Here is a 70,046-nt window from a genome sequence, read left to right on the forward strand (position 1 = left end):
GACGAGCACCTGTGTACCTTTGTGTCGAAAGTGACTAGTGTCTGTGTACATTTGTGCCTGAAAAAACGGTCGTCACTTTTGACATCAAAGAAACATCACCGCTCGAGCGGTATCTAGGGTGACGCTCTTGCATGTTTCTTGTGTGCTAAGAGTGAGGAGCGTTGTGGTACCTTTGGTGCCTACAGGGACGAACGTGTGTGTTCCTTTGGTGCCAGGAGTGACAAGTGTGTGTGTTCCTTTGTTATCTACAGTAACTGAAGTATGTGTTCCTTTTGTGCCTACACAGAGGAGCGTGTGCTCCTTTGGTGCCTGGAGTGATGAGCATGTGTTCCTTTGGTCCCTGGATTTAAGAGGGTGTGTGTTCCTTTGATGTCTACAGGGACGAGCGTGTGTGTTCCTTTGATGTCTGGAGTGACAAGCGTGTGTGTTCCTTTGGTGCATACAGGGGCTAGCGTGTGTGTTTCCTTTGTGCCTACAGGGATTAGCGTGTGTGTTTCTTTGGTGCCTACAGGGATTAGCGTGTGTGTTCCTTTGGTGCCTACAGGGGTTAGCGTGTGTGTTTCTTTGGTGCCTACAGGGATTAGCGTGTGTGTTCCTTTGGTGCCTACAGGGATTAGCGTGTGTGTTCCTTTAGTCCTACAGGCGTTAGCGTGTGTGTTCATTTGGTGCCTACAGGAATTAGCGTGTGTTCATTTGGTGCCTACAGGGATTAGCGTGTGTGTTCATTTGGTGCCTACAGGGATTTGCGTGTGTGTTCCTTTGGTGCCTACAGGGGTTAGCGTTTGTATTCATTTGGTTCCTACAGGGATTAGCGTGTGTGTTCCTTTGGTGCCTACAGGGATTAGCGTGTGTGTTCCTTTGGTGCCTACAGGGATTAGCGTGTGTGTTCCTTTAGTCCTACAGGGGTTAGCGTGTGTGTTCATTTGGTGCCTACAGGGGTTAGCGTGTGTGTTCATTTGGTGCCTACAGGAATTAGCGTGTGTGTTCATTTGGTGCCTACAGGGGTTAGCGTGTGTGTTCATTTGGTGCCTACAGGGATTAGCGTGTGTGTTCCTTTGGTGCCTACAGGGATTAGCGTGTGTGTTCCCTTGGTGCCTACAGGGATTAGCGTGTGTGTTCCTTTAGTCCTACAGGGGTTAGCGTGTGTGTTCATTTGGTGCATACAGGGGTTAGCGTGTGTGTTCATTTGGTGCCTACAGGAATTAGCGTGTGTGTTCATTTGGTGCCTACAGGGATTTGCGTGTGTGTTCCTTTGGTGCCTACAAGGATTTGCGTGTGTGTTCCTTTGGTGCCTACAGGGATTAGCGTGTGTGTTCCTTTGGTGCCTACAGGGGTTAGCGTGTGTGTTCATTTGGTGCCTACAGGGGTTAGAGTGTGTGTTCATGTGGTGCCTACAGGGATTAGCGTGTGTGTTCATTTGGTGCCTACAGGGGTTAGCGTGTGTGTTCATTTGGTGCCTACAGGGGTTAGCGTGTGTGTTCATTTGGTGCCTGAAGTGATGAGCGTGTTAGTTCCTTTTGTGCCTACAGGGATTAGCGTGTGTGTTCCTTTGGTGCCTACAGGGGTTAGCGTGTGTGTTCATTTGGTGCCTACAGGGGTTAGCGTGTGTGTTCATTTGGTGCCTGAAGTGATGAGCGTGTTAGTTCCTTTTGTGCCTACAGTGATAATCGGATGTCTTCCTTTGTGCCTTCAAGGAAGAGCGTGCGTATTCCTTATTTGTCTTAAGTGATAAGCGTGTGTGTTTCTTTGGTGCTTGGAGTGATGAGCGTGTGTTCTTTGATTGTGTACAAGGACGAGCGTGTGTTCCTTTTGTGCATGGAGTGATACGCTTGTGTGTTCCTTTAATGCCTACAGGAACGATCGTGCGTGTTCCTTTCGTGTCTGGAGTGATGAGCGTATGTGTTCCTCAAATGCCAACAGTGGCGAGGGTGTGTGTTTCTTTGGTGCCTACAGGGATGAGTATGTTTGTTCCTTTGGTGATGGAGTGAGGAGCGTGAGTGTTCCTTTGGTGCATACAGGATGGAGCGTATGTGTTCCTTTAATGCTTACACGTAGGTGTGCGTGTGTTCCTTTGGTTCCTATAGGGATGAGCATGCGTGTTCCTTTGTTGTCTGGAGTGATGAATTCGTGTCTTTCGGTGCCTACAGGGATGAGCGAGCGTGTTCCTTTGGTGTCTTTTGGTGCCTACAGGGATGAGCGAGCGTGTTCCTTTGGTGTCTTTCGGTGCCTACAGGGATGAGCGAGCGTGTTCCTTTGGTGTCTTTTGGTGCCTACAGGGAGGAGTGTGTATGTTCCTTTGGTGCCTTCAGTGACGATCGTGTGTGTTATTTTGGTGCCTACGGGGATGAGCGTGCGTGTTTCTTTGGTGCCTTTTCTCGTAAAGAATTGACACTGAAATGCCAACAAACAAGCTAAAGCTTTCAACGGCATGAAGACTGTGATTCTGTGATTCTGTGTCGTGAGTGATGAGCGTGTGTGTTCCTTTGGTGCCTGGAGTGATGAATCTGTGTCTTTTGGTGCCTATAGGGTGTGCGTGTTACTTTGGTTCCTATAGTGACGATCTTGTGTGTTATTTTGTTGCTAACAGGGAGGAGTGTGTGTTATTTTGGTACCTGCAGGGACGAGCATGTGAGTTCCTTCGATGCCTTGAGTGACGAGCGTATGTGCCTACAGTGACGTTGTGTGTATTCTACAAAACGTCTCACTTTTTTCTGTCAAACACAACAGAGCAAATAAGGAGCGATGTAGATACGATAGTGATCTGTAGAAATTGCATATGAATAATGTATAAATTGCTCGCAATTTAACAAACATTACGATTGGAGTACATTAATTTGAAGTTTTTTTCTGGAGATTTTAAGAAAGCTTACGCGAAATGTAGATATAGACTTATGTCAATTAATTAAAAAGCGTATGTGGGTCTGTGAACAAATATTTAAAATATTAACTCATTGGATGAACTTTACACTGTGTAACCTTTCAATTAAATCGGAATCCTAAATTATGCTATCTTCAGCATTTTTAGTTGTCTTAAGACCTTAGCTAGTATTTACATGACGCCTTGTAATTTAGTTATTGCACCTTTGTGTCACAGTGAGAGGATTTCATTCTGGGGAAGTCAGGCGCCACATGTTGGTTTCGTTGCTACATTATGTGATTACCGTTTTTTCAAGGTATATAAGATACTGTATGTAATAATTCCATGTGTCGTTTCTCGGCTTTGATAGCACAACATCCAAGAAAAGGTATTTTTGCGCTAAAGGATACCTTCTATGAATCATCAAAATTATACAATAGAACTGAAATAACTATAAGATATTGATTACACTAGATATAAAGGGCCTGCTATTACTTTAGCATTAATGTATTTATGCAGTAGTTTACCGCTGTATGTCATTATAAATTGTTAATAGTAACGCATTAATCAGGTGCTTACACGGTCGTCGAATATTGGAAAACTTCACAATTTAAAAATGCTTTTTATCATAATTACAGGAAATTGGTTATTTTCCATGTTCAATACATATTTTATTAATAAAAATCCAATGAAACATTTTCTTAACGTTTTGTTCTACGAAAAATTAAACACATAGTTGATACAAATATGACGTTACTCTAAGCTAATTAAGAATCTAATGTGTCTTAACTTAAGAAACATGCGAAGAAATTTCCTTTACTAACATCATGTAATCATTATTATATCTGTAGTTTATTGTGTAACGCGTGAATCCTTATGCGAGAGGTGATAATGAGCGTGAAGGAATTTTGTTCTAATTTGTAAATCATTTCTGTATACTCTTCAAATCTTGGAGGAAATAAAGAAATAATAATAGTTCCTTATAGGTATGAGCCATGTAGCACAGGTAACACAGGTGAAAATCACAGGTAAATCACAGGTAAAAACAAGATGAACTACTCTGAAATAGACTATAATCCCTATCACAACATTTTCCCCATATTGTGATTTTAAAAAGTGGGCAAATGGAGATACAGCCACCAGACTCAACACATAAAATTTATGGATTCAGATTCAGATTCAGAAAAAAAAAATTATGCACATTTTTCGCCGATACCACTTCCTCTGAGAGACTGTTCCATGTCTGAACTGTCCTCACTGAGAAATAGTTTGTCCTTATTGATGTCCTGGGTTGTTGTGGTATAACATTTTCGAACGTCCTCTACTACTATCACGAGATGCCATTCTATCCCATCGTTTACAAACGTCACATTGGATGCCAATTAAAGACCTTAATTTACGATTGAATCCTTATCATTTAATACTTCCAATGACATCAGTAATCTATCCTTGTACAACTAAAAAAATAACATCATAATTTCAAATACAGTACAGCCGAGAGCGAAGTTTTAAAAGCTAGATAATGATATTAATAAACTTTGTATTTTGATGTTAATGTTTGTTTTTACATTTTTATCGTCTGTTTCAACTAAGCAAGAGTACTGGTTTTCATATCTGAATGGTTGGAATCTTCTTGTCCACAGAGATCATATTGACATTGTTAAAGGGCAGGGGACTTCCCCGGGAAAATTTTCAGCAGGTAAATGCAAAATCTGTGTATTTGACGATAGATTCATACAAGTTAAGAACGGGCGTGCGCCCCCCCCCCCCCCCCCCCCCCCCCCCCCCCCCCCCTTAAATCCACCAGTGACCATTGAAAATATAAATATTGAGAATAAAACTAGGTGGGATGGTAATACAAATCCGGGTCAAACCAAGGCAGGTTACAAAGGAACCACAAGGCATATCAAGAAGCATCAAATATATCCGACTTCTTCTTGCATAAGGAAAACATCATTTCCAAAAGAAGCCTGTAGTGACCACTGTCCTGATGGCTGTCTTTCCTAACCAGTATCTAATGCCACAGTACATACTCCCTCCTGTAGTGACCACTGTCCTGTCCTAACCAGTATCTAATGCCACAGTACATACACCCTCATGTAGTGACCACTGTCCTGATGGCTGTCTGTCCTAACCAGTATCTAATACCATAGTACATACTCCCTCCTGTAGTGACCACTGTCCTGTCCTAACCAGTATCTTATACTATAGTACATACTGCCTCCTGTAGTGACCACTGTCCTGCCCTAACCAGTATCTAATGCCACAGTACATACACCCTCATGTAGTGACCACTGTCCTGATGGCTGTCTGTCCTAACCAGTATCTAATACCATAGTACATACTGCCTCCTGTAGTGACCACTGTCCTGTCCTAACCAGTATCTAATGCCACAGTACATACACCCTCATGTAGTGACCACTGTCCTGATGGCTGTCTGTCCTAACCAGTATCTAATACCATAGTACATACTGCCTCCTGTAGTGACCACTGTCCTGTCCTAACCAGTATCTAATACCACAGTACATACTCCCTCCTGTAGTGACCACTGTTCTGTCCTAACCAGTATCTAATGCCACAGTACATACACCCTCATGTAGTGACCACTGTCCTGATGACTGTCTGTCCTAACCAGTATCTAATACCACAGTACATACTCCCTCCTGTAGTGACCACTGTCCTGTCCTAACCAGTATCTAATACCACAGTACATACTCCCTCCTGTAGTGACCACTGTCCTGTCCTAACCAGTATCTAATACTATAGTACATACTGCCTCCTGTAGTGACCACTGTCCTGCCCTAACCAGTATCTAATACTATAGTACATACTGCCTCCTGTAGTGACCACTGTCCTGTCCTAACCAGTATCTAATACTATAGTACATACTCCCTCCTGTAGTGACCACTGTCCTGCCCTAACCAGTATCTAATACTATAGTACATACTGCCTCCTGTAGTGACCACTGTCCTGTCCTAACCAGTATCTAATACCATAGTACATACTCCCTCCTGTAGTGACCACTGTCCTGTCCTAACTAGTATCTAATACTATAGTACATACACCCTCATGTAGTGACCACTGTCCTGACGACTGTCTGTCCTAACCAGTATATAATACTACAGTACATACTCCCTCCTGTAGTGACCACTGTCCTGGTGACTGTCTGTCCTAACCAGTATTAAATACCATAGTACATACTCTCTCCTGTAGTGACCACTGTCCTGATGACCGTCTGTCCTAACCAGTATCTAATACCACAGTACATACTCCCTCCTTTAGTGACCACTGTCCTGTCCTAACCAGTATCTAATACCACAGTACATACTCCCTCCTGTAGTGACCACTGTCCTGTCCTAACCAGTATCTGATATCATAGTGCATACCCCCTCGTGTAGTGACCACTATACTGATGGCTGTTCTGTCCCCACGAGTATCAAGAACTTTTGACTCTAACCACCATCTCCATTTGATATAAATACTATGAATTTCATTTTTTTTTTTTTTTTTACTTTTTACTTCAAGACGTGATCGCTTTGTTTATTAATGTTCCTATTTTCAAAAGAAAAATACTAACATTGAGATTGTTATTTTAATATGAATACCTAGTTGTTAATTAAACAAAATATGGATCGTAAAAACATTTTAGAGGAATACTAAGGTAGTATGTTTAATTGCTGGATCATAGTCAATATTTTCTCGAAGAGAGACTGCCATTTGAAAGACGGAAATAGATATTCGTGTTCCAATGGCTTCTTCGATTTAAACAATGGATTTGAAGTTAGACTTAATTGCAAATATAACCCTACAATATCTACTAATTAGAAAGTTAGCGATCAATGTAGTTATTAAAAGATTGTGATAATGATATTCAAAGACACCAGACGGTGGTCAAGCCTTTCACTGATACGTCATTACTTATCTACGAGAGGCGGTTGGTAAGGAGTAAGAGCGTTCTGGCTAACAAGGGGCCATATGGACAATAAAAATCAGACACTCGTTACTGAACCTTCATACGGCATAAAGAAGACGTCAGATGTTCTGATGATCGATTCGAAAAAAATCAATACGTTAGGATGTATATGAGAGATACATCTTTGTACATTTCTTGTTACTTTTAATATGTGATCGGGAAAAGTAAATTTCCTCAATTAGCTCACTGGTTCATACACAATGATTAGTGGATCATATATTAAAATATCTGCCGAGAGGTTAAGGAACGATTTACGTGTCCTTTGAATACACTATTTATTGAACGAGAACCGCAAAATGACAACAAATACAAGGCATACCCGACACCAAAAGAAGAACGATACACAAACGTTACCTGAATTCTTACCATAAACCGATCAAACGAATGAAATATGAGAGAAAAACAAAGATTTCAGTGAATGCTAGTGAACAAGTAAAGAAACATTGTCTGGTCCATCGACGACACGCCCCATATAAATAAATAAAACATATACGTTGCCACGTGAACAACAAAGTCTTTTATTGGTCGAAATGTATATATTAAGCGGTTTTGATGAAAACCGTGCTGAAAAGGAGCTATCGCCCCTCACTACACTTCATTCTTTCTGTGGCACTCCTTTCGGTGTCGCCCCACTAGTAAAAAAAACATAAACAGGTAATATAGCGATCTTAAAAAAGAGTCGGGTTGGTGACAGCACCAACATAAGACACATCAAAGAACATAGAGCATGTCTGACTTGATATCACACACGATTTCTTTCCGAACGAGATCATAACGTCCAATACCTAATGATGTACAAATCGCATGCGGTCTTACTCAGCCAGTATCTCTCGACCCTATGTGATATAAACACTTTATTTGCCGGCGATCAACATCTATCACGAAATTTCTGATTATAGAATCAACTTTAACATGGCATTGTTAAAGGGTGTGAAAAGGAAAGCTGTGAGAGGCAAATTAGGAAGAGAATGCAGTGCCATAGATTAACGGGAACCTTAAGGTATCTTATATATATAAAGTAAATGTTAAGCGATACTTTTGTTGCCTTTGCCTGAGGTAGACATCTGGAAATGTCAACCAAAGAAAAGATGATATTAACCGATTCCGTAGTTTTCTGCTGTTGTGTCGATAAATCCAGGTCTAGACCGAAACATAAGCCGACCATTGTTTTATTGTTTTTGAGCACATCAATCAATTATGGGAAACAAGACATGCATGTAAATAAGTAATTTTCTTCTCCAATAATCATTTTGATATATGGTGTATCGATAACAAAAATATATAGTCCAGTCAAATTAAGTTTTATCTTCGAAAAAAAATGCAATAGAAATGATTTCTTCTGTTTAATATTCAGAAAACATGTACAAACAACATATCAAAAATATCGGAAAATATTGGTTGGGGAACATGTTTAATTTTGTTATGTAAAAACAGCGCATTTGTGTATTGTGCGGTTTGCCGTTGCGGGCTGCCGTACACAGTAAGGGAGATAATCATATGCTTATTGTGTAGCACATCACATCTCGACGTATGCCTTGATATCTTCGTAATGCTGATTTGCTGCTGTGTTTACTATGGTAAGTTCTCAAATAGTTACTAAGAGAGATTTAGATGCTGTCTACAACGAGATTTTCTGAAAACAAGATCAATAAAAATATGGAAAGAATTTGTTTTGATCATCGTCTGCTTGTTTGTTTACTTCGAATCACTTCAACTGGTACGCAACCAAACCGGTTATTTTTCAGCTCTACCACTGTATATAATCTAAAGATGGTCATATATGATTGCAGTATGCCAACTTTCAAAGTTATTAACGAAATTATTAATGAAAGGCTTTGAAGGAGTATCATATTTTTGTCGGGGTTTCAACTGTATGGAAGCCCGTACACGTGTAAAAATCGTGAAAACTATAGGATGTGTAGACCTATTGGGGAAAACACGATCAATTTCGTTCAAAAATGTATATTATGCATTATCTATTTAATATAATATCAGTTTATATATGTTAAGTCAAATTTTAAAAGTGTTCACTGTTTATTAATCTAGATTTTTCGAAATGTTGCCCTGTACATTGGTCATCGGTAAACATTTGCAATTTGAGTAGCTTAAAATACGGATTGATGAGGACGTTAATAGTCAAGATACCAGCACTGTTCTTATAATTAGTTAGCATAGCAATGCTTGCATCAATTTTCTTGCAATATTGAATTTATCACGCGAATTTATAATATTTGAAATATTTTCCAACTTTGTAAATAATATATTATGTAGTGGTACATGTACATAATAATGAATGAATATTCTATTTTCATGCACAATTCCAGAAACATGTTTAAAATTGCATACATACTGCGTTATACTAGTATTTTGATAAGGCGTGATATGCGTTCATATTTCAGTATTGTTTGTTTCGTTATTATCGTTTCCACCAGCCTTTTTTGTTTCCCCACCCCCACGTATGCTTTATGATTTTCCCAATGGATCGGATCTTGGTCATGTACAACGAACATCGGATTCTCAAAAAAAATCATGTTTGCACCAAGGATGATGATTCACTAGGTATCCTGCTTCACCACCAATTTGGCTCCAAGTAGCCTGGGTTTTTGTTCGTTGTACTCTGAAGTACAAAGATTCGAAACAAGTGCCGCGACCGCCCAAGTAACGGATATTACCGGATTTGAGATAGGAAGTTTCGTTCAGGATGTTGCCGATAACGTTGACAATAATTCCTGTACCCTTGACGGAAACAATACATTTCATGGCATGGGAATCATTGCTGGTGTGACACCTGGCTCACACAGCAAAATGCCAATACCTAGACTCGAAGCAACCCAAGACGATTTAAAAACTTCAGGCAAAATAGATATAAAGTATTCTAAGCCAATGATCAATAGCATGTCAACAGTTGTGTTTCGCACCCTGAAAGAGCTGAAAATCACCGACAAAACACTAAGGCTTGACATGTTGTCCTCCGTGATATGGCCTCTAAGATCACCAATGCCAGGATGGTATTGATTGATGCAGCTGTGTCAAAATGGCAGTTTTCCGGGAGAGTCACCAGTGACTTTCTTACCAATGGTTGATATGAGTGTCAGTGACCCTTCCTGCATATGTTCTACCATGTCATTTGTCTCTGAACATTGCCAGAAATACGGAGCAACGCCTATACTGACTTTCGACCAGCCACTCTACTGAAAAGCCTACACGATCATTGCTAACTAGTCTCTGAACAACCCAATGGGATATATTGTCCTAAGACTGGGTGGTTTCCACACCGACAAGAGCTGTTTATGCTGCATTGGCCATATCATGAGTGGATTCGGGCTTCGAGAATTCATGGAGACAGTGTATGCACCTAATGCTGTGAACCGTATGCTCAGCGGGAAAGCTGTTAGTCGAGCAGTAAGAGCACATATGCTGATTGATGTTACACTACAGGCTTTGACGGTATCAAGGTCTTTTGGAATTCCACTACCAACTTCAGAGGCTCTATCGGGGGATGCATTGGAGCTTGAAGCTAATTCTGAATTTGACCTCACTGAATCGAATGAGCAGGATACAGAAACACCGGACGTTCTTTTGAAGAACGCTGCTGACTTGTTTGACCAATTAATTGTTGGAAAGGCCACAGCTGAAGAAATGTGTAATCACGACACGTTGGTAACGATAGATAATGAACTGTAAGATAAGAGCTTCACTGAGTAATCTGCGAACATCCCGTCTCTGAATTCGATATTCAAGTATGGTGAACCTTTTGCGACAATTTATCAAGGCAGAAAGAACAGGAAACTGGATGCTACATTTGCAGACCGTAAGTGAAATGCTGCCTTATTTTGCTGCAACTGGACACAATCTTTACGCAAAATCAGCCTATGTTTACCTTACAGAGATACAAGATCACGACAAAAGTCACCCATCAGTTTATGCAAAGTTCCTGGAAGGTCATCACGTTATCAGAAGAAGTGACCGTTTTTGGGAAGGAGACGTTCCTAGTATGTGTTGATAATAAGCAGGACGTCATCAACCTTCTTGGTAGGAGGCTTCAGGACAGCGGATGTACAACTGTTCATGCTAAGTGAGATGCAGAAAAATTAATCGTGACAACATCAGTTGCGTGTGCATCAACCAATCCTGTTGTTCTGATCGGAGAGGATACCGACTTTCTTATGTTATTGTGTTATGATTATGACATGGTTGCCAACAAGCTGTTCTTTCGTTCTGAGATGACAACCCGACACGTCAGAATCTGGGATATACAGAAAATAAAATCCGTACTTGGGCAGGAACTCTGTCGGCTACTTTCGGTCATTCACACCATGACAGGATTCGATACAACGTCAAGATTGTTTGGTATTGGTAAGGGAGCCGCGTTGAAAAAGATTAGCAACTATCCTTACTATAAAAGCCTTGCCGAACACTTTATCCGCAGAGATTCAAATTCACATACATTGGTGAAAGCTGGTGAGGTACTCGTTGCGTTTTTTTTATGGAGGAATCATGAATGAGGGTCTTGATCTTCTCAAGTTCAGGCGGTTTACTCGAAAGGCAATTACGTCATCAACATACGTGAATGTGCAGAATTTACCGCCTACGTCAGATGCTGCTACCTTCCACAGCAAACAAGTATTTCTACAATGCATTCAATGGATAACTGCTGACGGTGATGTGGTGATCTAGATCAACAAGAATGGGGATGGTACACTTACGAAGGGAAGTTGCACGCAACTAAATCGACCCTACCTCCTGCTCCAGAGAAACTACTTAAGATAATAAGTTGCAATTGTAGATTGAATTGTAATACAAAACGCTGCACGTGTCGCAAACACGGTTTTCGAATGTCCAGATGGTTGTGGAGAATGCAGAGGTGTCAGCTGCACCAATCACCACAGAGACACTGATGTCCTCATTGATTTTTAAAACTGGACAGAAAACACTTAAAACATTCAAAATTATTTTTAAATGGTGACATTTAAAGAAACAACACAGAAACCAATAAAAAAAAATAGTAATATTGAATTTTCTTTCAATTTCATCACCTTGCTGTACACATATACTCTTATGCCTTTATATTTTCAAAGGGAGATAATCATTGTCATATAATGACGTCATTGTGCAACAGATCAGACGAAATTTCATAAATTGCTAATGAGGGATATACTGCATTTCATTTCCTACATCATATTAAAGAATGGATAATGAACTGAATGATATATGTCATCAAGTATACCCCTACCCCCTAATATTAGTTAAAACCATAAGTGTGTCTGGGGCTGAAATGATGGCAATTTTTAGCACTTTCGAATCAACGGAAAACCTTATATTTTTACATGCTTTCCACAATATATTCAAGGCTTGAAAAACGCAAGACTAAATTCTATTGCAATTTTTTCTATGTTTGCCTATTTTACTGGTTAATTTGACTGGACTAATAACAATGTTCACTTTTTAACAATTTTTTTATTGGATACTTAGACATAAGCCTTTTGGTATTATAATTAACATTTTGAGACCTTTGGAATATAGTGATGCATACTATTGAGCGACTACCCTCCACTGTAATAAATTATACGCATTATACCAAGTACGTGAAATCCTCACTTTTACAAATGTCATCCCAGCGGTTATCGCCATTGAAGATCACGCCTGTAATGATGTGTTTCCATCCAAAGCACTGTTAGTATTTTACTTAGAGTTTTAACATAAATTAGAAAAAAATATAGAAGTCAGATTTGATATGTTTCTGATCAGGATACTGACAACATTAATGGATGTCTTATGATGATTAATATGATAAGTATGATGCTGATGATGATGATGATGATGATGATGATGATGATGATGATGAGATCATGATGATGATTAGCATGAAGATGTGATTTTGATGATGAGATTATGATGATAAGGAGGAGGATGATGATATAATGATGATGAAAGATCAAGGTTATGATGATGATGGTGAAGATGATATTATGATTATGAAGATAGTTGCAAACCATATCTATTGGAATTGATGTGTGTTTGTGTGTGTTGTTATTATGTATTTATGTATTAAAAATGTCTTAAAGAATTTAAAAAAAAAATAAAATATCAATGGATGTCGGCTTTACTTCCTTGTTTTACCAACAACAGAATCGTTAATTATATTCTTGAAAATTATCTGACATCGTGAAAATGGAAGACACAGATAGGTAAATTCAAATGAAACGCAAATGGTGTGTTCGTAGATAGACTTGCATGCGCCCCAAGTCAATATTTGTTTTTGCACGCGTTTCAACATCAGTTTATTATAAATCGACACGTGATTATTTTATGATAAATCAGAAGAGGGCTACAACTGTAATATTTCGAAACATTTATTTTACGAATACGCATTATCAACATATCTGAATATGAAAATGAATGAGGTCTTTCTTATCCGTTCCGATAAGATCTTGGATGAAATCAGCATTATAAGAGGAACTTTTGCATTGGCCATAGGTTCTGGATATGCTAGAGTGTTGATTTGTATTTGACACTAACCCTTGTACAGATGGGTATCGTATTGTCACGTACACCCATTAAATGAATCACAAAATAGTTTCTCGTTACGAAGTGAGCACGTTCTGTCTACCTCAGTAGTATAACGAGGACCAATTAACCCTATTAGGAGCAAATTTGTGTTAACGATCTGATTGGCAAACCATGCATCACAAATAAAAGAATAACGCTTTTGAAATTCCCATGAACAATTACGGAACCTGAATCTAGAAATGCTTTAAGCACTAACTAGACCTCCGCATGAGACGCAGCCATATTGGAAGCGGTCAGCTTGTCTATTATAACATCACGAACGTACAGTAGATTCGGATTGAGGCTTATGCGCGGTAAATCCGACAAAGGATGTCGATGAATGCATAATACGGCTCTGCTTTTGAAGATATTGAATGGTTCATTGAAGGTTTCTTTTCAAACATAGAAAACAGGATGAGGTGTCATCCGATTATTGGAATTGGACATAGACTGTTCCAGATAGTACGCTGAAACAATTTGTAATTGCTTATGGCTATATAAGACATGTTTTGATGTAGCGTTCACTAACTTATGGCTATATAAGACATGTTTTAATGTAGCGTTCACTAACATATTGTTATATAAGACATGTTTTAATGTAGCGTTCACTAACATATTGTTATATAAGACATGTTTTAATGTAGCGTTCACTAACATATTGTTATATAAGACATGTTTTAATGTAGCGTTCACTAACTTATGGCTATATAAGACATGTTTTAATGTAGCGTTCTTTCCTCCTTCCCACGTGTACCTTATCTACAATGCAACATTGCCAACTACATAGAAAGCCAAATGTACAACGCAAAATCGAAATTGTCTATATACCCATCAGCGTATTAACAATATAATACAGTCTGCGTTTAAGATTATTTTGTATTATCAGATTTGTTTGTTTTCTATTCTACCCCGCGTAATAAAGAATCCATCGCAATACAATTGATTGTCCTTGGTAACAAATCGGTATTCTTGTCATGTGCGCGACGTGTTTACGCTAGAATACGGATTTGGCATACAGATATGTTAGGATTAAAGTATATAACGAAGGTCTCTCAGACAACTGCATTATCAAACGAGTTGATTCATACTGTCAATACTAAGATATATGGAAACTAGACGGCGTTTCTGGAGTTGTATATTATCAGGAACTTATTATAGACACGTGGAAGTCTAGAATAATCTGTTGACATATCTTTCCCATTTGTGCGAGGGAAAGCTTTTGGACTTAAAATGAGTTTTTAATATTATGTAGAACCTACAAGATATGCTTATTATACCTAGTTTTCTGTACGTAACCAAACAAACCTGTATATAATACCTTTCAACATACAATACATATATAAAGATATGTTACTGTTGATATTGCAATACGAATAGACACTGTTATGACAATAAGTCTCATTATGTAAGAAGCAAACAAGCACATAATCAGTGTTTAGTTCATGCAACTATACCACAACAAAATGTATTATGTAGGCAGGAATTGTACTACTTGATGTACACAGGAATGGTACTACTTGCTGTAGACAGGAATGGTACTACTTGATCTAGACAGGAATGGTACTACTTGATGTATACAGGAATGGTACTACTTGCTGTAGACAGGAATGGTACTACTTGATCTAGACAGGAATGGTACTACTTGATGTATACAGGAATGGTACTACTTGATGTAGACAGGAATGGTACTACTTGATGTAGACAGGAATGGTACTACTTGATGTAGACAGGAATGGTACTACTTGATGTAGACAGGATTGGTACTACTTGATGTAGCGGGAATGGTACTACTTGATGTAGCGGGAATGGTACTACTTGATGTAGACAGGAATGGTACTACTTGATGTAGACAGGAATGGTACTACTTGATGTAGCGGGAATGGTACTACTTGATGTAGCGGGAATGGTACTACTTGATGTAGACAGGAATGGTACTACTTGATGTAGCGGGAATGGTACTACTTAATGTAGACAGGAATGGTACTACTTGATGTAGACAGGAATGGTACTACTTGATGTACACAGGAATGGTACTACTTGATGTACACAGGAATGGTACTACTTGATGTATACAGGAATGGTATTACTTGATGTACACAGGAATGGTACTACTTGATGTAGCGGGAATGGTACTACTTGATGTAGACAGGAATGGTACTACTTGATGTAGACAGGAATGGTATTACTTGATGTAGACAGGAATGGTACTACTTGATGTAGACAGGAATGGTACTACTTGATGTAGACAGGAATGGTACTACTTGATGTAGACAGGAATGGTACTACTTGAAGTAGACAGGAATGGTACTACTTGATGTAGACAGGAATGGTACTACTTGATGTAGACAGGAATGGTACTACTTGATGTAGACAGGAATGGTACTACTTGATGTAGACAGGAATGGTACTACTTGATGTAGACAGGATTGGTACTACTAGGTGTAGGAAGGAAATCTATTTCGTTTTTGTAGCAATATACATGAATTGTACTGAATCCTTCTCCTGGCTCTAGTATTTCACATCAGCAAAATCTTATTGATTACCGAGTGTGATTTCCTCACGTATACGGTAGTTTAAAATTACATTAGTAAGAATGGCAATCGGATAAACCTGCGCGCGTGCTTTGCTTTCTTACGTTTTTTGAGCGAGACCCAGGGAGAGATGACCCCACATTAATGATACCGGTACAGCTTGATTTAATTAAGATCGAAAACAAGCTAATCGGGAACTTGTCCTGATCATAAGTAGATAAATCGAAGTTGCACATTGATTTACAAAGACGGTTCAGCATCAAAACTAAAAGTATCTCCTTTTCCGTCAGGATGCAGTATATAGATAAAATGCTTCTTACGACGCCAACACCAAGGCGGAGGATAACGTGTATGTAGGCGCTCTGGAACATGTATATATTGATCACACATAAAAGAAATTGCTTCGTGTATCTAGGGGCGGGTATTAACATCAGACTGTATTAGACTTTATCATAGCCTCTAATCAGGGGTTTTTACTTAATGACATTACCATACGCTAGTGTTAATATCAGTCACATACGTAACACGAAGGTGAGGTACAATAGATGGTGTAATGCATTGTCTCATTACTCTCTCCAATTGTCATCATATTTGCCAGGAAAAGACAATAGAGTGTTACCAATTTAATGTCGTATATATATATATATATATATATATATATCATAAGGTACTAAGAATCAAGAATTTGCATTTGTGTCCTCTGTTTGAGAACATTAACTTTTTTTTTTGTTTTTTGTTTTACTTCTCTCGAATCCCTCGTGCTCCATTGGTTGCTATGTTGATTCTTTGATACAAGAGTTGAAAACGACACCTGATACAACTTATAGTCTACAGCGCCACGTTAAGGTTTATGCCTGTGACAGCATATTGCCTACAGTGCCACGTTCACATTTATACCCGAGACAACGATTAGTCTTCAGTGCGACGTTAAGGCTTATGCCTAATATTACTTATTGTCCTCACCGCTACGTTAAGATATATACTTATGGTCCGCAGTGTCACGTTCAGTTTCAAATGAGTGGTGGTGAGAACCGACATTTTGTTTTAATTCAACCAGACGGAATGTCACAAAATAAAACTTGTTACTTCCGAATTTATTGGATTCACAGGTCGTTCTATCTGAAATTTTAAAATCAATATAAGGTTCAGCTAAACAAGAAAATTCTAATTAACCGACTACATTGTATATCAAGACAGTATCAACGTGTTCAAACATTTCAGCGTGACTGAATTTTAAAACGGCTATTGTTCTATCAGTAAGCATGGGCTTGAACAGGTTCGCACACACTTTATACACATCATACGATGATTAATGTTGCGCCCCGTCATCTGTTCAATGTCTCATGTATGAGGAGTATTCTAAACGTTAATTGAGTAAACGTTTAAGTGTAGACATTGAAAGTATGGACAGTATACGGATTAAAGTGTCCCTGTGGTTTTACCACAAGATAAAGTTCATGGCCACGCACCGCCATCTTACATTAGTAAAAGATTTCCGTGCGTCTCCGCATGTTTTTCAGCTATTCACATACTGTGGGCATTTGTGTTTGAAAAAACACCCCTTTTTATCCCACCTTCATTGTTTAATCTAGAGCCATACCTGCCATCATTTGTACCCTATCTTTGTTGCTACATCATTATATTCAGTAAATACACTCTGTTTTTTCCATAACATAAAACATTATTCTTGTTGAATAATGATATATTGTGGACTCGCAAGAGTTCATCAGTCTCTGAAGTCTCTGAACAAGATCCAGGCTTACACAAAGTTCAGTATAGTATTTGTTTCATGGACCGCGATATTTGTTTTGTAATACTAAAAAATCATTTGATAAAAACATAAAACGACGCTATACTCCTTAACTTAATCTACTTTTGTTTGATTTTTGTTTAACGTCCTATTAACAGCCAGGGTCATTTAAGGACGTGCCAGGTTTTGGAGGTGGAGGAAAGCCGGAGTACCCGGAGAAAACCACCGGCCTACGGTCAGTACCTGGCAACTGCCCCACGTAGGTTTCGAACTCGCAACCCAGTGGTGGAGGGCTAGTGTTAAAGTGTCGGGACACCTTAACCACTCGGCCACCGCGGCCCCCAAAAAAACTTAATCTACAGGCTTTGATCTAGATTTAATTAGAAAATGCTAAAATTGAATATTGCAGTGATAACCTTCCTATGTATCATATTTAGTTCATGGGCTTAAAAGGGAGCAGGTGAGAGAATAATTCGGATAACGTGAACTGCAATATGCACAACTGTAAGAAAAACAGAAATAGCAGAAATATAAAGAGGTATTTTGTTCTTTTAAAATAACACAAAACAAATAAATAAACACTCAGACGAAGTCATGCTTTATTACCGTTAAACACATTCATCAATCACCACTAGCAAGAAAATAATTTGTCGATATTTATTGAAAATATATCAATTCCACTTTTACTGCACTGTACCTTTCACGCGTGGTGCACGAATAATTCCAATTGATATGCCCTATATTGTCCACAAACAATTACTTATCTATGACAAATAATTAGAAATACAAGACGAAATAAAATCTGTGCACTTAAACATGAACCTTTCCCTTAAATAGTAGTCCACGATGTCCACAGAGAGCTAATTTGATTATCAGACATGTTTGGTAAAACGAAGGCATGACGATAGTGTGCACATAAATATGTTTGTCCCAGTAATGTTTCTTATATTGACGCACGAAGTTCACCATGGGTGCCATCCCCAGCTTTTACTTCAAATCAATTTAATATGGGGCATAACAGCATAATCCTTAAACACATGGTCACATGTTAAAACAATATCAATACTCCAGACATGTGATTGTCCGCCTTTTTTATGTTCGCAAAGTCACTACACAAACAAATAAAACAAATCTGTTTAGTTTGACTGAAAGGTTCGAGGGGCTTTGGTGCAACGTAATACGAAGATTGTTTCATCTTTTATGTAGATGATGCCACATCGCCATGGACTTGCGATGATTTTGCATCATGTCGTTCCAATGTTTACCCTCCTGTCCTTCCTTATCTGGTCCAATGATACACCTTCCAACAATGTCGCCATGACCAATGAGATCGTGCTGATCCATTACCGCAACCTCCAGACTTACTTTCGGCAGTAATTCGGCGGGAACATTAAAAGCAAGAGCCTCGTTCCAGACTGGACACGTGGTGTTGCGTTTAACGGTGGTCTTCTTTCTTTTTACCTTCTTCCCTTCAACAGTGAGACTTACACGGATGTAAGCATCTGTAAAATAAACAAGTATATAACTAGTTACATTGTTTTAATGAACAATAATGTCAAATATAATACAAGTGCTTGTTAAATCAAAAAGTATAATATCATTCATAGACACCACTATCGAAAAGAATGTTCCAAATAAAATATCTCCCGACATAACTGTTTTTATTGTATCAAAGAACCTGCGTTACATTCTCGACATATGATGATTTCGTCCTTAATCCTGACAGGAATTCGCGACCAGCTCACGATGTGATTATCATATGTGTGGTGATGTTAATACTCCGGGGTTAAGCAAATATAGATCGTAGCACGTCAAGACTTTAACGATGTGAATATTGACACGTGACGGCCTTAGCACACGGAAAGACGGTTGTTTTCATAAGTACGCGTATTAGCCGTCGCAATTGCTGCTCATTAGAGTTTTAATGCACAAGGGTATAAGATTAGGCGAAAATGTTTATCCTTTTTCTTTATTTTTTTAATTCGACCTTCGGCTCTGTAACTAGTATTAATTAGTATTATTCGTTGCCATGACACGTGAATGTATACAGGTACAATTGACGTGCATTCCAAATAACCTGTGATAGTTGTCACTGCTATTATCGGCAATTGACCGGTAATTCAGACATTTATTTTATTTATAGAGCAGCGAACAATTCTCCACTCCAGATGTAAACACCCATATTGTGTCCTGTAAGTGGAATATAATCGGCTGCAAGGGAATATAACACTCGCTATTTAGGCCAAACTGGTGTTAAAACGTGTGTCCATGTTCGATATTTACGTTTCGTGCTATCTGCGTTATCGTTGTTTCCGTGATTATTTTGTTTGTGCTATACTACGACACGAAAATCGTTAACAATCTGTCTTGATATCATATTTACGGTAAATGTGACTGTTAACATATATATCCAGCTACATTTTAGTCTGTTCTTCACCAATAGAAATATGTATCATCACGTGCTGCTTTATATAGATTAGTCGTCAATGGTAATATTTATGATATTAGTAATGACATTATGCTTTGGTCAATACCACTTTTGTCGAGTAGGTTTATATAGAGTATTCACACAATGGAGATAAATTATATCTATTCCATACAACTTAATGAGTTTAAACATTTACTTTGGAGATCAGGATTTCAAATGTAGATTCAACTTAATGTCGTTAAAAAGATTAATAACACGAAAGTGAAATAAATTTCAACTGCTGCATGTACCTACCAGAGGAACCCGCAACACTGGTCATCCGTAGGTCTTTTGCTTTCATGACGACAACTGTAAGCCTCTCAGCTGTAGGTAGGTAGCTAAGGGATAGGAGCACCTCCCCATAGTCTCCACCGGTACACTGGAATGTACAAACACATAAAAATGCTCAATAAGATACTAATCAATTTCAATTGGTCAGCTCATAATTACCAAATTAACAACTCCGCTAATATGATACAGCCGATAGCGAATACACGTTAAACTGGACTCATGATGGTGTACAAGGCTAAGACGACACAAATGCGCAATGACAGAGGCTAGGCTATTGCCTCTGCCATTCCTATGAAGGCAAAATGTCTGTATGGTACAGTTTACTTTGATACTCAATATCGTTCAAGAGTTTTGTACATACTATGTACAATGTATGGCAAAACCTGGCTATGCATTGTTTTGTTGCCGATCAAGGGGCAAATATAATGAAGTTCACATTATACATCCGAGTTTCAACAAACAGGGGTCCTTTCAAATAAGATAATTATGTTTATTGTATTGTTTTATGTCAATGAAAATTCCTTTAAGTATTTGGCAATCTATATGGTATGACATTGATATTGATCGCAATAATTCCTACTACATTGTACGACAGTGATACAGAAAAACGCCTTGTGTTATTCATATTGATTTTCCTCTGAAATCTGGTACTAGCCTTCTGTGAAGATCTTATCCACGAGTCTGTAACCCCCACACGCCCTATAGAACTGACAGGTAACGTCTAAGTTTCAAACCAACACTGCTAATCATACAGTCATTTGACAGAAGACACAACCCGAACCGGAAAGGCACGTCACTTTGACAGAGAGCGAATCGCCGCAATTATACGTAAGCTAAAAGTAGACAGGACAGAGCCAGAGGATATGACGACGAGGTACCGGCAGCTGTCATGGCGGTCAACAGACTCAATTACGTATAGTTCAGAGATATTACTTTTGTATAATTCATTGTGTCCTAGTAGGCCATGCGGCCTTGGTATTTACTCTATGAAAACTGATGATAACATTTACATAGATCATGATGCATACGGCCTAGTTACAAAATAGGAGTATGTATAATAAAATAAAAATTCACCGGCTTGATCTGTCTTTATACCTTATGTTTTATTGTATGTGACCTCTAAAGTAAAGTTTAATGTTAGGATCACTTTGATCGTGATTATCCCAACTCTACTACGCCCTGTTCCCAGTTAAACATTCAGACCCTCGAACCAGGGGTAGACTATAACAATATACATAAATCTGAAAATATCCAAAGAATTTCACAATCTCCTGCTATCGATGTTCAAATCAAAATACGTCGTCTGTATGTTTCAAATACATTATACAACGAGAAATTCGCCGTAACACGGTATACATGGAAAACTACATCACCACAGTACACCGATAAACTGTCATCAATCGAATACCGTAACTTCACAATACCGCAGTACATCAAGAAACTGTCATCAATCGAATACCGTAACTTCACATTACCGTGAAACACCAATAAAGTGTCTTCAATCGAATACCGTAACTTCACATTACCGCGGTACACCAATAAACTGTCTTCAATCGAATACCATAACTTCACATTACCGCGGTACACCGATAAACTGTCTTCAATCGAATACCGTAACTTTACATTACCGTGGTACACCAATAAAGTGTCTTCAATCGAATACCGTAACTTCACATTACCGCGGTACACCGATAAACTGTCTTCAATCGAATACCGTAACTTTACATTACCGCGGTACACCAATAAACTGCCTCCAATCGAATACCGTAACTTTACATTACCGCCATACACCAATAAACTGTCTTCAATTCAAATGAATGCTGTTAGTTGAGATACGTCGGTATAATCCCGATAACCAAACACTAATACCGTACCTAGATATTCTTCCACTTGTTCGGATAACCCTAATAATAATCCAGTACAACACTATTACCACAAAAATCACTAGGCCCCACCCCATACTCAAACCCTGGTAACCCACACTCTGACCTCGGTACCCAAACAGTCAATCCCAAAATAACTTTACTTTCTCACCTCGATAACCTTAAACGAATCCCCGATACACCACAATAACACCAAGATATGCCCACACTTCAGCCGAATAACCTTACAATCTAGCCCCGATACCTTTACTATCAAATCCTGAAAACCCAGGGCGTTACTAAGTGTACACCACCCTGATACTAACCTTGTGGTGTTTGATGATGTCACACCACATCTCCACGCTATTGGTCACGTCCACCTTACGCAGGTCCACTTGTACTTCACCTATGATCTTGTGGCGTGAAAATTTATCATAGTCGTAAATGTGAAATACGAGAGTCTTATCCCTGACATCATCTATTGTCAGTGGGAATTTGAAATATTCGTTATAGAACGGATTACATGTTTTCCGTTTCACAGATGATTGGCGGATTCTCTCGTCCACTTCCGGCAGAATAGCTAATCGGACGTAGGGATCTCCGAAACTACCTCCCTCTAAGTCCTTCTGCTCGACCGATATCAAGTCTTGAGCTGTGGACAAAACCAATACAGTGGTGTTAGTGTGATCATTTGTACCATAACATCTAAGACTTCGATACTTCATTTGTGACTTAACAAGGATCGCTGCAAAAAATAGTCATGTTAAACGTGTGCATGATGTATGCACATGCTCCTAAATGTATAGCATGTGCTGGTGATATGTCTCTATAGAGGAGAAGTGATACCACGACGTGCGCTGTATAAGTCGGGGAAGTTTACCATTTGTATTTGTAACTTTCAAGCTGGTTACAATTGCCTGTAACAGGACGATAATTCGAACACCACAGTTCATCTATCTCAAAACCCGACAGTACAGAAACAGAAAAGCTTGGCCGACTACCGATATAATGAACGGATCTAAACTGCGTGATCAGGCAAACTTTGTATAAATGTGTTTAAATAGGGTCTGTGAATATGTGGGTAGCCGACATGGATGTTGGTATGACTTTCAATCGTTATAATCGTAATAGTGTTAATGATTTTTATTTTAAAGAACATTCGTGTTCATTTCTAGATATCTACGAGGGGAAAATAGTTGCGAATTGTTATTCCCAGAAAAGATACTGATCGGCTTTGAAAGCTTACGTGTTGTTTAATGCTGCGTTATCCTTAAGAACTTACGTGATAGTGCTGTGTAGCTTTGTTTACATTGTTGATGTCGTTTGATTGTTGATGGAAGTTGTTTCAGTGTTTTAAATGCTTTAGTTTATCATTTTTCTCATATTGACAATATACTATTTTTTACCCGAAATTACGAAAATCCTTTAGATGAGGAGTTCGCCTGCAATTTGACGTAGATATATTGATTGGGAATTGTATTCCAAACTGTTTAATTGATAGAAATAAAACATAATGCTGTAATATACAAGTTCAATATATATCATAAAATATCAATATGTATATTAATGTAAATGACTGTCCTCATTATTTACACTCATTATATTACTGAGAGCAAGTCAACGGGAGTCAAAGGCAACGAAGAAATAACATTTCCTATTTCAACCAATGTTAGGTCGATAATTGAAATCATGCTATTATATTAACTATCATAAATTTAAAAATAAGCTTGCGAGTGAATCTGTCTCAATATCTATTACATTATGTTATATGTGTGTTAGACCATGTATATAATGATATCTAAACTGAATATAAACTAAAGACGAAATGCATTTATAGCAGACTCTTGATATATATGTATGTCCCACTATTCAAGAGTATAAATAATAATGTTAAGCTTTAGGTATTTGTTTAGCATATGTAGGAATGATGGTTCATCTCTTAGTAGAAATGACGTCATGCTTTCTGGATGGAAATCGGATATATTATCAATTTTATTCTGTTAAGAGTGACTCATTTTCATGAAGATTTATGTTGATAAATTAGTCCACATTTCATTTTGAAAACCAGTATACCCTAACAGAGCATCAGTAATGTAAAAGCATAATCATTTTATCTACAAAACTTCAAATATCAACTTCGTGAATTTCGACTTCCTCCAGGATAAGGTCTCGCAGACCTTACTATAGATAATACACATTTCACATGTGATTACTATCTGGTATTTGTAACGTACCAACCAGTCGTACGGCTTGGTAGAACATAATCATGTGTCTTCAAGACTGCCTTATCAAAATATTTTTTCTGCAAAGAATGTATGGCTCATCTTATAGCATGTTGTCATAGTTACCCGTACAATACAAAGAAGGTTTTGAAATGACCCCAAAACAGAAATCTCATTCACAACTCTCTAGGGTCAGCAATTGATACACACGTATGTCAATAAAAAACACCAATATAACAGACATGATGCATGTGTTAGTCATGGAAAAGAACATTATACGACGGTTTTATCAAGGACGCTCGAAGGCGTGCTGGCAAGAGTCGCTCACCTTCATGGTCAATCGACAGCGAAATGTTTCAGAACACATCAACAACGTAAGCAACACTTAAGAAACTAAAATAACTGATCAGTTTCAAAGCTTGGATGATTTTGATTCCATTGTCTTTCATTTCGTGCATTTGTCTTTCCGTTAACATTTTTTTCGTGTAGACTATCCTTTAAATGATTATCGTGGAAACTTCTATACAAAATTGTATTTAAAATTGCGTTGCTTAATTTCTTGCATCCCCAACTATCCCGAATAGTGTAACACTCATTGTAGATGTAACTACATAACGACGGTACCGGTTCACTTGTACCTATTACGCAGTAATGTTCAATTACAAATATTTACCTTCAATGAGGTGTATGATGACGTCAGATGTTCGGAAGTCATACTTGAGACGTATATGAAGCCTTCCAAGATTCTGATCCACCGAAGACTGCTGGAGGACAGCATCTTTTCGCGGGTACAGGTCAGGACGGATCGCACCTAGGGATAGATTCATAGCAGACCGTGTAGAGTACTGGTGACACATGGGAAAGCTCTGTCTTAAGTATTCTGTAACACCTGGGGTATATGCCTATATACAAGCAGGTGGTTATCACGGTATGGTAATTATCACCACTGATGGTGATGATGTGAAGTATAAATATGGCTATTAAGGAAAGTTTTCTTGATCAGTTGACCACACTTTTGCATTAAGTAAAGTGTAGTGTGTCTTCTGCTGCGAAAAATAGTATTACGACCTTTTGTCTTGGTAGGATAGAGTCCGAGATTGCGTTATTTGTAGTACATACATATTGAATATACAAGATAGTAACCTAAACCAAAAATATGATTATATGTATAAAATCTGGTCATTTACATGAATATCTGGAATCTAACTCTACTTTTAAATAACATCGACACTAAGCAGGTCCCTCCAGCTGAATCCCAGTGCAGTTTAAGATATGCGTTTAGATAGGTACCAGTCCCAAACTGTGTGTGACTTATTTTTGGTTCTACCTACGAAGTTTACTTAGAGGACCACAAGCAGTTTGTAACTACTTTCTGGTTGTACATACGAATTTACCTACAGGACCACAGGCAGTATCTAATAACTATATCACACCTTTGGTGGTCAAGTGGTTGTAGGAAAAAAGGTAACTGAAAGGTATATGGTATATCTTATACATGTATATTTATTTCCTTGAAAATGTCCTACTTACTACCGTAATTGTACCATACTATATCGTTCACAGGTCGCACACATCACACATCTACTATGAGATGTGAGAACACGCTACCTTTTGTTGTGCTATGGATCAGATGTACAAATACAGACCAGCTGGTGTAAAGTAGTGTTAACATGTGGTTACCAACACGAGAAGAACAAAAAACAGGGGTGTCGATTGTCACATACCGACTTTGTTTCACCTTTATATGATAGGTAAGTATATTAGCTAAGCACGTGCGATATATAACAGGTAAGACGACATGTTGTACGGCTTGGTGTTTTGGGCTGCCGTAGTCAGTATTCCACCCAACTCGATAATGGGGACGTGGCAGCAGTCGTCATAAAGACATACTGATGCCTACATTCTTGGTAGAAGAATGAAATTACAGTCACGGTCAATTCATATATATCATTATTATCTTTCTGAATGTGTCTTTAGTTTTTAATATGAGTATGTTTGTCGAATGTTGGTTTAAACGTGTTTTAATATGGTTGTTATTGTGTTTACCGGGTACGCTAGTGCACGTGCGCGAGTAGTGTTTACATTGCCTGTGTGGGCACACTAGTGCCATTATGTAGTTAGTTAACGCCTACAAACATGTTTATATATAATAATATTTACTGTAAACATATGAATATCCAGTTTAGAGTTTAATTTCATATTTATTAGCTTCACGTGAGGGGACATGCGGTCCAGTGGATAAATGTATGGAAGCCGGGTTGCACCATTGAAATGATATCATCTATAGATTGTACCGATGACGACTAAGTTGTGTACCACAAATCACAGTACATGATGATTGCGTGAGGTCGATACACTGATACAAGTGTACTCGAGAGTAACTGCTTGACCTTGTTGTGGAACTATTATATGGAAACCCGGATGGGTCGTATCAGATCAAGAATATCCTATATTGACTTACTGAACTGACGCCATCAGCGGTCAGAAATAGCTGACCCAACGAGGCCATCGGAGGTTTCAGTAATAGGAATATTCATTAAACTCGGAGATTTTGACTAATTGTGAACTGACCAGAATTATATCATGTGATGCTACAAAGACTTAAGGTTAGATTGAGGGGTTTTGTGTATTGTAGTATCATATGTAAATACATATGTTTATAAAGTACCTGTGATTATGTGTGTTTGAACTTTCTGAGTATATCACAGAATGAGATGTTTGAGTAGGAGTACGTGTGGTTTTAAAAAATACATAAATAGTACAAATAATCCCTGTATATTGACTGTACATTGCTTGTGATTATATTGTATAATAGAAATTGTAAATATGTATCTCATGATTTTGTTATTATTTCGGATACCTATGCGGCAATCACTCGGCTAGATTACATCGAAATGTGAATTCTATTTTCGATGACTGTATTAGGAATGAAGCGGCATTGACTGGCTTTGATCGGTGATAATAAATTGGGAGGAAGATTCAGAAATTCAAAAAAAATAAATAATTCTGGGAAATAAGATCCGATACTTTACCTAATTCGGACCAGAAACAATGATACTCGTAATTTCTGTAATTGATGCACCAAACACATCATCATTCTTATGCATGAGCATCAATTCATAATGTTATCTAAAATTTAAAGTATTGAAAGTACTGTAGTGCTAAAACTCTTGCATACTTTTCCAAAGTTCAAGCTGACAGTTCAAATCCAAAAGCTTGTATATTGACTTTTTAAATGCATTTTTTTTGTATATCGACGAGAGTGTCATCCTCGTATTTTGTTATCTAAGATGAAAGTTTTCTTACTTGCACTCTCAACTTTATGGAAGCTATTTCTGATATTGTGTTTTTTGGTTTGATAAATGATAGTACCAGAATAGTAATTGAAACTGTCATTTCTGTTCTGTTGAATTTTTTTCCAAATCAACAATTGTCAAGTTTTTTATAAACTCATATATCACTTCTGTTCAATATTTTATTGATATGTGATGGAAATCAATTACCGTCAAACTGTCAAATTCACCATGCCAGATTTTTTTTTCGCAATAATAGCTCTCATGTTTTAATGTTGCCTGTTTAAATGTGTTCGACTCTGAACAAAGGTTATTGTATTTTATTGTGTTGTGTATTGTATAGAACTGTATTGTATCAGGGATGAAATGACTTTTTTTCGTATAAGTGGTTTAAATCGAGGCGGCAAGATCCAACTTGATTTGATCGAAAGACTAAGAAATATATTCACATTATTTAATACCGTGTAAATACTATGAATGCTCTAGACAAATGAGTCAGAAGATTGTCTATAAGCGTCACAATCGCAATGTTTATATCAAATGCACTTGTTTTCAGAAAAGCAAAGTAATCTTATGTACAAATGTCTACGCTAGAAATTGAACACGGTATATAAAGATACGTGGATATGAATTACATATGTATTGAGTGATGTGGTGTAAACACAAACAAAATGCCGGTTCCTGTATTTTTGTATACTATACAGAAAACAACTTACCAAATGAGGGGTCAAATATGCAGCTGTCTACACTGGTATCACTCCGCGCACTAATACTGCTTGTTTCCTCTGTAAGTGTGTCACTCCTTATACTTCCGCGTGACATTGTTGATATACTCGTCCGCGATGTGATGGATGTTGACCTAGGCTGGATGGCGCGGTGTTCTTTTGTCAGCTGTACGTCCTAGAGCAAAAACAAAAGGAGAGCCGTTAAAAATGTTGATCTAATTGAGAACTAGATACAATTTTATTGAACTAACATACAAATTACCAACACATGAGCAATGTTATAGTTTCTGTCAAAGTAATGTATTTGTCAGTCTGTCTGCAAATAAGTCCAAAACATATATCTAAATTATCTGCAAAATGTGTGAAAACTCGCAGATGATTTCAATTAGATGTGCCCAGTACAGTATCGTACTAAAATCTGTATAAGTATGTTGACCTATAACATTTACGTTATCAATTATCTAAGCTCTTGCAGATTTATGTTCCCTGACGATGGTTCAGTCACAAAGAATTCACAAGAATTCACAAGAATTCACGTCGCCGCCTGTGACCAGACCAAAATCCCGGACATTTTTACAACACATACAGCTTAGAGAACGCAATCTGTATCCAATACCAGCTCATGCCACGTCTGCATCCAGAGACGTCCAGTAAGACGAGGTTCCACCCTGCAGGGTTGTGACTGGGTAAGTGTTTTATCCTTACCTCCCGTCTGGTATAATTAACGAGGACCCTCGGGCCAGTCAGTACCTCCACATCCTCCTCGGTTATTCCGTACAGGAGTCTGTTGAGACACACCCCCATGACCCTTACAGACAGATAGCTTCACCGACATACCTTCTAGGATTAATACTGTGACGTCATGTGTCCCTAGCTCACACCAAGGATGTGTATAGTCGGTTTATTATTACTAGGACTTTCGTACAGTTTGTTTGTCGTCTAGAAATAAATCTTGCTCCCCAACACAGAGTTAATACAAACTGTTTTACCCAGGGAGTGTTGAACAGCGGCGACAGATGTAAATGTTACAGATCGGTAATGACTAGAACAAGGCAGACAAATGTATGGCTATTGTAACACCTCTATTTAAGCACAACACAATGTCAGGTTTTGTATCAGGACATTTTCTTCTACTGATATCTAAATTTTAGTATAAGCCTATGAGCCTGAGTTTTCTTTTGACAAACATTACCTTGCTATCTTTCCTTTTCAAATACAGCATTGATGTATGTATCGGTAATGTATTGATTTATATGTTGTTGCTTTATCAAAACACGGATTAGGAACACGTGAATAGACATATACAATATACAAATATGTCTCTACACGTGCATTGTAGGGGAATGGAATGTCTAAATTCATTTTAGGGAATGGAATAGGCATATACAATATACATATATTTGTCTACATGTGCATTGTGGGGGAATGGAATAGACATATACAAAAAACATGTATGTGTCTACACGTGCATTGTAGGGAATGGAATGTCTACAATTGCATTGTAGGGGAATGGAATAAACATGTAAAATATACATATTTGTCTACACGTGCATTGTACGGAATGGAATAGACGTATAAAATATACATATTTGTCTACACGTGCATTGTAGGGGAATGCAATAGACATGTACTATTAAAATGTATGTGTCTACACATGCATTGTAGGGGAATGGATTAGACATGTACTATTAAAATGTATTTGTCTACACGTGCATTGTAGGGGAATGGATTAGACATGTACTATTAAAATGTATGTGTCTACACATGCATTGTAGGGGAATGAAATAGACATTAACAATATTCATATTTTTTTAAGTGTTTAGTAATTCCTACACTGATTTTGTATTACAAATCCTACAGTTATTTGTGTGTTACCAATCCTTCAGTAATTTGTGTTACCAATCCTACAGTGATTTATGTGTTACCAATCCTTCAGTAATTTGTGTTACCAATCCTACAGTTATTTGTGTGTTACCAATCCTACAGTGATTTGTGTGTTACCAATCCCACAGTGATTTGTGTGTTATCAATCCTACAATAATTTGTGTGTTACCAATCCTACAGTGATTTGTGTTACCAATCCTACAGTGATTTGTGTGTTACCAATCCTACAGTGATTTGTGTGTTACAAATCCTACAGTGATTTGTGTTACCAATCATACAGTGATTTGTGTGTTACCAATCCTACAGTGATTTGTGTGTTACCAATCCAACAGTGATTTCTGTTACCAATCGTACAGTGATTTGTGTTACCAATCCTACAGTGATTTGTTTTACCAATCCTACAGTGATTTGTTTTACCAATCCTACAGTGATTTGTTTTACCAATCCTACAGTGATTTGTGTGTTACCAATCCTACAGTGATTTGTTTTACCAATCCTACAGTGATTTGTGTGTTACCAATCCTACAGTGATTTGTTTTACCAATCCTACAGTGATTTGTTTTACCAATCCTACAGTGTCATTAGTGAAAGGTAATTTGTTCATAGTGTCCGATGTCATGGGTGACCTTCATCGTATTCCAGATATCCAGATTCCAGTTGGAGTTAGTTTTTATGAAATGCTTACCCACCCGGTGAACTTGACCTCCGATTATCAATGGGTGGTTGAATAGTTTCCTTCCTTTCGTTTGTGACTTCTCTGTTCTTGGAATATTAAGAGTTTTGTCTTTATGTATAGATTATTGCAGTGGGCAACGAGGATGTTCTGTGACAAACAAAGCAAGGTTGCTTTGTTTGTGAATTTCCTGCCGGTAATCTGAGTCACTTGCTTGGCTTCACACTAACAAGACGGGTCACACTATCGGCATTGTTCAGTATAAAGATGTTAATGAGCTGCAATATCGGAGATTGTGTCTGTCGTCGGGATAATTATTACCCACAACAGACAATAATGACAAACCATTGGTATCAAACGTGTCATCTGCTCGAGTCCTTCTCGTTAAGCTTGAGACTTGCACTTTGGCGCCAACTGTCCGACTTTCGATATAGCGGCGACATTGTTAATCTTGTTCCAAGAGTCATTATGTACGAGGAATACAAACAAAATAACAAAGTCGTGAAGGTTGACAATTCTGAACCGAATTAGATTGTCTGATAGGATCTGTGTCGCCAGACAATTGGTAGATTAACTTTAGCATTTTACCGGCCCGAGCGCATATACACACACCAAAACAAGGAGGGGGCATATGTTGCGCTAATGTATTCGCCAAAAGTCAGTCTGTTCTACAAACAGCACCTACCTTACCGTCGTGAAGATGTCCAGGTTTCCTTATGTTTAATACAAAGGTACTTAATATCTCTGATCGCTACCGATCATTTATATATACATACTTGCCAAATGCACTCTTCAATGTACAAATTCGATTATCACAAAAGACTTTATTATTGTTACAACTGATGTGGTCGTAAAGAGATGTACATCATTATATATTATAGAATCGGTCCTAACCTGGGATCCTGACGATATTGACATCAACGAGGGCGGCTTGTAGTCGCCTACTGCGTCGTAACCACAAGGCGGAACACATGTTCGATGACGATATTTCCGTTTGTACATACGGCATATAACTACGATGACGGTGGCGACAACGACCCCTGTGACCCCGCATACGATACCCAGAACGACAGCTGACACCATCCTCATCTACAGGCCGCTGAAACAGAACCAATGTGTCATTAGCTGTGTTTAATGTGTAGTAGAATAATGGTATCACTTTTGAAATAAACATTTTTATAAAAGCAGGAGTAATCTTAAACAATCATAACCAGTTCTGTTTAAAACAATAATCGGAAATAGGAAAAGGCATATTTCTAATTAGATACGGTGAAATACACTTATTTAGACCAACACAGACACAGCAAGATGTATTGGTACAATACGGGAGTTACATCATCACTCGTGTGATTGACACCATACAATTAATTTGTGACGTCATATTTTATTCTCGTGAAAATCAATATATGCGACTCCTGATTAGGGAATATAGGAACAAACAGTCATATCCACGTAATATACAAGGCATGTGTGCTAAATTGATCAGTATGATGATAAATTCCGTACGCTAATTAATAGGATTTATGACAGGCGTTTATATCATGTACATGTATTCTCACCAATAAAAGCTTGTTAATTGTAGATTCTCTCTGATTGAAGTCAATTACGGACAAAGGTCCCGTTTTATGTAACTATATATATATATATGTACATATTACACTGTGAGTTAACGAAACAGGATAGCTAACATTAAGCAGCACACTCTCGTTTGAAATTGATCTGACTACAATATCGGGAGTATCTCGACCTGATCACGTAATCACGTAATACACAGACAAAGTTTCTGTGTGGGTGTTATGTAAAATGAGCTCATTTGACAATTTTTAAATATTTAAAATATGGGTTAACTGACCAAACCTGAATAAAAGAAACGAACTTTTCTCAAAAACAGCACGTTCATCTGAACAAATTTTATTGACAAAGCGATTGATTGAAGTCAAATGGATCGCATAACAGGCGAAATGTCATAATTACTTCCATTCTTGTTGGGCTATTTTGATCAAACGAGCAGAGATCAATGGTATTTAAAAGCATATTGTAAATATCTGAAGCAAGTACAAATGTCCAATCAAATCATAAGGTTTCATCAAGGTATAAGGACCGCTCATAATGACATCTGACAACGGAAGAGAGGGCATTTATGGAGAAATTGAAACGAAAAAAGTAATGCCTCCAATACCAGTATCACTCCAAAGTTCTGCTCTTTATGGTATACACTTTGCCATTGAAATTGTGGATATCTGCTATATCAAACTGACATTAGCCTCATTCTTTGTGCTGTGACGAAATTAGTTCTAATTGTCTACATCCTGTTCCGGTCTATCGTATCGATAAACAATAGTTGAGTCTAATCAATGACCAATGTAGCCGGAATATTGGTTTCATTAAAAAATATTTCTTTTCTTTCTGCTTATAGAAAATAATGTTTCAGCAAGTATTTTATTTTGCAGTCCTTGCGCTTTGCACGCCATCAATATTCTTCTACCTCTTTCATATATTCTTTCCTTTTCTAAGGACCATTTTAAGGATGTGGTGAGTTCTAGTAGACGAAGACAAAATCTTAATCGAATCGGATTCAAATCAAATTAGTAACACAGCTTATTTTCTCTAAACTGTATTCCCAAAATAAAAGCACAATAACGCTACCTTTTTCTTACATGTCCAATTCACTCTAGCATCCATCCAACCAAGACAATTAAATTCCGTATACGATAACAATTGATACGGCCTTCTCATGGGATGCTGAAATTAAATTGAATCTATCCTGGTGTTCATATAAGGTAATTATCAATTACGCTCCAAGCTACCGCATTAATTACAGAATGTTATATAATTTGTCACTCAGACATTTAACTATTAATCTACAAAAAGCAACTTAATCACTCCTTTATGTCACCGTTCCAAATTATACTTTAGACCAAGACATACACTATATACTCTGTATAGGCATTAAAAGAATAGATCGATCCCAGGGCTTTGTGGTTCGTGGACTCTAAGACAACAAAGAACCTTTTACATCACGGAGAGTGTAATTGCCTCGACCATATCTCGGTCATTTCATGGATAATCCCTTTCATCGTGAGTTTATTGGGAGGTTGTGAAATCCAAATCGATGAATACAACGCGAGCGATGATTAGAGATTAGCGATCATACAATGACTATAAGCGAGAATCCACATTTCAGAACCTTACCACGTATAGTTTTTTTCACTGAAGGGGTACAGTATCAGCATTAACTTTGATTATTGCTTCTAACCAATAATCGCCTCAGAATATAGAAGCATTCTCCATAATAACGTCAGGTTATTTAAATAATTGCGTTTACGGCACATCGAAGGAAATTTAACTAAAGCTTTAAACACTTTCGACTCCTGCAGAAATGGATTTTGACGAAATGCCGTAAATATCGACACGATCCTCAGAGAAATGAGCAATATTTTTAGAGTTTTGCCATGTATACATAACACATAATATATGAGTTATGAGAAAGCAAACACAATCAAAAAGGACGTTAAACAGTGTGTTTCTCGTTACGTAAGCTCACAAACTTCTACCAATGTCATAAAGGTTTCTAATGACGGTCGAGTAGTGCCATGTATGCATACCGAAATTGATTTACTGTTTCTTGCGAAACTACAATTAGAAGATAATGTGATGTGTTCGGATTCAGTTGTCGTAGGGGATATTGCTAGGCAGGATATAATTATGCTGAACAATATCGAAAAATATTTGAAACTATCAAAAAAAAATATCTTCAATCGATTGAGAGGTGGAACTATACAGACATAAGAGAGGGACATGCCACAAATGTTGATGAAGAGATAGCATTTGAGGTACACATACAAAATAAACAATCCAAGGTGGCAAACGCGATATGTATAGCAATCCAAGGCGATGACAACCAAGGACATTCAATAAAATGTTGGGAATCATCAAGGAATTATTTCTAAAATAAATATCACCAAAGAATCGTATATGGAATTAACTATCAGGGGAATAAAGCTTAATCTAACCAAAGGAGCAGCCAAGACGAAGTCCTACCGTAACTCCAATAGAGCCAATAGCAATCCAGGGATATCTTTGGGAATATGTACATCAATTGTTAAAATTGTCGCAATAATGATGTGCTACCCTTTTGAAATATCTATCTTGTTGACGTGATTATCTGAGATCGAATGATTTTGATGCAGCCTGTCCACAAAATAAATTAATCATATTCGAATATTTAGATGTTTGCTTTAGTTGCATTTCGGTCAAATACGTTTGAATGAATACCAAAACTTCAAAATAGCACGGCCTCAAACATTAATGTAAAATATATTCGGCAAGTATAAATAAGACGTTGATAATTTACTGATGTAAAATTGTTGTAAACTGCTGCGGTTATCAATGACGTATTGTGTCGTAATTTAGGGATTGACAAAGACCAGTTTACGTTAGTACATCGCTTCTAAAAATACATAACAAAACTATCCTGTCTTAAGTATCCCTTAATACTGAACACATTAAGAACTAGGATGTGATGTATAATTCGGCTTATTTTACTTCATGTATTCGTTGTGTATTAATAGGTGTAGAACCTTATTACCCGGTGTGTCGTTATTAAGAGATATATAAAGCACGTCATTCTTGATGAGCACGTGTTAGGGCCAGCTATGTGTGGTACAACAATAAGGACAACACCTTACTGACCGCGACCTGGTGTATATTATATCCTTAATCTGTAAAGTGTCACATTCCAACTCAAATGTATGTTAGTGGTCAGTGAATACCAAAGATAGCACAAGTCATCATACTGTAATTTGATCTGAAAATGAAAAGCATAAACTAGAACAGTGGCCATGATCGCATTCTTATCGCGCATCACATGTCGTCTACTGGTGTTACCATATCACAAGTATAGCTTCAAATAGCCTGCTACCAATTCCCGTATCAGTATCATTCAGTTTTCTATCGACAGTGAAATATACTTCACGTATTAAAAACAGACGACCATTTGCTTTATTCGTTTGCACACTTTAATTTTTGTCCTATACAACTGACTCATACCATTCTGTCGTACCAAAAAAACACCTGATTCTTCCACAATTCCTGCATAACATATGCATGGTCTGATGAAAAATACTTGAAAATGAAAAGAAACGTCAATTATGGACGTGAATAAGGAAATGATGGCATTTCGATAATCAACTCCCTCCCGAAAAGCAAAGCAACTGTTCACAATAATAGATATACAAAAATATTTCCTGGACATGCTTGCGAATATCGGAAACAATATACTAGAGTATTGCCATGCTATGCCTCTTGCCAATGGAAAGTTGATCTCACAGAAATATGTTCATTATACAAGGGATAAACAGGTAAATAGCACATTTCATTATGGAGTTAGCCCTACCAGTTGTATGTAACAATTTATATAGTGAAAGACCCTCTAATGAAGCCGTAAAAACATACATCGGCTTTAAACCAACAGACAATACAGACATATTAACGAAACAGTCATTATAACTCAACATCGATAAAACGAGGGCAACATCCAAAAGAATGTAGACTTGAAATGAGACCCTCGAAACGTATAAGGGTAAGAAGACCATGCGTTCCAGAAGGGCAAGTATCTTCAGCTTCATCGACGATACCGCAATACAAAACTAGGTCTAATTAGAGAATCGCAGTCTCAAAATGAGAACTAGCTACATGTAGCATTTTGAAACGGAACCGCTGGGCATTTATGTATCGCACAAGGATCCAAATAAGGTCATGGTTCCATAGTATTCATAGTATTCTTTCAAAGAGTTGAAGCCGAGTAATCAGGGCCACCTGTAGCCTATACCCATGCTGATAATGTGGCCACAGTATGCTGGCGGAGAAGGTTCATCGTGACATTAACTAGAAATGCCTTCGAGGATGGTTAAGGTAATTGCTCCTTTTAATTAAGAGACAAATTGCTTTTGCACACGAACAGACATAAGTAATGAACCAATATGCAATGTTCTTGCTGTAGAAAACATAGATCGTCAAGTCGTTATAACGAGAAAAAAGTTAAAGTATTGAAAGAGTTGGATTTGATCGTAAACATCAATCAAATGTATATTCAAAGCCCTTTTCAATGAAAAAATTATATCAATTTTCAATTTTACTCTATTGTTGAGGTTTAAAGATTGTTTATTGGATTTGATTCGAGAGGAACTCCAAAACAGCTGCAATCATTGCAATGAAACCCAAATATTAAAAGTAAATTAGAAATTGAACTTGTAGTGTACTTAAATATATATGAATATTTGTTATCCTAGCTATTCCGTGCATCTCCATTGACACAGAACACTTTTTCATGATGTTTGTATGTTCCTTTTAATCCAAAGTGTGCTGACGGAGAAAAATACAACACAAGGTTTCGAGAGATAAGGTTGATGACGACCATGGAAAAGACGTATTGTCGACATCATCATCTCATTAGAAATATTGCACTTCCTTGTACGGTATGAAGTTAGACGTGTCCGATACCTATCGATATGCCAAGTGGTTCCGTTGTCATCACTCTAGTTCTCATTTTGAAAATATGACTAAACCCAGATTTGACCTAGATTCAAATGGCGGATGTAGTCGAAGAAGCTTAAGACGCTGAATCTTCCGAAAGCACATGACTTTATTTTCCTTGTCCTTTTCCAATGGTCATCATGCAGATCTATACTTTTTCTTCCTATTTGCCCTTAATTCTATCGATTTTGATTTGGAATTGTGGTTTTGTTACAATGTCGGTATTCTTTGTTAGTTGTCCAACATACATTTGCCAAGCCTTTTGCCAATATTGACAATGGTCTGCAAACAAGTCTATTGTTGCCCAATACCCTACATTTATATTGACTTATCTAAACAGCAGATCATTTTTGTATACTATAACTTACCGCGCGGTGATGGCACTACATAATGTACACCATTGTGATGAAAAACTAAATATGATTTATTCAAGAAAATATTCAAGCCGCAGATGACTGTATATAAAGACAATCTAGGAAGTGTATATCTGTAGTTCGGAAGTGACAAGCATTATCAACAATAAACTGTTGGAACTACCATAACACAAATGACTGTTGTGATTAATTTCTAAAGGCTGCGAGAGGTAGTGACACACCGCTCCTCCCATCCTATAGAAATATCTTTATAGCTAAGGTGGGCGTGCATCCAGGGAGTTAGCAATATTGATCAGTATCGCGAAAACATTCTTGTAAAAATGTGTCAATAAACTAGAAAGGCCTTCCAAATGGACCAGAATCGTTTTATGTTCTATTCGACTAATGCATATCGTCGTCATCGTCGTCATCAATGTTGCTGTAAACGTAGTTCATAGAACACATTATTTGCCCGCGGCTCGCCCAAAACAAATTCAACCTGATCTAAATATCTCTACGGTCAACTTTGATACCAAGACCCAACTGTAATCGTAGTTTAAAGGTTGTTAACTGGAAATAACTTTACTTGACCATAGTGTTTACCGTAGGTTACCGTACTAGCATTGGTCAACTAGGAAACTTTGCCTGTTTTGAAGCTACTTCGAACCAACTGCACCGTACGATTACGGTACATTACCTTTAAACCACAGTCTGTCAATACACCCAATATATAATCAAGGTTGGGAACTCAATCCGCGAGGTGAAACGACCCAATTTCGAGAAAATAGTGATTGCAAAACATTCAGAAAAAGTTGATGGGAATAAGTCTCAATCGACAGACATTTATTTTATTTAAATTTGGTATAGCAATCAATACGTATCATGCAATAAAACTGTCGCTATCTTTCATGAAACATAGTGGGGGGGGGGGGGGGGGTATTTAGATTTCAGTTAGTCGGATATCGTGGCGTCCGGCAAATAACACGCAAAGTCTCTAATGGGAAGCTTAAAAAACAAACTTACCTATATACTAGTTGATATCCAAAGATTTTGTTGTTGCCCGTCCCTGCCCATTGTAATCGCTCATTGAAAATTCTTTATCCAATTGTGTCACGTTTAATCTCATGTAACACATTTGTTATCTCAACGCTGATTGGTTATTCGAAATTAATGAGTCAATCAACGAATTTTACAAACGTTCCAAGTTTAATGTCATTTGATACAATGTATAAGCAGTATATATATAAACATACAGTAATTTCTACGTACATTTTTCGCCATGTTTTTAACATCATACAAGATGCTTATGAAGAACCGCAACCACTATTTTTAATTTGTAAAGTACAAATGATGTTCAGAATGAGTTCCTCGCAATCTTATAATAAACGCTAATTTGATTATTTCAATTCGATTTGAGAGAGAAATACTGATAATCTTAAAAAAAAGGTCCATGAATGCGTGGGAAGAACGTTATTGCTTTTTATTGTTGAACGAGGTGACAGCTGAGTCAGCGAGGACGTAATGGGTGAACAGCGATTGGAGCGAGTCTAAAGGGGGTAACGGAAAAGGGGGAAGACGAGGACAAACACTATGTGTTCATAAAAGTACCGTTATGTCTCAGTGTGGGCAACGATATCTTGAAAGTAACGTAATGTCCCAGTGAGGGCAACGATATAACTCCATGAAAGTAACGTTATGTCCCAGTGAGGGCTACGACATATCACAGTGAGGGTGAGGGTAACGATATAACTCATTAAATGTAGTGATACGTGTCAATGAGGGTTACGACATGTCTCAGTGAGGGAAACGGCAAGTCTCAGTGCGGGTTGATATGTCTCAGTGAATGTGAGGGCAACGATATGTCTCGGTGAAGGTAACGATAAAGGAAGGGGTTTGCATATTGGCTTGTATACATTAATATGGATATGTAACAACAAATACGGTATGGTGTACTAACTGATATTTTAATATGTGCGTCTGATTCATTTTATCATTGCTTTTATTATACATATATAACAGTCTTGTAATGTCTTGAAAATCTACACATCAACGTGGGCGCTATATCAACTTATGTATATTATCAGCAGTTATTTTCGGCTAATATTACCTACGAACTTTAATGTAAAGATAGAAACAAGCATATGTTGACCTATTACCCGATACATTATAACGACAATTCCTTCCACAGTTTCCGTCACTGTTGCCTAGAGAACTTAACAAAACAGTACTTTTGCATTGTAAAATTAGATATTAGGATTTGATAATGTCATTTGGACAACCAAAAATAGACTGCTATGGTTTCTCTGTAATATAATGATTTTAAATGTTTTATTTTACATTGCATGCTGTGCTGGTACATATATCTGGGTACTTTTGTACAAACCACATGTTTTAGTGTTGATAATCAGAGGAAATACGTTAAAAATGTCACCATTTCTACATCAGATTAAAAACTATCTAAATGTGTCGCTCAATTTTGTACCACAGGTAGTATTGTTATTCGCTTGGTTGTATACAACTCATATTTCCCCATTTCTCAATCAGATACGTGTGTGTTATGTTGTAAACAATGAATTATACTCAATCAGAAATGTGTGTGTTATGGTGTAAACAATGAATTGTACTCAATCAGATACGTGTGTGTTATGTTGTAAACAATGAATTGTACTCAATCAGATACGTGTGTGTTATGTTGTAAACAATTAATTGTACCCAATCAGATACGTGTGTGTTATGTTTTAAACATTGAATGATTCTCGACCAAAACACATGCTCGGATTTCGGATTCCGGATTAATACTAAAATTCCACCAACATATTTACGTATTTATTTTCTTCACTTGATTATCATCATTATTTTTTTGTAGTACTCTTTTATTGAAAGAGTTGTTGATTTATTTATTTATTATAACTTTATTTGTATATTTACTGGTCCAAACAATTATGTGGAGAGAGAGACAGAGACAGAGACAGAGACAGAGAGAGACACAGAGAGAGAATTACCGAAATGATAACTTTATGAATTATATTTAAAGACATAATATGCAAGTAGAATGAATGTGAAAAAAAGTAGAATGAATGACGTGTGCAAGCCCTCCTGTGAGAGGACATATTTGTAATATCAACATATTTTGCCTGAATAAAAAGATTTTACTCAAAAAAAAAAAAAAAAAAAAATTATTCTCAATCAGGTACGTGTGTGTTATGTTGTAAACAATGAATTGTATCCAATCAGAAACGTGTGTGTTATGTTGTAAACAATGAATTGTATCCAATCAGATACGTGTGTGTTATGTTGTAAACAATGAATTGTACTCAATCAGAAACGTGTGTGTTATATTGTAAACAATTAATTGTATCCAATCAGATACGTGTGTGTTATGTTGTAAACAATGTACATTTAACATTGGACAAAGGCTAATTTACCATGAAGCGCTAGCGCGCTTCCTTAAATTTGCCTTTATCAAGTTAGCATTATCAGCCTATAACTGCCAACTGAATCAAATCAATGCTTTTACACTTGCGATTTAAAAGAATCACTATGATTAACGGAATTCAAGTTTCCCTGCCATTCTCGGCTGTGAGCCTGTTAACAGCTCTACCAGGTTATTCCGCGTAAAAAGGGTTAGAGCGTAAGACAAAAGAAAACCAGATAAGAATAATAAATGTAGTACTAATATTTAATACATATTAACATGATGATCGTACACATATTACACTTGCTAAATTCAATTTTCCGCGGCAAAAGGTATATTTTTCATCCTTTTATTTTGCCGGGGCCGCAGATGTGTTTCTGTTATAATCATACGCAAGTTGTGAGTTGGCAGTTATTAGCTGGTACCGCCCACTGACAGTTGATTAGGATATACATTGTATAGTGGCAATGTTTGGCAATAAGTTCTATCAATTTATTGCTTTCAAAACAATAAACTTGCTTATTATTCTTATCAAGTTGTAAAATTTCCATACATTTCCGAAATTGAGTTTTGCATATCAATTAGCAGTGTTTCAATTTAGGTTATATCCTTGCACTCTGATATTGTGAAATGAACACACGTTGACAAAACAGGTCAATTCATCCTCAGAATATCTTTTCTATTGTGGTAAACAGGTCACATAAAACTCATGGTTATTATATATTGTATTTTTTCACTCTCCTAAGTTATTTTTCAAAAATTATGAAAAAACACTCTATTAGAGTGAAAAAAAATACCTTATACAACGACCATTCGTTGTATAAGGTATTTATGACATCTCTGTCTTGTACACGAGCTAGGTGACCACAGCTAGTTTGCTGTTAAGAAACACTAGAAATTGATAATGAAGACATAATATGTGTTGAAAAGGTCATTTATTAATGACAAATCAATTTCAGATATAAAGATATACCCCCAAGTTATAAATTAGAGAAATTATGACTATAACAGCAAAGATGGGGTAAAAAACTGGATGGGGCGATGACCTTGCCCTAGATATATTCATTCTATACAATATCTGGACTAGGTCATCAGTGCCTATTTTTTACCCCATCTTTGCTGTTATAGTCATAATTTCTCTAATTTATAACTTGGGGGTATATCTTTATATCTGAAATTGATTTGTCATTAATAAATGACCTTTTCAACACATATTATGTCTTCATTATCAATTTCTAGTGTTTCTTAACAGCAAACTAGCTGTGGTCACCTAGCTCGTGTACAAGACAGAGATGTCATAAATAACATTTATTTATATCTGTATAAATAAATACATTTATGTCAGTCTGTAATTGTTTGTTTATTATATGTTGAGAGGGGCATTGGCACCACTCGCATCTCCCATTGTTCTGGTTTTTATGTAAATGGGCTAACATTGAGGGGTCAAGAAGGAGGTCCATGTCTGGGCCACGTGATGGAAAATTCCCAGGACTTGACTGACCTCTGGTCATTTTGGCTTAAGGGATAGAAGCGTGTGATTGGTCAGCCAATCAGCAGCCACGTAGCCCAGCCACCGGACCTATCACAGAGGAGATTGACCCTCAGTAGCGTCACCTCCATTGGGAAAATCAAGTGTAAAAGTTTATCTCCACTGATGGAAGTTTTTTAACACTTTTGATTTCCCACCCTTATGCCCTCCCAGTGTAACATGTATTGAACTGTCAATTTTAGACTCCTTATACTTGCTAATATGCATAGACCAACTTTTCATCATGTTGAAAATGGTATCTTGAGGTTATATAATCTTTATATTGATTTAAATATATTATGGATGTACTGTTTGGGTATTATGTCATGCCTATTTTTTACCCCATCTTTGCTGTTATAGTCATAATTTCTCTAATTTATAACTTGGGGGTATATCTTTATATCTGAAATTGATTTGTCATTAATAACGAGATATCCTCCTTATGTAACCACCAGGGTCTGTCTTACAGATGGACGTAAAACACAAATCGAAAAGTTCGATTTCCACTTCAAATAAAAGAAAATCAAAAGTCAAATCAAAAGTGTTAAAAAACTTCCATCAGTGGAGATAAACTTTTACACTTGATTTTCCCAATGGAGGTGACGCTACTGAGGGTCAATCTCCTCTGTGATAGGTCCGGTGGCTGGGCTACGTGGCTGCTGATTGGCTGACCAATCACACGCTTCTATCCCTTAAGCCAAAATGACCAGAGGTCAGTCAAGTCCTGGGAATTTTCCATCACGTGGCCCAGACATGGACCTCCTTCTTGACCCCTCAATGTTAGCCCATTTACATAAAAACCAGAACAATGGGAGATGCGAGTGGTGCCAATGCCCCTCTCAACATATAATAAACAAACAATTACAGACTGACATAAATGTATTTATTTATACAGATATAAATAAATGTTATTTTTCACTCCAGTTCGTTATTTTCAAAAGTTACAGATAATACGAGCTAGAATAACGACCAGACGACCAGTCGTTGTATAACCGCTATGTAAATAACGGTAAGAATATTGATTTTAATTCTTAAATAAATTTTGAATTCGATATTATACGTCAAAATTCCTGTTTCCATTCTCGTTGTGTATTCCGAAACGATTGATACATGTGATTAAAGATATGGTACATGTAGCTTTGTAATACTAGAATCTTAGTACTGAGTTTTAGAATATGTACATGCAGCTATCTCAGGACCCTTATCTCCGTATTAGGATTTTGTGCAAAGATATACGCATTGATATGGACTTGAAGATATGTAATGTAAGAATCTTCGTATTTTTATGGACTTTAGGATATATTGACTTGAAGATAGAAATGGACATGCTTAGACCGGATACTTGGGCGTAGAGGCAATAAACGTGAATTTTAATTAAAGCCAGTGCGTTCTTAACACACCCTTCCTAGTGTAACCAATAACATCACAGAATAGAGGATATAACGAGATTAATTCAGTGACACGACAATCCGCGGATTGTTAGGTATGGGAGAATACCGGCATATATTGGTACTTTCTGTTCCTTGGTCTCACAATGAGCGAAACAATCGGCTTTGTTTACCGCTCAATAGCCATAATGGATTTATTCTGCATTTGATGGGGTACTTACCTCAGTTAGAGGCAGGTCCGATATAATTAAATCGTGTCTAATAGTATTATCTCTACTGAATTAGTATGTGCAGTAACGTTATAAGTTAATATTGAAATAAGCCGGCGGTTGTGGGAGAGTGTATCGTGTCCTTCAAGTTCGTGAGGGTACATGTAGGCTTATGCCGTAATTCTGTTTTTCTCGAATGTTCTCTTACAGCGAACGAGTCATCCCTTAAGTATGCAGTTGAATAGTGAAGTGGCCAAAGTCAAATGTGATTTAATGTTCATTTAGGCAGTTAGAGATCAGTCGGAATTTCAGAGTGTAGGTACAACTTAACAAGATAATTTATAATACATCGGTGTATTTATATGATATACAAACAAACAGTAATTGCATTTGATTTCTAGATTCTGGCCGTTTTGCTTACATAGTTTCGTGAGGGTCAACGACTTATATTCAATAAAAATTCCATTGAACGTTACAAATTCATCAATTAATCTAAAATTCATCATCATCATCATCATCATCATCATCATCATGTTGAGAATTGCAGCATCTTAGCTGTAGGAGATAACAGATCGATAACTCACGCGTTGATGTACACTATCACATACAGCTCCTACCTCGTAGAGTAAATAACATTCTGTCGTGAATAAAATAGCGATAGGAAATCGGAAGTAACACCCGATGGTGATACATTTACAGAACAATCATACAAGGCCACAGTGTATATGAGAGACCAAACAATAACAGGAAAATGAGATTCCGGAAGCGTTTTGAGAGAAGACAACCTCCAGTACGAACGATACGACACAAATAGAATTAAACCATAGTTTTATCGATCTCAGATATGTTACAATTAATTATATTCTGATGGCAGACCACACGGACATAACAATTTCTAATGTGTTAGATGCTAATACAATTTTCTGCGCCATTTATCTGTTTTATGTAACAGGAAGTCGCCTTTGTTGCCATGGTGACTATAACTAGCGCCTTCCTAAGTCTCCACCACCTGTAGTGCATTGAAGCCATTATCATGGCTCCGCCTATACACTAACCTCGTGTAGGCGGCTGTAGCAATCCTGTTGATTCGCGATGAACTAGTTTTAGACATCAAATGAAAAGCAAGACTGTAAAGAACATTTGCGGTATTCTCTTTTACAATAGGTATACCAATGTAACACTTGGAAGTTGGAGACACAGTTTCCTCAGTTGGGTAACACCATTAATGATCGATGACGTCTCTTCCGAGAAATTACTGTTTACTGTGAGTGGACGTAACTCCCAAGAGGAATGCAGTCGTTACAAATCTAGTAACATTGTTCAATGTGTGTGGGCGTCTCTTCTAAGAGGACTCCACTCGAAATAACAGTAATATAAGGTTATAAATAACTGTATGCCCCACATATATCAAGAATAACTCCAACAAGTATATGAAATTGAAATGGCCAGCCACCAGGGTGACATTTCAATTTATTACTGAGAAAGTCACCTAGTGGCTTCTAACATGAAATATTTTTTTATGATTGCAAAGTAGTTGCACCCATACAAAAATGGCAACTGCAATCAATATCAAAATGTAGATAAAAACATACAAGAACCTATGCTAGCCTTAGTGGGGTTGACATAAAAACCGCCACAAAGACCTTCACGGTATACCATATCATGAATGTCTTCCTTACAATACCAGGTAACCGTTACATGAGGTTATATATTACTTTATAATTACAATGCCGGGTGACAGTCACATAAGGTTATAAATTACTTTATACTTACACCAGGTAACCGTTACACGAGGTTATATATTACTTTATATACACAAGGCGGGATAAAAATAAAGCTGGAAACTATAGGCCCGTTAGCACTACATGAGAACAAATAAAATGTTTCATAACCATGACTCACAAAACAATAAGAAAATGCAGAAAATGATAAAATTTAACTTAATGGCATTGCCTTCTATAAACAAGAGAAGCAACTACAACACAAATAAAATGTACAATATCTTCTGGCCTAAGTGGGGTTGCCGACATTCGCCTTATCCATGAAAGGCTTCTTCCATTAAAATTAGATATAACAATGATAACAATAGCTCACTAGCTAAAATAGGCTTTAAGGGTAGGTAGAGGATAGGATTTAAACACAATGACAAAAATGTTCCGCTTTTTAACGCATCCAAGATGGCTGCTGAATGAGGAATGGGACGTAGTCCTCATTGTTGTTGAGCTATCAGTGACCAGCCCTTACATTACCCCGATGAGCTCATTATCTGCCAATAAAAAGAAAGCAGTGTAGGCTGTCCGGAGACGAAACAACGTACACATCTATTACGTTAACATTAAAAAAAAAAGATAAATAGCAAATTTAACCAGAGTAAGGATGCTAGAGAAATGAGAAGAAAAATAAAACTAAATAACTTGTTATTCTGTTACGAGCAAAAATTAAGCTAATTACTTAGCTACCTTATATATTATTTGATTTGAACATTTTAGGACAATCATACAAACATTGTTATTATATACTTTAATTTATTTGCTTTTGAGTCTGGTGTAGAGGGTCAGAAAATGACTCTGTACCAGATATAAACTAAACTTACCTTCAAACTTAAATATCTCAACTTTGTTTAGATGTGTTTTAGTCCAGAGTGTAAGTCTGGGCCCTAAAACATCCGTTCTGAACCAAAAAAAACACCTGCGCTCGGATGTTTCCGTCGAGGCTGTCAGGTTTAGTAACTATGGAGTGTTCGGTAACAAGGTCCTTTATATTTTAATTCACTCTGGTTGTTTTCGGTTGCTATCTCTAAATGACGTTTGTGGAAATGCTTATTTATAAGCGAACACATTATATCGCCCTACAATATATGTATGTAGTTATGTTTTCCGGCCGCACGCAACCTTGATGACGGCGTAAAACATCACAGGATTATGTTACTGGTCACGGGCGGCGCGGTAGGTCATTACATGGCTCCGCGGTGATTACTTACGACAGAAACTATTATCGGTCATTTGTTATCAAGCCGGTACATGAACCATACCAAAATTGCCGTGCCAACAATCAGGCCACAATGTTAATACGGACAGGCCGTTATACACTAAACCAGCGGACATTAGTATATCGTAATAGCCATGTCAATAAACCATGCAAATCGATAATTGATCAACTAAAATATAGAGAGGTAGGCAGGCAGTTAGATGAATGATGAAGATGAATAAAACTATCGATTTGATTACACTTATTGATTCGCGTAGGTGGAAATTAATTATGTTCCTGGGTAAACAGAAAATCGATAGACAGTGTGTTTAAATAGTCTGGCTTAAGATCGATATTTTATCATCTTTTAGAAATAATAGGATATCGCCTTGAGTATAAAGAATGGTAGCTTATCGTGTAAAATCGATCGATAGTGTTATCGCGTGTACTCGACGGTTCTTGATCAGTTATGCAATGCTGGTATTGGCAGATCGTCGCGAGATTATACTATATACGACCATTGTCGGACTACTTACAATGTCGTCTACGTGTTAGCAACTACTTCCAGGACGGACCTGACCACTAGGATATCACAGTTGTTTAACAGACACTTGTCACGCACATCAGTAAAATTAGTCCACGCTAGCGTGGGGTATGAACCACATGTGTGTCCATACGATTTAATGCTATGACATTAATTCATTGGAGTATTCCTTCAATATTAAATAGTCAGATACAAATAAATTAATTTGTTTAAGTATTAAATTGCGTTCATTTCATAACCAACGGCAGACGTGCTTCGTGTTTGTTTTGTCCCAGCAGAACTAGGTATTCATACATGAAACAATTGCAAAATGGTAATAATTCAATAATGTAAAACAAGTTTGCCCTTAAAACTATTATGTCGGCATAACTGAGGTGAGGTACCTAATAACTGCATTGCTGTTGAATTAAACAGGAATGACCTATTGAAAAATCACAACAGTGCCAGACAATATCTAAATTTTGACCATTCAGAGGACTCCCTCTGGCTGACCAGTGGAATGACCGATCGGAAAACAAAAATATTCCTACGCATCGTCGGTCATATACGAACAAGCATGAACAGTTTCGTTGAATTCAGCCCTACGGTTTTCGAGAAATATGTCGGAAACCTCTTCGGTAGAAGAAAGTGGTTGAAGAATTAGCTTCAAAATGTTTAATTACAACGTAAGCCTCCAAAGAATTTTATTTACGAGTGATTCATCGGTCTTTTTCTCCATTATCACAATTATATATTACCTTACTCAGCCAAATGACTGATTGCAATCCCTACATATAAACTTAGATATCTGTTGCTTCACTCTATGGCTCTCATTTCGGAACATTTTCACCTATTCAAATATATCTTTTTCGATATAGCCAAATGGCAACACTCCTTTGTCGATGGCTTAAGAAAAAAGTCCAGGTATCTTTGTTTGTAAATCAGGGCAAACTATCATCTAAAGTAAGATTTAACGCAGATATATTTGCAAAAAAACAACAGAGAGGTGTTGCGGACAAAAAGGCGTTTCCTACTTGATCGGTGAACCCGCCGTACTCATTTTATAGTGGAAGCCGCAATAGACATTTTCTTGTTTTCACGTCTTAATGAGGTGGTTTTGCTTGAACTTTATATTTTACTCTTCTTACATCAATTCCCTTAGTTATCGGAACAAGAAAATTCGGAGGCAGTGAATTTGTGCAGGATTTATAGATGATCCTGAGAGGTAATGGCAGTAATGCATGATAATGACAATACGAAAGTAATACTCTATACATATCGAGGACATGATTGCATATATACATTCCAAATAATACTTCAGAAACGTGTTTTAAATGTCAGCTACATCAAATAAAATGAAAATCGAAGATACTGCAATATGTTGCACATAAAACTATATTAAGCCTGCTAGAGATTGGCTGAAACCCGGTCAGGGCCATAACATCGCATTGAACCAACATCAACTGAATCTATTGCCTTTAATGACAGATGTTAAGATATAATCGATCTTTACAAAACCTACAAGTCTACTTTACACAGGTAAACTGTTTGTTCCACAGAAATTCGACATATTATAGGACATGTGTTCTTTTTGTGAGTGGAAAACGGATGTTAATTCCATACATTGGAGTAATTCACATGTACGTTGAACATGCTATATTTGAACAGAAATGGGTTTTCTCGTTGTAAATTATTTTTGCGTTACAATACAAAGACTATTTCATTAAATGACAACTGAGTAGTGCAAGTTAATAACACGACTTTCATATTTATAAGATACAATATCATTTAAAAGCAGAGAAAATCCACATGCAAACGAAACCCCGTAATCCTAACTCAAAGTCGATAAAAGGACAGTAAATCACGAACAAAATATAGTTTTGCATAAAGACCCGTGACAATGTAAGAAGAAAACAAGACCACGTTTCCCGGAAGGATACGCGTCTTCTACTTCACCGAGGCGCCTCCAATGCTCAACATTCAAATATTGGTCAAATTCGGGTTAAATCATATCCATTTTAGCCAGGGTGGTGACAATGGAATCAACAGCCAAATCAACGAGTGTCAAACACGTCTGTCTCCATATTACCTAGTGAGAATATGTCATGTTCTTCATCAACATCCGATGTTCTATTGCACTCAGCTTTCGGCCTCGTGTAGAATAATGAATAATTGATCAAACTACATGTATGAAGATATAGCGATATAAAGCTTGACTTCCGGAACTTATCTTAAATGATACATTTAACGATTTAACGGAAAACGATTTAAATACCCATGGTTCCGTCTACGAAACGTCTCATGAATTACCAAATTAAAATTAACATGACCACAAATAAATTTAGATTGAAAGTAGTCAGTTTTATCACTATTACATTTTATCAAAACAATTCCCTGTGATAATTGTACCGTGCCTAACGTATTATCTTTAAATAAGAGCGAATGAATTGGACGTAGGGAGTGTGACACTACTACTGTATCTTCTCGAATTCTCCGTCATACATTAGATCCTGTAGTGACACACCCATCCTTTACCAAACAGTTGGAAGTGATGAAACTGTATTGCCACATTTAGGAAAACGCGGTCAGTGACATTTATAGCCCGTCGACTGGCACACACGATGCTGACTCGGACAAAGTACATTTATATCCTGTCGACTGGCGCACACGATGCTGACTCGGACAATGTACATCTATATCCTGTCGACTGGCGCACACGATGCTGACTCGGACAATGTACATGTATATCCTGTCGAATGGCGCACACTGTTGACTCGGACAATGTACATCTATATCCTGTCGACTGGCACACACTGTTGACTCGGACAATGTACATGTATACCATGTCGACTGGCACACACACTGTTGACTTGGACAATGTACATTTATATCATGTCGACTGGCACACACACTGTTGACTCGGACAATGTACATTTATATCATGTCGACTGGCACACACTGTTGACTTGGACAATGTACATTTATATCCTGTCGACTGGCACACACACTGTTGACTCGGACAATGTACATGTATATCATGTCGACTGGCACACACACTGTTGACTCGGACAATGTACATTTATATCATGTTGACTGGCACACTCTGTTGACTTGGACAATGTACATTTATATCCTGTCGACTGGCACACACACTGTTGACTCGGACAATGTACATTTATAACCTGTCGACTGGCACACACACTGTTGACTCGGACAATGTACATGTATATCCTGTCGACTGGCGCACACGATGTTGACTCGGACAATGTACATTTATATCCTGTCGACTGGCACACACGATGTTGACTCGGACAATGTACATTTATATCCTGTCGACTGGCGCACACGATGCTGACTCGGACAAAATACATTTATATCCTGTCGACTGGCACACACACTGTTGACTCGGACGATGTACATGCATATCCTGTCGATTGACGCACACGATGTTGACTCGGACAATGTACATCTATATCCTGTCGACTGACGCACACATGATTTGTTCAGACAATGTACATTTATATCCTGTCGACTGGCACACACTGTTGGCTCGGACAATGTACATTTATAACCTGTCGACTGGCGCACACGATGTTGACTCGGACAATGTACATTTATATCCTGTCGACTGGCACACACACGTTGTTGACTCGGACAATGTACATTTATATCCTGTCGACGCGCACACGATGTTGACTCGGACAATGTACATTTATATCCTATCGACTGGCGCACACACTGTTGACTCGGACAATGTACATCTATATCCTGTCGACTGGCACACACACGTTGTTGACTCGGACAATGTACATGTTTATCCTATCGACTGGCGCACACACTGTTGACTCGGGCAATGTACATTTATATCCTGTCGACTGGCACACACACTGTTGACTCGGACAATGCACATTTATATCCTGTCGACTGGCACACACTGTTGACCTGGACAATGCACTTGCTTAGCATTCGTTTGACGCACACGACTCGGATACAAATGACATATATAAATATTTACATCTGTACCTTTTTAGTAAACTCTGACTGCGAATAAATAAGCATAAACGCAGTGAAAAATGGCTCAGCGGATTAATAAGTGCGAGAATCGGTACCATAATTATGACGTCGTCTATTTGTGACGTTACTGGAACGTCAACTAGACGACGCCGTTTTGAAAGGACTGATCAACGCAGTTTTAGCGGGGTTTTTTTTAGCGTTTTCCCCTGTTATCAGATGATCTATGCACAAAAGCTAAAGTCAAGTGAGTATTTCAAAAACTAAACTGAATATTGCGGAAGTTAGTGCATATTTTACTTCTCTGCGAAGTATGCTTATATAATCATATAGAGCAACCGTAGGATATGTTCGTTGCCAGCTGCGGACATACTACCGTATACGCAGTCAAAATGAGGTACAATCCATACATACAACGCTCAGTTTGTTTACTTGGATTTCCATTTGAAAATACACACATTGGCTTGTTTTAGGATATCGACACTGATTTGAAATAATCAAGAAAACTGGGCTTGAAATAATAGAATAAGTTTTATTTGCTTCGAAATCCTTCTATACATGTACTTACCTTGCTTCACTCAAGGCTGAAAACGATAAACTTATATTGCCAATGGGTAAGGGATGGGCTACAATGATCATGTCCAACTCATGAACTCTTGAGTGACGACAAGACATACAAACATCTTAAAAGAGGCCATACCGCCCGATATACCACTTGACTGGTACAACTTTTGATCGATCAGTATAGGTATCTATACCCCACTGACATAGACGTCCCAACATGTTATGGTTTAACTAAGATACACAATCCCCCTCGAACCTATTGTAGTTTCTAGAGATTCTATGACCTACAACACTGCCAGATCATTGGCTTAGACCATTTCACCGTTAGTAGGTCGTACAACTCACCACATTAAGAACAGTACTGAACTGGTAAAAACTCTGTCTCAGTATAACTTGAGCCCAGACGAGTTCTTACTTTCCTACCATGAGACAGCCCTGTTCACCAGTGTACCAGAACAGGAGAGTCTACACATCATTCGGCAGAGACTAGAGAATATCCTACATTCGAACAAGGACTACACTATCCCCTCAGCATATCACAGATCTTTTGGAAGTATGCCTCTCTACCAATTACTTTATCACATTACCATACTGTACGTAGGAGGGGTTTCTGAGGCCTTCAACAGGAAGATCCCCAACGTGGGAGTAACAGTCTACACAAAGCCCCAAAACACTACCCGCTGACTGCCCTTCGTCGTATATGGGGGAGACGGAGAGGCCATTCCGGAAATAGGTGTCCAAGTACCACAGAGGCTCCTCTCCGGTGGGAGCCCGCATACAGGACCACGTCCACATGCAGGTTCCACGCGGACAATATTAGAGTGCTAGACTTAGGCCCTAACTGGTTCCAACGTGGTGTCCAAGAGGCCATAATTTAACCAGGACAGAGGACACCACATCCTGCCAGCAGCCTATACCAGCCTTACTCAGTCTCATGACTTAGGTAATCCCCATTCAGGTGAATGAACACCGCTTAACCTGCCTATTTTTAGGTATATGCAGGAAACGAAAACATATGGCACCTTCATCACCCAAAACACTTTTGCCGACGATCCAGATTCTGAAAAATTCGGTTTTAAAAACGTCAATTTTGTTGCTTGCATGGACTGATGAAGGGGAGTGAACCTTGTGCAAATGAAGTGAACTGCAATCAATCCTTATATTTACGTAAACCAAATTAAAATTGGTTTTCAATGTATGACTAATTAAAAATTATTGTTACAGCATGTTACTGTAGTTATTATTTTTACGATCGTTGTGGTTGAACGTTACCATCCTGAACTCCTCGGGGAGTACCTGATGAGTTCAGAATGGTACGTTATCAGATTGTCACGTACGAGCGGAGATTGATAACCAAATACTAACCTGTGCTCGTGCGTTGTATGGGGTAATACGTCCAATACTACAAACAAAGGAACCATGCGGTAAAGGTACGTAAAATAACCGAATGACATAATCTGACTAGGGGTTCGCTGGTACCCGCCATTACAGTTACTGGGACGCACATACCCGCCATTACAGTTACTGTGACGCACAAACTACACAGTTATACATGATAGCGAGTGTAGAAGCTCTCTGAAGACGTAGTGAAAACGTATTGCGTAAAAAAGGCAGCATGTGTGGGTCCAAAACACCGGTTATACCCAACTAGAACTATGGATAAATCAGTCATATGTACATTAAAGTTCACATACATTGACGTTTTAATGCCATATACAGCGTCTACTCCTCCTCAATAACATTTCATTTCAATTGGGAAATGCTATCACTACCAATATTTAAAACCAAATATTCAAAATATATATATATATATAAATGGGGGTATGTAAGGTTTTAACCTAATGAGGTAATGTAAGGTTATAACTTATTGCGGTTATAAAATGCGGGTATGTAAGGTTATAACCTATTGCGGTTATAAAATGCGGGTATGTAAGGTTATAACCTAATGAGGTTATGTAAGGTTATAACCTAATGAGGTTATAAAATGCGGGTATGTAAGGTTATAACCTATTGTGGTTATAAAATGCGGGTATGTAAGGTTATAAACTAATGAGGTTATGTAAGGTTATTTAAGCATTGAACTGTTATTTAATGGTAGTATACAGTCGATATGAATACAATTTGTATTCATATCGACGGTATACTACCATTTGGTAACAGTTCAATGCTTATATGTACATTCATAAAGATTTTTTATTTACTGTAGGTTATGACGCGTTTAAATTTGCCGCTTACCCTACTGGCCTATCACTGACGTCATCAAGTTCAAATACCCGGAACAGCCGAAATTTACAGAAGGAATAATATAGTCCCTGATGACGTTATTAATAGCAAGCACATACGATCGTTTTTGTACAAATTTGGCTTAATTTTTTATTTCATATACGTTTGTATGTATCGTCAAATTGTTTACAATTGCATAATTTCTGATTGTTTAAAATCGAAACCGTTTTTCTGTGCAATGATAAACAGTTAACATTTAGAAGTGATGCGGCGTTGAACGGGCATTGCCCAGGACAGACTCGATTCCTCGGAAACACTTATGTTTCTATCGACTGGATTTACGTTATTTTAAGAAGAATATCAGCTCTTAAATTATAAATGAAAGTCGTCTTGGCAGTAGGTGAAAAAGATTCCAATGATATTGCGTTCGAAACAGATTCCAGTCTAACCGGTCAACTCAGTGTCGCTAACTTAGCAGACGATTTTCAACTTCACAGGGGCTCGACTTTGTAAGGAATGCCTTTGACATCAGTGAATAACCACAAAACTAAAATCCAGTAGGCCTACACATACACAACCGGAAACCATGTTGGTACTCCCGATATTTATAAAAGATTTTTTTCATAAATACTTAACTTTTATTGTTGTAGTGTCTTGCATTTCTGAAAATTCGTTATGAATGCTAGTATTCCAAAGCTCCCTAGACCGAAAATAACTGGAGCTGTATTCCTACACTGACCGAATCACTGTAAATTGTAGTATACAGTCTCATGAATATAATTTTAAAGATATACAATTTGGTTTATTAACGACATATAGGCAAATGCAACACAGAATGTAAATATAACCTAATGAGGTTATAAAATGCCGGTATGTAAGGTTATAACCTAATGAGGTTATAAAATGCGGGTATGTAAGGTTATAACCTAATGAGGTTATGTAAGGTTATAACCTAATGAGGTTATAAAATGCGGGTATGTAAGGTTATAACCTAATGAGGTTATGTAAGGTTATAACCTAATGAGGTTATAAAATGCTGGTATGTAAGGTTATAAACTAATGAGGTTATAAAATGCCGGTATGTAAGGTTATAAAATGCGGGTATGTAAGGTTATAACCTAATGAGGTTATAAAATGCGGGTATGTAAGGTTATAAACTAATGAGGTTATAAAATGCGGGTATGTAAGGTTATAACCTAATGAGGTTATAAAATGCGGTTATTTGAAGGTCATAACCTAATGAGGTTATAAAATGCGGGTATGTAAGTTTATAACCTAATGAGGTTATAAAATGCGGGTATGTAAGGTTATAACCTAATGAGGTTATAAAATGCGGTTATTTGAAGGTCATAACCTAATGAGGTTATAAAATGCGGGTATGTAAGGTTATAACCTAATGCGGTTATAAAATGCGGTTATTTGAAGGTCATAACCTAATGAGGTTATAAAATGCGGGTATGTAAGGTTATAACCTGAAGAGGTTATAAAATGCGGTATTTAAGGTTATATATGGATTGAATAGATTTTTTTAATTTCCATTGCGGCTATGAATACCAGTAGCTAGCTACATATCCCGTGGCGCGCGGTAGCGCGCCTCGGAGGATATGTAGCTAGCTACTGGTATTCATAGCCGCAATGAAAATTTAAAAAAAATCTATTCAATTCATATATTTACATAACCTTTTTTTTTAAAAATTGATCGAGAAAACGAGAAATTTTATTAAAAAGAAAAATTTGTCATGTATACGACGAAACGCCAAATTATTAGAACAGCCGGGAGATCCCGCCTATACACCATCGTTTACCGTGTCCTTCCGCTCCGCAGTTTGCAGTAGTTTATTTATTTATTTTTTGCCTGTTATTTAAAACAAAGAAACATGAAATAACATCGAATATAATAATTTGTGTTAAATTAGATTTAATTTATGTAAATAGATTACAAAGAAAACATAATTTACGGAAATGAAACGAGGACTATTTTTCAAGCGTATTGATACTTTTCTGATGTTATGTGTGGAAAATCAGCACGAGAGACAATGTTTTCATACGGTTTTCATAGTGTATTCATGGTCATATGTTTGTTGTTTTCACTTGGTATGTTTATATCAGCAAACCACATTAGGAATGTAAATACAACCTAATGAGGTTATGTAAGGTTATTTAAGCATTGAACGGCCAACTAGACAGAGGCAAATTCCATGAAGCGCACTAGCGCTTCATGTTGAATTTGCCTCTGTCCAGTTGGCATTCATATTGACTATGAATGCCAACTGAAAGCCGTTCAATGCTTATATTTACCAGCTGTGATTTTTTATTTGTCGTGCGATTTTTTTTTTGAAATTTTCAAATTCAAATTTCAGTTGGCAGTTCATAAGCTGGTGAACTCGCAACTGAATTGGTAGGGTTATATAGTGGCAGTGCCATACAATGGTAAATATAACCTAATGAGGTTATAAATTGCGGGTATGTAAGGTTATAACCAAATGAGGTTATAAAATGCGGGTATGTAAGGTTATAACCTAATAAGGTTATAAAATGCGGGTATGTAAGGTTATAACCTAATGAGGTTATAAAATGCGGGTAGGTAAGGTTATAACCTAATGAGGTTATAAAATGTGGGTATGTAAGGTTATAACCTAATGAGGTTATAAAATGCCGGTGTGTAAGGTTATAACCTAATGAGGTTATAAAATGCCGGTGTGTAAGGTTATAACCTAATGAGGTTATAAAATGCCGGTGTGTAAGGTTATAACCTAATGAGGTTATAAAATGCCGGTATGTAAGGTTATAACCTAATGAGGTTATAAAATGCCAGTATGTAAGGTTATAACCTAATGAGGTTATAAAATGCGGGTATGTAAGGTTATAACCTAATGAGGTTATGTAAGGTTATAACCTAATGAGGTTATGTAAGGTTATAACCTAATGAGGTTATAGAATGCGGATATGTAAGATTATAACCTAATACGGTTATAAAATGCGGTTATTTGAAGGTTATAACCTAATGAGGTTATAAAATGCGGTTATGTAAGGTTACTGTATAACCTAATGAGATTATAAAATGCGGTTATGTAAGGTTACTGTATAACCTAATGAGGTTATAAAATGCGGGTATGTAAGGTTATAACCTAATGAGGTTATAAAATGCCGGTATGTAAGGTTATAACCTAATGAGGTTATAAAATGCGGGTATGTAAGGTTATAACCTAATGAGGTTATAAAATGCCGGTATGTAAGGTTATAACCTAATGAGGTTATAAAATGCGGGTATGTCAGGTTATAACCTAATGAGGTTATAAAATGCCGGTATGTAAGGTTATAACCTAATGAGGTTATAAAATGCGGGTATGTCAGGTTATAACCTAATGAGGTTATAAAATGCGTGTTATACAGAAGTGTCCAGGTAGGAACGGTTCTACCAACAAATATTGATGGAGGTAATCAAGACACAATAACATGAAACAATACCTTGATACCTGAGCAGGTGGTAACTGACATTTATAGCCGGTGATTCGTTCGGACACACAACGTTTTATATGGCTTTTTATATCTATTTGTCAGGCAATATTGGAATCAAATTGGTATCCGTTCAGAGCAAAAAAATCTTCTTAAATATCAGGGCAGACGACACTGTCAGCCGCTAGGCAGCAAATCTTGAAATATCTGTTGTTATTAACTCGACTTAGTACTTCATGTTTATCCATGATTACCAGCCAAAGGTAAGCACGAGACACACGACCATTGTTTTCTTGATATTATCAAAGCCAGTACTCCAGTATATTGTCTTTAGCTGATCAGAACTCTGACCACAATCTATAGGACACATCGGTATCTCGATACAAATCAGTCAGTTATTGTGGTAGTAAATATTTGAAATAAACCCACATTATCCTAGTAAAATAACTTGATAATTGATTATCTTAATGCGACATATTTAAAGCTGAATTCTATTCCCAGTTAGCTATATCAATAGTAAACACGCTATACTATAACGTATACTAAGTAAACAATCGCATTGCTACCAGGTGTCTTTATAACAACATGTACACGGAGCGCATCTTACTGATCACAGTTCAAATTCTACACCTCGGATAAATTCTGACAAATGATCGAATTACAAGTCAAAATTAAAAATCACATCTAGACGCAGACCGTAGTATATTACAAATTGAAGGTACTAAGCAGGACTTACGTAACAAACAATATATAGCGAGATCAAATGTTATGTATGTAGTTTTACTCACCAGTAGATGTCCTATGAGAATTATACTCAAATGGTCATCTTCCAGTACCAGTCAACTATCTGATATCCTGCGTCCATCCTTGTCCATACTGACCACTGGCTCACCGCCCCGTAGAATTAGTTCCTGTTACGATGTAAACCACTACCGACCACACAGGGTCTTGTTTATCTACCTAACCACGACTGACCAGTTCAAAGACACGTATCAGTTAGTATCTCATTGTTTTGACTGTAGTATATTTTGCTGGGATCTACAATCGATATGATACTGCTATAAACTCATGTGTCCCCTCGTCACGGCGAATGCGGTGTTGACAGCTGCGTTGGCGCCTTCCGATTAACACAGTATCTCTCGACCTTCGCTTCAAACGCAAATTCCCTTTGTGGACAACACAGACGCAAAATACAGCAGATGGAATGGCACTGTATGTATGGACAAATCAACAGGTCAAGCGATATTAGCGAGAGAACGGATGGTCTTCAGTATTTGCGTAACTGCTTCAAAATCCGTAGAAACCGCATTCCACTCGTCAAGTGTAGGAAAGGGGAAAACTGTGACGTCAAAGTCCCGGGGAGTCTAGAAATCTTCAAAATAACAGCGCTAGAGGCAGGAACCGTTGCCTAGTGACAACAAATACTATCGGCCTGCATAATTATCGCTGTATTGAGGCTCATTTTAATGCCAGCTAGAACTCAACCTTAAAAATCACCGTCTAACACTGTATCATTTGATGTGGAAAAATCGATCTAATTGTAGAAATATTAAAATTACCCACGGCAAGAATCTCCGGATTAAGCTACTCTGACATTTTTGAAAAGAGTCCCTAACTAGTGTCATTACATAGATTTACGTCAACGACATTTACGTGAAACAACAAGGCCAGGACATTAACATAGATAGAGTCTATCAGGACTAATAGCTGAGGACAAACAGCGAAGACACAACACGTCGCCCAGTTAAGGGTTTACGCATAACTGCTACATACAGAGAACGCAAGAGCTCCGCAGTTACGTCAATCGATCTTCAAGCCAATAACTAAACTCGCATTATCTTTTTAATGGATTGCCAATAAAATTGGTCTGATTCTCGCAAGATAAATCTATTTTAGATTTGTTGTGTTGCCGGAGAAACAAAGGGTGTTAAATTAAGAATGATTAGCACCACATCTTAATTGATTTCCTGAAGAAACTTTTTTAACATATTTTGTAACTATTCTTTCAAAGGAACTTATTGACAGGCAATACACAAATGTCCTTCAAACACGTCGATTTGCGTTATAGATAATGTGTAAACTTAAATTAAGAACCACGACTGTTGTAATTAAATCTTCCCATCCTATTTCATCTATAGATATCGGTTGTGTTTGTGACCTAGAAAAACTACTGTCTGAAATAACGCCGTAGCATCAATACATACATGCAGTGTCGCTTGATAGTTATTACGTGTAACTCGATCTACTTCATAGTTTCCTCGCGGCACCATCATAACACACACTATCACTACATCAGTTTACTCTGTCGATATTAACAAATGTCTTGTGAATAAAATGTAAACAGACATTTGCTGTAGGATCGCACAACGCACCAAAATCATCATGCACAAATCATGTATACATCGTGCAGACATCGTGCGCAAATGGTGCGCAAATGTGTGCGATGTATGATGAAATGTTCTCTTATTGAATTATACCACTATTGAAGGTTCGGTGATTCATTCCTAATGTAGATGTTTACAGATATATAATACCTACCTACCATGTACCTACTTTTTCATAACACTACATATTTTAGGTCTAATATGTTGTACCCATGTAGATACAGCGGGGGGGGGGGGGGGGGGCTTATTTTGGAGAACTAAGAAATACGATTGAGTTTTAAGACTTAGCAAGCGTACATGAACATAGCCAAGAGTATATTCGGTATGTCTTCTCTATGTGAAACTCGACACTTCACGCCTCAATGGCGTGTTATTAAAATTAGATCACGGAAAAGAGTCCTGGTTGATTACAAGTCAATTGACTCGAAGATGGTCGCAGCTGGATTCTTGTCAATGGGTTGCACACTAAATTTCTATTTCCGTCTGCTTGAAACAAGGTAAGTTTTATTTCTAAATTTATTTTCATTCTGATTACTAACAAAGTTTCTTAAATATAAGTAATTTTTCACATCTTAATGATGCACCTTGTAATTCATTATTCAAGTGTTGCTATTTCTTAGACAAATAGTTCTGTTTATATTTGTCTGTTGTATTCTTGTGCAAGCATATTGCATGCCTTGGGTTTAGCAAACTTCAAGAGACAATGCAAGACAAATGTGAATATACATTTTTGTTATTTCGCCATACCAGTGGCAAAGCGCGCATCCAGAAAGAGAATATCGACAAAATAAATGTGTTCTATACCCCCCTCCTTTTTATCTATTTCACGCCCATTGCATAGTTAACATTCCACAATATTTTTACAGTAATTAATGTTTCAAGCGTTCATGCTTAATCAAACACGCTTCTTCCTTTGATCGCGTTCGAACGTCGTTATGTTTTCCCGGCACGTTCAGTAATCACTATGACGGCTCCCCCAATACTGCTAGGTTAGTTACACTCGTGATACAGGTGACGCGAGCAACACCAACAAACAACGCCCACGTTTCTGGTATTGCTGTATCGAATGAATGGTAAGATCCAGAATTGACTGTCAATGTCGCTCACTAGCAGACCGTCATATTTGTATAATACAGCATTTTCACAATTGTTCAAATCATTAACATACTTGACTTACACGATTCAACATTAGTTCGAATCTAAACTGGGTAATAGAAACATAGAGTAATGTTTATATGTAAAAAGAATGAGAGTTCCACAGATTCATCGATGATGTTTGTTTTTGTTCGGGTTTTTTGTTTGTTTTTTTTTGCATATATATATTTCGAATTCGGTCCGATGAATCATGATAATTCAAATGTGGCACGCATAAACATCGATCTGTTGATATACAATGAATTCTTGAAGTTCATTTTTTTCTGATGATTATCTGATAACATTCACAGTGAATAGCATCGTTACCAATAATGCCACTAATTGATACATCGTACGTCTCATTAAGAGTGACCGCGAAAGTGCTGGCTCATATTTCTATAACAAATATTTCAAAAGAGAGATTATTTTGGACAACAACACCCCTAATCATTGTACGAACGTTAAATGAGTCACTTTTCCCCTTTCTTACGTTTAATTACCTTATAGCAGGCAAGTACAAAGGGTGGACATGTGACTGGTTTCTAGGGAGTCGTGTTCGCTACAATTTATAAGGTCTAATTATGGAATAAACTGGTAAATTACGAATACCATGTACTGTAATGACGTCATCAGCGTACCATGACAACCGGTACCGTTCACACCGAACGAAGAAATTAAAGCGATTGTCCTTGTTGTTGTCACTTTGGTAGATTTCTCTAATTAATCCTCTGACTGAATATGGGGATCGCGCCTTCCTCACTCTGAATGTCACACATGTGGTCATTTATATTCGAGTGTTACAAATACTTTTTTTTTGTATAACATTTCTAGTAATGAAAACAACAGCAAAAATCAACAATGCATTATAACCGGTACGATCCAATATCCGCCGTGGTATGACAAATTAATTTGTAAACCATACATCTCCTAGCCCGTTACATGTAACATTCTGACAATAAACTCAGATTTTAATGCGTATAATTATATGAATTACCTATTAATATAAGTATTTCCATGGTTTTCTCTGCCGATAAACTTTGTAAAATAAACAAAAAAGTTAACTATAAGAAAAAAATTAAAATTGACTCCACGTAAATATTTATAAGGCAATGTCAAAAGGCGTTTGTACCAAATATCAACATGGTAAAAATATTGTCAGGAACGCAAGAAAACACGGACAAGATTGTACCCTGGTGTTGACAATGCATTATTGGTATGGTGTCACAATGCAAGGGCTCAAAACAATCCCATCACTGGACCATTACTTCTTGTAAAGGTTCACGACTTCGCTAAAAAATTAGGTTCTCCCGAATCCATTGTTTCTTGCAGATGGACCTAAAGGTGGAAACAGAGACATGGTATAATAAACATACAAATATGTGGAGAAAGTAAAACGTGTAATGCCGTTAGTGACGAAACGGTGGGTGACTGGAAAGATAGCTCCCTAAAACGGTGTGTGACTGGAAAGATAGCTCTCTCCCTAAAACGGTGTGTGACTGGAAAGATAGCTCTCTCCCTAAAACGGTGTGTGACTGGAAAGATAGCTCTCTCTCTAAAACGGCGTGTGACTGGAAAGCTAGCTCTCTCTCTCCCTAAAACGGTGTGTGACTGGAAAGATAGCTCTCTCTCTTCCTAAAACGGTGTGTGACTGAAAAGATAGCTCTCTCTCTTCCTAAAACGGTGGGTGACTGGAAAGATAGCTCTCTCTCTAAAACGGTGTGTGACTGGAAAGATAGCTCTCTTCCTAATCTACTAAAACACTACAAACCGTGCGACGTGTTTGACGCCGACAAAACCGGTTTGGTTTTTAAAATGATCCCAAAGAATCGCCCATTTTAAAGAGAAATGTCACAGAGGAAAGAAATGTAAACAGAGAATAAAACTGCTATGGTGGCTGCTAATATGGGTGGTTCTGGGAAACTTAAGTTTCTTGTTGTAGGAAAGTTTGCTTCTCCCCGATGTTTTGAAAATGTGAAATCATTACCGTGTGGTTACGAAGCTAATTGTCGTGCTTGGATGACCTCTGAACTCTTTTCATATGATTAAAACAGTTGGACCGTAAAATGACTAGAGCGGACCGAAGAAGTTTGCTATTTAAAGACAACTGTCCAGATAATACGCGATATGAAGAACTGAAATCAGTGAAACTGGCATTCCTTCCCCATACTACTACAGCTAAACTGATATTCCTTCCCCATAATACTACAGCTAAACTGGCATTCCTTCCCCATAATACTACAGCTAAACTGGCATTCCTTCCCCATACTACTACAGCTAAACTGGCATTCCTTCCCCATAATACTACAGCTAAACTGGCATTCCTTCCCCATAATAGAGACCAACCAACCAATTGTTTTCCCATAGACCTTAGTGTTAATGTTTTGGATTATTTCATTCAAATTCTTGAATTGAATATGACGATTATGGTTTATAACAAAAGTTTAGGGTCTGATATAACACCTAATCAAAAAAAAAAGTTGGGTCCTTCAGCTCAAATTTTCTCCAGGGTAGCCATTTTGAAAATAGGTGAATTTCGCAGTAAAAATTCTCAAAAATCTTAAATGTTTACCTGTTTACTATTATTACGTGAACTTTTGGGAAAAAAAACAATCGGACTTAAGAAATTTATATCAACATTTCTTATTGATAGTTACCTATCAGGCTACATATCTATTTTCTCACTTCATAACATACTGGCCAATCAGTGGCTGCCAGACATTTTATCCTTGGCTCAACGTTCTATACACAGGGGCTGTTTCAAAAATATATTTTTTCAATTGGTTGGTTGTTCCCTAATACTACAGCTAAACTGGCATTCCTTCCCCATAATACTACAGCTTCAGCCTATGGACCAGGGTGTTATAAACAATCTGAAAATCAAGTACAGACACAGTTGTATGATGTTCCAAACATCACTGACGAGTCCTAGAAGGAAAAACAGCTGTATGAAGCAGTTTAATCCATCGTGGCTCTACTGCTCTAACTTCCTATTTTCATTGAAAAATGATATTTTGTGCGACTTTTGTACAATTCTGCTAGGATTCTTCGCATTTTCTACATTATTTTATGATATGTATACATATATTTTATAACCTGTATAAGGATATTTTGAAGAGTTTGTGGGGTTTGCTGGATTGCTGCTACGTCATTGCCACGATATATTCATGTTTTATACCCATGTGCAATGAATATCTTTGCTTAAGTGCACTAATGCTGGGTACTTCCTTTTAAACAACCGAGTCATATCTTTGGTAAATTGACCCGATCAACCTTGTTTCCCTTTGTCTTTGTCAGGGTTAAATGTAAGTATTTATTCCGTTTCCTAATTATCATAATTTGGTTTACCGAGTGTAGGTCCGAACTTCGGTTCTCTGTACCAATCGGTATCGTCTTTCTACTTCTTTCTACTGACAAAATTAAGCATCGGAGTTGGTTAGATTGCTAAGCTAGCCAGTGTCAAATACTTATTGGTTAAGACATTTGGTGTAGCTTATCTCCTACCAACGACTTGCTAGCTAAGGTAAACATCGACAGATTGTTGAGCTGTGTACTCACATACTGACCAAAAGTGTTATCATACGTGTTGCTTGATATGAATAAATCCCTTCGTAGGTCAACATTAATCCTACCTTAATTTATTGCGAAAATAGAAATAGTAGGAAATTATCGATTATTCTGGGTTCGACTTATCTGTTGCGATCCTCGCCCACATGATCTGTGCCATGTGTGCTTGACGAATTAAACTTCGTCACGGCTGTCCACCGAACCCGTGGACATGTAACGCTGATCATCATTCGTTAGTATTGGTCACGTGATATTTTAACGTTCGTGACTTCGTGTGTTTACGTGACAACATCTACTCCGTCATGTTTATATTTCGGTAAATGTGTTGTTTCCTTTACAAACACAACAGGAACAAACCTTGATAGCGTAGCAGGTTGTCGAATCAGAGATGATGCCCTTTACAAGGTTACATTTAAGTGGACATTGGTCTATAATTGGTTTTACTGGCAGAATCTTGGCAGCAGCATCTATCCTTATTACGCTATGATAAATGTGCACACAAATGACAATTATGTGTAAATATTTATTAGGATCCAATAGGAATAACTGCGTGATACAATTGCTGTTATCTTGGTATTCTGTATACCTTGACATTGCTGTCGCTCGTACAACAATTAAAAAAAATGGTTGTTCGACGTCTACATATTTCGTCATTGTTTACATGTGCAAAATTGGACATGGCGATATTACAATATGTATATATTTATATATATTTATACATGTACAGCATTTGTGACCTTTCAAGCCGCATACTCCCAAACAACCTGGCAATCCAAGATGCTCATTCACGCTCTCCTAACATTAAAATGACAACTGGCCTGGACGCTTGACAGGGTGAGTCCTTGAGACATCAGTGTATAAAAATAACTCGCCAGATTTGTCACGGAGCCGAGAACGGTGCAATAACAACGTGCACTGCACATAAACTACACACATAGCCGTTGTTTACATATCGAGCATACGTGAACTTTGCCTAATAATGCTTTCATTTAAACATAATTACAGAATATTTGCGTAATAACTGAACAAAATAAACAAACATAGTTTACATTTAAATACTTAATTTCAAAATGCAATATGCATACAACAAAACATCGATACACTTTTAGATCGGTGAAGTTGACAATGTTCTAAAGCTAACCAGCAATCCAATAGACGTCCGGCAAAATCGGAATTCGAGTTCATTCCCCCTTTTTTCGCTAAGTTCCAACGAATCATTTCTTTTCCTAAGGAAACACTCGGGTTTTGCCGATTCCGCTCACTTTTTTTTGTTTTGCAGAATCTGTCTGCGTTTTCGCAGGTCCACGCTTTCGGCGTTCCGCCATTTTGTACGGACTTTAAAACCCGCCGTTGCATTGTGGGACTAATTTTCAGAGAAACTTGGTCCGTCAGCCACAGTTAATATTCTTGGGAATTCCCTTATACTCTCATAAATACACATTTACTTTCAGTTTCTGATTCACGATAATCTGTTAGGTATGTATCAAGTCCGAAAACTGTAAAAAGCTCAAAATGTAAATATTGATATATGTTTCTTCGGGAGTATGTGGCTTTAAGTAAGATAGTTATTACCCAAAGTTATGGTATATGTTATGTCAAAATAACGTAGTCAGTGCATCTTCAAAACAATAATAAGATTATTCATGACTTCTACAGTAAATAATGTGGGCGCGCCAATTCATCAGCGCCGTTAGGTGTCTTTCATTAACCCTTCCTGTTACATAAGTACATGTTTTAATGGAAAGGGATCGTATTTTGTTCAACATACGACTAGGGCCCATATAACGTACACCGAATAATTACATTTCTGACCGCAGATCTCCCAACAGTTCTTTGGTATACCCATCAAACCAAACAATGTTGTCCGACTTGCATTTGTGTGCGAGGCTAATTATACTGAAGAACTGACCAGAACAGGTAACAGCGACCGTACAAAGCCTTCAATTTCACCTATAGGTGTAGTAACAAAAACCATATACCCTAAATATTTATTTGGGTTTAAGGCCAATACAGACTCCCAACACCGGCCGTTTACCTCGATCTTTACCTATCGATCTTTACCTACAACCTTACCAGTAAGGACAACTTACAACAAAGCTGTATGATCAGCGTAATAAATTTAATTCTCCCGTTTGAATTTTCCATTTCTTAACAGAAAAAAGCCCTGCTTCCCCTACATAAGAAGATTATATGTCCAAGAAGATGACTCGATATTCAAAAATTTGCTCTGTTCCCATTTCCATGATTTCCGTGAGTATGTGTTAACTACTTGACGAAAGAAAGTTTTCGGGCGATGCAGGTTGATGGAGACAGCATGATCAAAGTTTTCGGGCGACGCAGGTTGATGGAGACAGCATGATCAAAGTTTTATGGTTGATATCATAATCTTATTTGGAAAAATTCTATTACCTTGTGCAATATGAAGTCAGACGTGCTTGATACGTTTTGATACGCCTTGTGGTATCATTTTCACCACCTTAGTTCTCAATTAGAGGATGTGAACTTACCCAGATTAGACCTAGATTGATACGACGGTTATGCGTTGTCAATGAAGCAGAATAAGTTTACCCTCTCTGGACACATCATTTAATTCTCCTAGCATTTTTAGTAGGGTCTCCAAGCTCTCCTATATATTTTGTTGACATTTTGCACTCGTTTTATCGATTTTGAGCTAGAATTACGGTTTATGTTGATATTCTGTGTTGTTGATTTCCTATGAGAGATTGTGACAATAAAACTTCAACTTTGTCTGCATGGTATTGTATTTCTCAAAGTTCTGTGCTTTCCCGACCCCAGCAGTAGTCCACGTCTGCAAGGGAAATTTAAACAAATCCCGATATTATGCTAAGGATTACATATATCTTCTATAAAGTCAAGTGGGTGCGTTAATGCTATCATCTTGAGAGCCCTTTATACATGTGAGGAACGTACAGGTGTGGATACTGTGTATCGAATGCTCATTATACCGTCATACTATATAGACTACAGCACAGGAACTTTTATTTGTAAACAACAACGATCAAAGGTCATGATCAAGGTAATAACTATATAACTGATATACTGAGACGTAACCTACGTTTCCCAAACCACACAGACGAATTAATAACGGTGACGTTTTAGTCATGTCCAGTAGGCAGCTCAAATTAATTCCATTCATACAAGGGCGGGTCTCGACAATATGTCAAAACAAGGCTTTTGTCTATTATATCGATTAACAGTTCCTCGTGTTACCATGACCGAATTAGATACTGCTATTCATTCATAACAGTTCGATTGATACCACACATAGCGATTTTCAGTGGAAATATGCCACTCCCTGACATGTGTAAACAGGGAGTTGACGCCAGGAATCGGCTATGTTTACGTTCAAGCTAAATACGGGGATTCATTAGAGGGTAGATAAGATGTTGAGTGAGAGATTGAAATTTAAGAAAAGAAAACTACAAATGAACATAAACGATAGGAGTTCCACTGAGTACATGTAGTTTAACATCAGCCACATATCATATCTCCATAGTTGTCGCTTTGCGTTCAATGCGTCATCCAATCACAAACGGTTACAGCTTGGCACAATTAACCAGACGTCATTCCCGAGACAATTCCAGCTTCCTCGACTAAGAGGAAGTTTTAGCATGGTTGTGACGCAAGTACAGACATCTGCTCAGCTTATTTATATAACATTTTTTCACGGTTAATTAACGTGGCTACATAACTGACGAACTGAATGATTGTTGGATACATGTCGATTTTTCTTTATCTTTGATGATCGATATATAGTTGTATAGAAGGAAGTATGTCATCCTACTGCAATTATTACTATCATTATGAGTTTAATAATATTCAGTAATGAGACGAGACGATTGCCTTGTTGCCCTCACCATACGAGTGTTTAATATTCAACATCCAGCACAACACAAGAGTAAAAAAAATCAACATTCATTGTTAAATATGTAGCCTCGAGTACCAATCAAGTGTTATATATTCAACAGCCAGCACCAAACGAGTGCTAAATATTCAACATCCAGCACCAAACGAGTGTTTAATATTCAACATCCAGCATTAAGTTGTCTGAATAAAGGAAGATATACTGGTCTGAGATAGAGACCTATGGTGTACATGGAAAACCATTTTAAGCATGTTCACAAATGTAACGTGCGGACCTTTCTTAGGACCATATAAATCTCATCTGTATATTAATACTATTGATAAAGAGATTATCTCAATGTATCTTATACCCTCATAGGAAGAAACAGACAAGAATAAGAAGGATCTCTGACAGAAATAAGGTATGACCCCAGACAATTCATTAAGATTACAGATAGTTTATGTATACAACCATTCATGGAATATCCCATTATTATACAGATTAACAGAATTTAACACTCAAATCACTGTGAAGCAGCGCATATCCGTACCGGGGAGCTAGTCATAATATCATTTATCTATAGGGAAACTGGCTTAGCATCGCTCAGTGAAACGGGACACCTGCATCAAGACAACACCATTTTCATATCTATTAAACAGTGTATTCCCCATGTTTATGACTTAACACAGCCTTATGTCAATATCAAAGATAATAACAGTTTTCGATATAACATATTTTTTGATTCCCCAGATAGGTATGTACAGGCCATGAATGAACATCTTCAAACAGCGAAGACTAATACATTTATCTATTTGAGAGCATCTTACGAAAGACAGATAACAAGGCATGTC

General features: G+C 37.4%; 1 protein-coding gene across 1 annotated transcript; it reads right to left on the reverse strand.

Moving 5' to 3' along the window:
• Nucleotides 1–18,235: 18,235 nt before the first annotated feature.
• On the reverse strand, nucleotides 18,236–59,563 carry LOC117328015 (synaptotagmin-10-like). Its single transcript, XM_033885318.1, has 7 exons — nucleotides 59,037–59,563; nucleotides 31,972–32,176; nucleotides 28,512–28,695; nucleotides 25,176–25,313; nucleotides 22,607–22,932; nucleotides 20,383–20,506; nucleotides 18,236–19,162 (listed from the first exon to the last, which is right to left on the reverse strand). The coding sequence occupies exons 2-7, from the start codon at nucleotides 32,164–32,166 to the stop codon at nucleotides 18,852–18,854; spliced, it is 1,278 nt and encodes a 425-aa protein (XP_033741209.1). The 5' UTR covers nucleotides 32,167–32,176; nucleotides 59,037–59,563; the 3' UTR covers nucleotides 18,236–18,851.
• Between the last annotated feature and the right edge of the window lie 10,483 nt (nucleotides 59,564–70,046).

This window comes from Pecten maximus, chromosome 5 (assembly GCF_902652985.1).
Source record: "Pecten maximus chromosome 5, xPecMax1.1, whole genome shotgun sequence".
In the NCBI taxonomy this organism is placed as follows: domain Eukaryota; kingdom Metazoa; phylum Mollusca; class Bivalvia; order Pectinida; family Pectinidae; genus Pecten; species Pecten maximus.

Coding starts and splice junctions, on each gene's coding strand:
- LOC117328015 (XM_033885318.1), bottom strand. CDS start 32,166: ATGAGGATGGTGTCAGCTGTCGTTCTGGGTATCGTATGCGGGGTCACA. Junction 25,314..28,511: donor CATATTTGACCCCTCATTTG/GTAAGTTGTTTT, acceptor ATCTATCCCTAG/GTGCGATCCGTCCTGACCTG. Junction 20,507..22,606: donor ACATCATCAAACACCACAAG/GTTAGTATCAGG, acceptor TGTACATTCCAG/TGTACCGGTGGAGACTATGG.